This window comes from Salvia splendens, chromosome 14 (genome assembly GCF_004379255.2).
Source record: "Salvia splendens isolate huo1 chromosome 14, SspV2, whole genome shotgun sequence".
NCBI lineage: Eukaryota > Viridiplantae > Streptophyta > Magnoliopsida > Lamiales > Lamiaceae > Salvia > Salvia splendens.
Window position 1 is genome coordinate 8,782,134 of NC_056045.1, and position 72,089 is coordinate 8,854,222.

The following is a 72,089-nucleotide window of genomic DNA, read 5'->3' on the forward strand; positions in this document are numbered from 1 at the left end:
TCGCCAAAATCTCCCAACCCCTTACCAGACTCCTTCAAAACGACGTGGAGTTCGTCTTTGATGAACAGTGCAAAGCCGCTTTCAACCTTCTCAAATAAAAGCTGATATCCGCACCAATCATCCGGGCTCCTTACTGGGATCATCATTTTGAGGTGATGTGTGATGCCAGCGACTATGCAGTGAGAGCTGTTCTGGGTCAGAAAATCGAAGAAAAAAGGTACGTGATTTTCTATCATCCAAGACCTTGAATCAGGCTAAACGGAATTATGACACCACTGAGAAGGAGATGCTGGTCATGGTGTATTCATTCGAGAAGTTCCGGCAGTATTTGTTAGGATCCAAGGTTATCGTCTATACTGACCATGCAGCCATTAAGTACCCGATTGTCAAGAAGGAATCAAAGCCCCGACTGATCCGATGGGTGTACCAGCTACACGAATTCGATTGGGAGGTGGAAGACAAAAAATGAGTCTAGAATAACGTAGCGGATCATTTGAGCAGAATAGTGCAAGATGGGAGCAGCGAGGAGGTGCACGACAGGTTCCCGGAGGAACACTTGTGTGAAGTGATTTTTGCCGTTAGAAAAATTGATTGGGAAGAGGTAATGAAGCTCACTGGCCAGGATATAACAGCAAAAAGGAAAGAAAAAGTAGGGCAGGAGCCATGGTTTACGGACCTAGCCAACTACCTAGCGACAGGAGAACTTCGAGAAATGCTAAACGTCACCAAGGCTCAAAGAATAAAGATCAGAAGTGAGGTGAAATATTACTTTTGGGATGACCCATACCTGTGGAAAGTAGGAGCATATCAAGTGATAAGAAGATGCGTTCCTGACTGGGAACAGAGGGACGTACTGACACATTGCCACTCCTTGGCATGTGGAGGACACTTCGTTCCCAAGAAAACGGCAAGGAAGATTCTGGACAGCGGATTCTATTGGCCAACTCTCAACAAAGATGCTTATGAATTTTGTAGAAGCTGTGAACGTTGCCAACTGACCGGTGGGATCTCTGCAAGAGATGAAATGCCACAAGTACCGGTTATTATTTGTGAGTTGTTCGACATATGGGGGATGGACTTTATGGGTCCTTTTCCCTCGTCCTATGAAAACCTGTATATTTTAGTCGCGGTTGACTACGTCTCTAAGTGGGTAGAAGCCAAGGCCACGAGCACGTGTGAGGCGAAAGAGGTGGCCAAGTTCCTCAAGAGTAATATTTTTAGCCGGTTCGGAGTACCAAGGGCCATCATATCCGATCAGGGAACCCACTTCTGTAACCGCACTATCGAAGCCTTGATGAAGAAGTACGATGTTCACTACAGATCATCTAGCCCCTACCACCCACAAGCGAATGGTCAAGCGGAGATCTCTAACTGAGAGATAAAGAACATTCTGGAAAAAACTGTCAACCATTCCAGGAAGGACTGGAGTGTGAGGTTAGAAGATGCTCTGTGGGCGTACCGGACAGCCTACAAAACGCCCATAGGAATGTCCCCATACCGAATCGTTTTTGGGAAGATGTGTCATTTACCAGTGGGGATCGAACATCGAGCATACTGGGCAGTACAACAAGTTAATATGGATGCTAAGGCCTGTGAGGAGGAAAGGAAGCTGCAGCTACAGGAGTTAGAGGAACTTAGATTGGAGTCGTTCGATTCTGCCATGTGGTATAAAGAGAGAACTAAATTGTGGCACGATAGAAATCTAAGGACCAAAGACCTCTATGTTGGCCAGAAAGTACTACTCTTCCAGTCAAGATTGAAGCTAATGCCTGGGAAGCTCAAGTTGAAGTGGACAGGACCATATGTCATAACCGCACTCCATTCTAATGGAGCGGTGGAGATTTCAGGGAGTACTCCTAACTCTGAACCTTTTATCGTAAATGGACATAAGCTGAAGGTGTTTACGGATAATACTGATATGTGTGTAGTGGAAGAGATTCCACTACAATCACATACTAAGGTCGCGTAATGACCAGTAGGATGAGAATTTGGAGTTCCACTGGGATAGTTTTATTTTTGGCAAAGTTTGCAATTGCTGGCCAAGTGGAATTCCAAATTACCTAGAGTAAAATGTAAATATTTGTCACGCCCACATTTTCTAAGGATAGAAAACACGGTTGATCGCGACTAGGGGAGGATTAAAGAAGCGGGGAAGAAAGGGGAAAACAACACAACTCGACCAAAGCTCGAAATAAATGGGAATAGCTCGAATAAAATCAGAGTATCTCAACAATCAACAACTCAAAAATGAATACTATCTCAACGATACAAGAACTCAAAAGAAGGACAACTACTTAGCGGAAGCATTTGAGAGAAGGAATATGCCACGTGTGAAGACATGACACATTCTACACACTTAAATTTCTTGAACGGTTTTGCTCAACACCCACTGCGCCCGTCACGCTCAACCTGCACATTTTTAAAAGAAATGCAGGGCTGAGTACTTGATGCACTCTGTGGACTCATGCCGAAAATATTTTATAAAAAGTATTTATCATGCCACCATTGAGTGACCTTGGGGTTTTAACTTTAGAAATCGCCCAAGACACTAAAAACATTTCCATTGTAAAATTCGGTTGATCAACCATTTTCCCATAGCTATCTCCCATATCCGATCCATTGATGACAAGGAACGTGGCCACATTCCAAGTCACTAGACCGGCCGACCCAAAAGACGGCTCACGATCTCCATAGGTGTACAATAGCCTGAATAGGGACTCACTCCCTAGACAGACCCGAATTCGATATCCATTGATGGCAAAAGCCACATCAGATAGGTTCCATAGAATAAAACAAAACACGGCATGACAAATATTCATATCATTTTCACATAAAAATATACTTAGGGCATTGCCCTTATTTAAAAAGAAAGCCCACCTCGTTCGTTTAAAGCTTTAACTTGTGTGTCATTTTGTCCTCGAAAAGCGTGTGTGAAGTCACCCATAGATTTAAAGTACTCCGACCCAATCTTCCATTACTCTAACTCCTTATCAAAAAAGTAGGCCCAAATATTTTAAGTAATGCATTAGGCCCAGAGAATTAAATCAATAAGGCCCAATATTCCATTTTATTAATATGGCCCAAAAAATTAGATAAAACAAGGACTAAAGCTTTTTCACTTTTTCTCAACTTACGTGGACAGTGAACTCAATTTGAAGTCCCCTTCTTCTTCTCGATCTCTCCCTCCGTCTCTCATCTCTCTCAAAAATCTTCTCTCCGGCAAAACTCGGCACCGCCGCTGCCACCATTCTTCGCCGACGCGAGCTGCTGCATCAAGCACCGCCGTTCGGATCTGAATTGCGGCGAGTCTCCGTCAATGCCTTCTTCGCGCTACTGCTGTCCCTCCTTCGTGACATTGTTGCTGTCTGCTGCTCGTGTAGTGGCATCCGCCGTTGTTCCTCCGTCGCTCCGGAGTGGAGGAACACTGCCGTTGTGGTCCAGATCGGTCATCATCGCTGTCGGAGTGGAGGAGCTCAGCCGTCGCGGTCCAGATCGGTTGTCGTCGGCTGCTGCCCGTCGGTCAGCCTGTTCGCCGCCGACGTCGCTCGATTCTCCCACCGCCGCTGCTGTTCGGTTCGTGGGTTGCGCAGTCCGCTCGCCGCTGCTGCTCTCAGTCCGCCGCAAAAATAGAGAATCTGAATTGAACCCCATCAACCTCCTCTTTCTCAGCTTGGTCACGGTGACTCAGCACCGGGCCTGCTCGTCAATCGCCACTCACCGCCGCCTCTGTATCTGCTGTCCGCTGCTACGCCGTCGTGAAACTCCAGCACCGCCGTCACCGTCGCTCAGCTCGGCTTTCGTCATCGTCTTCGCCCTACTACCTCAACGGCAATCGGCGCCGCCCACTTCTCTCCTTTCTAACTCTCTAGGTTTCTTCTCTCTCTTTTTTTTTACTAGGTGACGTGTGGGGTGAATATATATACATGGTTGAAATTGTTTTTTTGATTGCTTCCTATTTCTAAGGAAACAGATTTGAACAAAAGATTTGGGAAGAAGCATATCGGGTATGTCTTATGTTGGGCTTTTCTAAAATTGGGCTCAAAAGGAAGAAATAAAAATGTATTTTGGACTCATAACAATTGGGTTCTAAAAGTGAAATACTTCTTTCGACAAATAAATAAAGGCGAAAAATTTTCAGATGCGTAACGAAGTCCTTTCGAGAATAAACAAAAAAGTCGGGTGTTACAATATTGTAAATACTTGGTAGTTAATAGTTAAATTTCTGCATGCAATTAAAAAAAATTAAAATCCAAAAAATTATTTTCGGACCTTAAATATTAATTTGGAGTACGTACTGACCACGAGAATACCAATTCGGTGAAACTCCTAATTGTATTTAAGTGTCCTTTCACTTTATTTCCATACTTAGAAAATATAGGGGGAAAATGTTAAGGGAGAGATTTGAAAAAGATAGAGTGAAATTTGAATTTGGCGTTGGGTGTAGCTTTGCAGGAGGGAACAGCGACTAGGAGGGCGCGTGGTGCAGAGACATGACAGGCGACGTCCAACCAGAAGTGAGTTCTCTCAACCGTCTTCCACCTGAAGCGTCACACCTTGGAAACCGCCTACTGCCGGTCAAAACCCTCAACTGCCCAATTCCACTCTAAAAGCCCAACCGCCTATTCCCGTTCACCTCACAAACCCTTACCTGCATTCTGTCACCCAAAGTAACAATCCATTATTCCCGAAACCAACACCCCAACACCACCAAAAACCGCCACCGACTTAAACCATGGGGAAGAAGAAAGCGGCCAACAAACAAGCCTCGGTGAGACCCCCTTCAACTCTCCGAGATGAAACCCCAGAAATCCAACCGCCAACTTAAGAGCGGCCGCCAAGCCCACAACCACAACCGCAAGGGCCAATACCTCAGGCTCCGACGATGGTTCCCTTAAATGAACTGGCGGTGTTTCTCAGGCAGCAGGACCCGAATAAAGATTGGGCAGCTGCATTGGCGGATTTTAGCCGAACCGGAGGCGGATCAAGCATGGCCGGAGGAACACCAGTGATACCAACCCCAGAAACAGATGTTCTGGCTACGGTGAACCCACCAACCTCTGTCCCGACTTCCTCAACACCCCCACCAGAAAAGCAATCTCTCTCGATAACCGCACCATCGGCATCCTTGAAACCCTCCTCGATTCACCAACAAATCGAACCACTAGATGTCAGCCCCCTTTTCGCCTACCATGACCCTGACCTAGGGGAAACCGAGGGGAAAGAAAGCGAAGAGAAGAAGAGCGAGGGGGAGGGGATAAATTAGAGAACACACCGGTCGTGGAGCACGTTTCCCAAGAGAAGGAAAAAGAAGAGATAGATTTGAACGAGACGGCCAGGAAGCAAGGCCTTATGACTGATAACGAATTCCAGTCACTTTTAGACGGGGTGAACAGGATGGAAGTAGACACTGCCGAGGTGACTGAGGGTCTGGACCTCGAATCGAAGGCAGTAGGAGGAAGTGAAGAATCTGGCACTGTGAACGAGTCAGACGGCCTAGTCCACCAACCAGTAGCCGATGTGGAGGAGAAGTAGACCGAAGAAGAAAGAACGAAGTTAGTGACCCCCTAGTCAGAAGAAGGGGAGGGTGATAAACACATCGAAGAAAAGGAGACCGAAGTACAACCCAAGGAACCAGAGCCAGTGGTGCCACCAATGTCGAAACCAAAGGCAATAAAAAGGAGATTGGTGATGAAGAATGATCCCAAGGCAGAAAGGCCGAAGCCAAAGAGAGTGTCGCAAAGGTGCCTGGGGAGATAGACATCCAGTAAGGCAGGAGCAAACACGGCAGCAGAGGCAGTGGAGATCTCTAGTGAGGAAGGAAGGACTACTCCTACAAAACCTGGGGATGAATCCTTGTCAGCTACCAACCTGGAAGACACCTCAACAGTAACAGAGATGATCTCACCCACGCCGAGTGACCGGAAAGAAGAAACTGCCGAGATGGCTGAGGGTCTGGACCTCGCATCGAAGTTAGTAGGTCATGAAGAGCCAGTAGATGACAACACCATTATCTGCGTGGTGACCAAGCCTACTGCCCAGAAGGAGCCTTCGACACCAACAAAGGAGAGACTGGAGGAAGACGAAGATGAAGATAGAAACCTCCAGGAGAGGAAAAGGAAGGGGAAGGCCCCTGTCACGAAGAAGCAGAGCAGCAAGAAACAACGTACGGGCAACGCCGGCGTCGTAATCAAAGAGCCAGAACAGAGAGTCCCACCACGCCAACGGGAGCCAAGTGACAGTGAGTACACCGCCAGTGAGGAATCAGAGTCAGACAACGACGTCTCCTTAGAAGGCGAGGAATATGGCGAACAGAAGCTCCCACACGACCACCGTGAGTTGATACATCCTCCGGTGGAAAGGCTGAAGTACAGGCGTTGGAGAGTGAAGCTCACGGACGAGCTGATAGAAGACATGAAGCATTTTAGTAACAAATTAAGAGCGGAAAGGTACTCCATTTCCCCTCTCTTGATGACCTGAATGCCCGCGAGCCCTTCCTGTCACATATGCGTGCGTTGGGGTTCGACTGGTTGTTAGAAAATAGGGACCCGAATATACCCATTAGGCTAGCAAAAGAATTTTTCACCACCTTTAGATTCAGGGTTACTACTGACCTGGATGAGGAGTCGATAACCTTTCGGGTATTCGGGAGAGAAGTAAGGATAAGCCTGATAGAGTGGACGGTTAGGTTGGGCATGTGCAGCCTAGAAGAGGCAATAGGGCCAGAATGGAGGAGTAGGGAGAGGGGGATTCCCCGGAGACATGTTGAATTTGACCCCCAGGAAGCGTGGGAGGGACTAACTCACCCAGCTGCTGGGCAGTTTGCGTCTACCATATCCCGCTCTATTCATTTAAACAACCCCATCTTGCGCCTCGTCCAACTCTACCTGGATTTCAATCTACTAGGGCAATCAAACTCTTCCATCCGGACATCCATGACCGAACTCTACCTACTCTGGTGCGCTAAACGCAGGATGAGAGTGCATCTTGGGTTCTGGACCGCCTATCAATGCCACTTTATTGCCACACACCCTACAAGGAATCTATCCCTCTGCCACATATTGGGAGCCTTCGTGAGGAAAAGCATAACCATTGTGGAAGCCGAAGATTTGTCTCCCTTGTCCATGGTGGACCCTCCTGGCCCATTCGATACGCCTTTCTTCGTCCGCACAAACACCGTTTACATTAGGAAAGGAGCCCCGTGTTTTTACGCCATGGGTGAAGAGGCTTTCCCTGCTGGGCGAGTAGCAGCAGGCCAAGGCGCACAGGTTCAAGCTCAGAGGCAAGCGAACCTGGAGAGGGTGGTGGCTGAATTAGCAGAGGAGAGCAGGCAAGCAAGAGCAGAGTTGACCCGTCTGACGAAGGTGATAGAGAGCATACTGAAGGAGTTAGCAAGAGGAAGGACAGCTGATGGAACTGGAACTAGTGGCCATGGAGGCCAAAATGGTGAACCACCGGTAGCAGAGAAGGAAGAAGGAGAACCGGAGGAAGAAGGTACCGATGTACCGGAAGAGTATGAGGAGAACCACTCTGAGTCCGAGGAGGAGGAACCCGAGGAATCACCTGCACCCAGCCCTACCCCGCGGAGGAGTAAGAGGAATATGTGACCACCCACCCTAATGACCAGTTAGGTTTTTTTATCTTTTTCAGTTTTAGTTTTTTTTTATTTGTTGTTCTGTTTGTTTTAGGTAGAGTAATTATGTGTAGTATGTGCGTGCAAACCCCATTCACAGCACTTAGCATATCCAATAGTCTAAGTGTGAGAAGTACAGAGTTTGCTACTTTGGTGCATGTGTATATATCTGTGTTCTTATCGTATGCATGTTAACTCACACTTAGCCTATTGCATAGTCTAAGTGTGAGAAATTTATGTATATATATGTTTGTGTTTGTTGAGTTCTGTTTAAGTCTTCAACCCTCCCACTTAGCTTATTGCATAGTCTAAGTGTGAGAAGTTCTTAGACTAAGTATGTTTTGTTCATGTTTTGTTAATGCGTTTGTATGTCAGCCATACTAGCCATTCCCATTTTCCACTTCACAGCCATGTCTGAGGGCAGACACTTGTGAAGTGGGAGGGGGGAGACAATGGCCAGTATGACATGTATATATGTGTTTATGAATGAGCTTAAAACTCAACTGCCTCGAACTGACGGTAAGGGGAATTGAGGGAGATAAGACATGCTGGACAATGGAAACCCCCCTAGTATCTCCTAGTCAGTATAGATAATGCAAGTATGAGAGAAAAACCCATCCTTAGAGCTAGATACAAAAGCCCTCTTAAATGGTGAGTTATAAGCCTAAGTGGAACCACTTTCCACCAATCTAGAAAAGAAAAGAGTGGCTGCCACATGATGCCTAGGGTAAGGTGACCACGTGTAGCAAGTCCTGAAGGCAGTAGGAAACCCCCATCCGAAAAAAAACATCCCTTAGAACCCCTCTTTCTAGCCAAATCAATACCCAGATATAACCCACTAGCCACTGGGACTGTGTGTGCGAGGGATAAGGCAAGAAGGCGACTGGCCAGGAGGACATACAAGAAAACCAACTGGAGAAAGAAGTCGAGAGGCAAGGAGAAAATCGACCAGGAAAACTTCCAGGTCCAAAAAAAAGAGAAAGTTGAAGAAAATGGTCGAAAACACTTGACCACAAAAAGAAGGAATAAGGGTGGCGAAGCCACAAGGAAGCTACTGACCAGATGGAGGTCAATATTAGGAAACGCCCAGCCAAAGAGAAGTAACAGCCAAGAGCCCAAATGCACACAGTTCCCCCACATCAAAATAAAGTAGTAGTTTTTGAACTTTAGAGCCTTAGGAACATCCACCCCAAACACTACAAACCAATAGCTCCATTACAAACCTTAAAGCCCTTCAGAAGCCACACGTGAGATCTGAGTCCGAAGCATCTGTGGTTCAGCATTTTGAGAGAAAACAGTCCTAACATCCCCGGTGAGGAATAAGTGACTAAGCGAATCTGGTGTCTGGCCGAGAGTTTGGGTGATCTTGACGAGCAGATATATTGATTGGGAAGGAAAATGGAGGCGGCAGAAGTTCAAGGCTGTCTAAGGCCGGATTGCACCCGATCCCAAGGGGAGGGATGATTGAAAATATAGCCCGATCAATGTGTTTAAGTACTTGTGTGTCTGTTTATATGTGTTTGTCCGTCGTTTATGTGTTTTTCTTTGTGTCAAAGTTTAGAGTCTAGTTTAAGATATGGTCGGTCAGGGGTATAACCAGGCTAGAATTCAACTTATTTCTTTTTATTTGTTTTTTACGCTTGAGGACAAGCATGTGGTAAGTGTGAGCAGTTTGATAAATCGCATTCTAGGCCTCGGTTACTGGTCAGTATAACGTGCTTAATTGGATTATATCTACAAAATAGTTACTAAAGTGTACAGGGAAAGGGTACCAGTACGAAAGGGTTCGGATAACTCGGGTGAAAAAAGCGCCAGAAAGGTGCAATACTAACCAGGATGCATGCCAAAAAGGCTCGAGATAGAGAAGAAGGATTGCTGTGAAGGATCAACCACAAACAAGGGCAAAAGAGTCATTTCACGAAGAGAGTCTACCCTAAAAAGCAAGGGCATGCCTCCCTATAAAAGGAAGCCACTTGGAGAGAGAATGGGCATCAACATTCACACTTAGTTAGAGTCCTCTCTCTAGATAGATAAATTCTTTCAGCATCGTCCAAAATCTTCTCTTCCCTCACCACAGCCATGGTCACCTGAAGTTCCATAAGTCCACCGGAGAGTCACCTTCCATCGTTCCAGCCAGTTCATTTCGTAGCAGTTTCATCGCCCGGAGTGGCAAAACAATCTTTATTCGCATTCCTAGTTAATCTTTACTTGTTTTCCTTTCGTTGGATCTGTTGCATATTCAGTACTTGTTATCTTTTGAAGTGTTTTGTTAGGATCCAAACGTTTTATGCAATGAAGTTGTTTTTATGCATCTCTTTCGGTTTGAATTTGTTTCATTCTGCCTAGGTAGCTTAGATCTAGTTGTCGCGGTAATTTCTAAGTGTTGAAAGCATGATTTCATTTGAAGTTGCTCGATCTGAGATTGTTAGTTAAGTTTGTTGTTTAGATTTAGTTTCCGAAGTGATTAAGTGCGAAATCCGAGTATACGTGAATTCTGTCACCTTGCATGTCGCCCAATAAGTGTAATTCTTGATTTCACTCGGTTAATCTTTGAATTTTAGAGTGTTCATTTGTGGATCTGAATTGTGAAGTTGTTAATGTGTAAGTGTCATCAATGAAATCTGAGTTTGTTTGATTTTGTGCATACTTGTTGAAAAATATAACATCCACATCCAAGTTTGGGACCACTTTTGCTTTTTAGTTACTTTTTGCTTTTGTCCTTTACTTTTCCTATTGGTATCCTACAGACCTGACAGTGCAGCCACCAACCCACCACCTATTCTCTGATACTCCGTTTAGCCTTTTATAGTAACTATCTACTTTCCATATATCCCTGAAACACCGTGTCCCCCACTCTCGCGTACACAGCTACATGTCAATCACTTTCACACCACCCAGTCAGTAGAGTACCACCTTTAATTCCTGTCTAGGTAGAATCTCAACCCAAGCGTGGTAGCTAACCAAACCCCTCCAGATTATCACCACAATTACACAAGCGCGTCCATCTCTGTGGGATTCGACCCTTACCTCCACTATACTAACCAGTAGAAATGGGTTGAGGAATATTATTGATACCAGGTTCAGGTTGGCTGGGATTTCTATCCTGATCAAGTGGATACACCCTTGCCTAACACGACACCGAGAGCTTGCACCTTCACACCCATTCAAAACTACTTAGTCTTATCCTATTCAAATTTGAAGTGCATTTTGCATATACTATTTTTGTCAATTTATCTTTATTCAATATATAAATACTAGCAAAATTTTAAAATATTCCTTTTGTCCCATATAAATATGCGCACTTTTCGAGTGATTGGATACTGTAAAACTCTAATGGTTATTTTCCAATAAATGCAACAGATTATTTTTGTCATAATGTTGTTATGTCTTACATTTAATGGTTGTTTATTGCATATTTAAATGTATGAGCAAACGTAACAAAGTCTAAGTCTTTGTTTTAGTAGACCGGTTGTGGGCGTCGTCCAATTTAAGGTAACACGGTCAGTTCTAAACAAAGAAAAATAAGAATTTCACAACCTAGATAGGCCTAGACTACCTATCGCGAAAGGTTGCAATGTCAGTCCGATTATTTCTAAACCTTATTGAAATAAGATGACATTGGTGTGGTATAGCACTGAATGGATCTAACAGCAAGACGAGTCTTTCTGCTATCTACTGAAAGACGAGGTCTTGATAATTAATTTCTTAATCAATGTACGTTAGCATTGAGCATACGATATTGAGTATCCACTACTTTGACTTACCAAAGGTGCGAGTTTTTCGTAACCCAACGATCCAGGTATATTGGGTAGTGGTGATCATTATCTAGAGGTGCTAGGATTGCTATTATGTTGAAACGTGCGCGAGGAGAGTCTCGTTTGATAACATCCACAAGAGGAGCTCGAAACGAGGTTTTATTATTCGGAACCGAGCTAGTTGGAGTTTGATTACTCTATGAATAATAAATAAGAGTTTCTTACTAAGTCCACTCTTGGAATTCGAAATATATTAATTAATTAAGTCTATAGCAGACATTAATCAATTAATGGATATTTCTATCTTAAGCGCGGGAAATAAATCAAATGCAATTAAAGGAAACCCGGAATACTTGTAATTTCGGATTTGGAAGGCAGTGCAATATTACTTCTGTAGTGGCTGCTCGTAATATTCCAATATAAGCTTATATTAAATTGTGGGTTCAATTTAATTAGTAAAAAGCTAATTGGGTGAGGCTTGTTCCAAATTCTTCCTTAGATCCCTGACTGGGCCCAATATGTGACTTATATAAATAGGAGAATAAAGGAGACATAAATGACAACAATTATTTTAAAATTTTCGTCCCCCCCTCTAAAGAGAGATTTCGAAAATTGTGCTCCCTCCGTGAGCAGTTTCTGTCTTCCATTATTCGAGTCCTAGTACGTTGGTGAGATTTGCCCACACAAATATTAGCGTATAGTCCGGGACACCAGTCAGAAGATCCGAGGTCTTGTATTGAAGATCTTTACGTGGAGACGGAGCAAGCCATCAACGATTCTTGATTGAATCAACGAGGTAAATTGGCTAATTCCACAGTAAGCATGTTTTAGGGATTTTATGTGCTAAAGCATGTTTTAATTCAAGTTATGAGCACGATACATGTGATAATTACGCGAATAGATTTTGTCTAAATAATCTGCTAAATAGATCTAATTCATGTGATCCGTTATGAACGCACGCTTCCGCTGCCAGCCCCTTCAGTTGGTATCAGAGCCAGTCTTTGGCTCAGATTATTTGGATTTAAATTTCGCGAAATTCATGTATACATGTGTTATTTGATTGCGAAGCATGTTCTTGGTGTTTTTGTTAAATTTTATGCATGATGAACTCAAGAACTATCGAATCAAAGAACTTGAATTGCTCGAACGCACCACGTGCGATCGAGGTAGGGATGTCGAGACAGTGGGAGCCGGGAGCCGTGATCACGGGGCGACGCGCAGACGAGTGGGGACTCGTGGCGCCACCGGCCGAGACCACACGCACCAGACGGCATCCGGGTCGAGGCCGACACGGCGGTGACTGGCGCGGAGTGGTGGTTCGTCCGAGAACCACCGAGACACCACGAGACACCAGGCCAACCCTAGGCGGAAGGCTTCCCGAGACGAAGCTCCAGTCGTGGCCGAGACGTGTGCCCCATATGGCGCGACGTGCCGAGACGAGGGAAGAATCCAGGCTCGGGAGGGTCGAGCCGGGCGACGAGACACTGGCCGAGAGGAGCTGCGCCACCGCGCAAGCTCCTGGCCGAGGACCGCGTCACCCGACGTGCCGAGACGGGCGCTCGAGCTGGCCGAGAGCAGCCGCGCCACCGCGCGCGCCGCTGGCCAAGAGCTCATGCCACCCGTCGAGACGGCGGGCCGAGACGGGCGTTGAGCAACTGGACAAGAGGCGCATGCCGCCGTGTGCGCGCCTGGCCGAGAAACAGCGACACCCGACGAGCCAGGCGGCCGAGACGCTGGCGCGCCATCTGCGCGCTGGTGGCCGAGACGCTACGTGCGTCGTGGTCCGACGAAGAGCTCGTCGGATTTTCGTCGTTCATCGTTCGTGCGAACCTCGTACGATGAGATAACGATGAAAGATTATTTTAATGATTATTTAATTATTTTATTAAAAGATATCATTAAAATATTACTATTTAATGGAAATAAAATCTTTTTGGAAGATTTACCTAGATTTTAGGAATATTTTTATTATTATCTATATCTATGGAAATAAATAATGTTATTTTATTCCTAGATGATATAGATGAGAATAATTTAATAGTTTCCTAATATTTATCTAGATTTAAGGAATATTTTTATTATTTTCTATATCTATGGAAATAAATAATAATATTTTGATTCCTAGATGATATGGATAAGAATAATTTAATAATTTCCTAATATTTATATATCTAAGATCCTAAAAACGATAGATATGTATGAATACGTTAAATAATGAAATATCTCTTCCTAATCTTGAACATGGAATTAATTTGAATTTAATTTTTCATATCTTATTAAGAATTAAATAATTCATTTATTTTAGTCAAATCTTATAGTAGACATGAATAAGAATTATATTCTAGAATAATTATTCCCTAAAGGAAGATACCAATTAATAAAAGATTTAATTATCCAGTAGATTAAATAACAACAGAATTTAATTAAGCCTTAAACTGCCTCAAGGCTAAGGATAATTAAAGTAAAACCATAACCCAAAATATCTAAGCTGTAATTACGAACTCAACGTTTGTATATGGTCTCCATCAATTGGTCTGCAATTTATGCAGCCTTTTTCCAATATTATCGCCACCTGCTCTGTGGGGACAATAATCCTAAGAAAATAGCAAGTTCATGAGGGCGGACTTCTCAAATATAAATAGTATGAACTAGAATGTAGTTTTCAATATTATCGCCACCTAAGAAACTGCGAGATTCAGAAATTCACACAGGATTTATGAGATAGCTTGATCTTGTTAGCAGCACATGAGCATTGTTATGGGAGTGTGTTGTAGAAATGAGACTCTGTAATGCTAAAGAGATGGTCTTGCTTAGGCAACATTAGGCTGCCATGCCACTCTGTGGTCTCTGGACTATTCGTCGGTGTTGTGACCAGTAAAATTGTAAGATTTTAATGCGTATTGACTTCCTCTGGAGGGTACAAAATTTTAATTTTACAGTTGTAAGATTTTGAAAAGTTTCATGGTTAATCTAATCAAACTTCTTACATAAGTTTATGACAATAGTAAAATACTCTGTTTTGCAGTGCAAATCAAATCGTCATTATGTCGTTTAATCCTCTTTCCGCAATTCTCAAAGAAAATAAACTCGAGGGCCAAAATTACATAGAATGGAAACAAAATTTGGACATCGTTCTCACAGCAGATGAGTACATCTTTGTGCTCACCACCCCGGCGGCTACCGCTGCGGCAGGAGTCAGAGATGCACACAGACGGTGGCATAAGGCGAATGAGATGGCTAAGTGCTACATGTTGGCTTCTATGTCTTCAGTACTCAAGCATCAGCATTCAGCCATGGAAACAGCCGCCGAGATTATGCAGAATCTCAAAAATCTTTTTGGTACTCAGAATCGAACGGCGAAGTCTCAAGCCTTTCGGAGTATCATGTCGAAGACAATGAAGGAAGGCTCGTCTGTGAGGGACCACGTCCTCGAGATGATGGGCCACCTCAACCAAATTGAGGTGTTGTGAGGGACAATCGATCCCGAGTCCCAGGTAACTATCATCCTTCAAAGTCTTCCCCCTAGCTTCCAACAGTTCAAGCTCAACTTCGAGATGAACAAAATGAATTACACCTTGGCAGAGTTGTTGACTGAACTTCAGTCGGCAGAGGACCTTATGGTCCAGGCTAAGGAGGCCATGATGACTTCGGCGCCTCGTTCCTTTGGCTTAAAGCCTAGCAAAGGAAAAAGGCAGGCACCGAACTCAGGACCGGCCAAGATAGCTAAGGGAAAGAAGAAGAAGAAGAGGGCTAACAAGAAGCCCACGGGGAAGTGTTTCAAGTGTGGAGAAAAGGGGCATTGGAAGCCAGACTGTCCTAAACGGGGCAAGGCTACAGGTATGCACCAGGCTCTAGCTGTCGAGTCTTGTTTGACTTCGACATCAATTTGCACTTGGGTTATTGACACAGGAGCCACTGATCATATTTGTTTTGATCCTGACTTAATGCAGGTGACAAGACGGCTACATGATCGTGAGATCGAAGTCCAGCTGGGCGACGCTACCAAAGTGGCGGCCGTTGCAGTGGGAGACATTTATTTGCGTTTTAGTAGTGATAGATTTTTTATTTTGAAGAATGTTTTGTTGATACCTTCTTTTAGAAGAAATTTAACTTCAGTTTCTAAATTGGTTTATGATGGATATTCGATTTCTTTTAATGACAACTGCGTTATTAAGAAAGATGGTTCTTATATCTGTCGTGGTATCATGGAAAATAATCTGTACACAATCACTTCTACACAGTTTAATAATCGCAAATCAGAACTCAATACAACATCGAAAATTTCAAAGAAACGAAAGGAACCTTCAAGTTCAATGAACGAAACGTACTTATGGCACCTTAGACTTGGTCATGCCAATGAAAGGAGGATCCATTCTCTTGTTCAACAAGATCTTATCAAAGGTCTAGAGGAGGAACCTTTTCATAAGTGTGAGTCATGCTTAGAAGGCAAGATGACCAAGAGGCCTTTTAAGGATAAGGGCAATAGGTCCAAGGAAGTACTTGAGCTCGTTCATTCCGATGTATGTGGACCAATGTCAACTGAGGCAAGAGGTGGTTTTCGATACTTCATCACATTTATTGATGACTTCTCGAAAATTGGATATGTCTACTTGATGCGTCACAAGTCAGAGTCTTTTGACAAGTTTAAAGACTTTAAGACTCTTGTGGAGAAGTATCATGGGAAGAACATCAAATGCCTACGATCTGATCGTGGAGGCGAATACCTTAGTGCCGAATTTTTGGACTACTTATCGGAAGTGGGAATTCAATCCCAACTGACTGCGCCGGGCACGCCCCAGCAGAACGGCGTGGCTGAAAGAAGGAACAGGACCTTATTAAACATGGTTCGATCGATGATGAGTTATGCACATCTGCCTATTTCGTTTTGGGGACATGCCTTGCTTTCCGCAAGTCACATTTTAGACAATTTACCATCAAAATCCGTACCTAAAACTCCATATGAGTTGTGGACTGGGCGTAAGCCCAATCTAGCACATCTCAAGGTTTGGGGTTGCCCGGCTCATGTATTGGAAAAGGATCCAACTAAGCTAGGATCTAGGACGGAGGTATGTTTGTTTATAGGATACCCCAAAGGAACGAAAGGTTATGAATTCTTTAGTCTCCGAGATAAGAAAGTCATTGTGAGCACTCACGCGATATTCTTAGAGGAAGACTATGTAATGAATCATAAACCCAGCAGTGAAATGGCTCTTGATGAGCTAACTTCTGTCACAAGTTCCATTAACCAAGAACAAGTACCAAGTGTACAAACAATTCCCGAAACTTCAACTTCTACTCAAAATATTGTAGTGCTGCGCCGCAGTGGGAGGGTCTCACATGAGCCCGACAGATACATTGGTTTGGGAGAATCTATGGATCACTCCTCGGACAGCAATGTATTAGATCCCTGGAACTTTGCGGAGGCGCAGACAGATATCGATCATTGCGAATGGGTAAAAGCAATGGATTCGGAACTACAATCTATGATAGACAAAGACGTCTACAATTTGTCCGTCCTACCCGAAGGTTGTACTGCCATTGGAAGCAAGTGGATATATAAACGTAAACGTGGACCCGATGGACGAGTTAAAGTCTACTCCTAGTGGATATATAAACGTAAACGTGGACCCAATGGACGAGTTAAAGTCTACAAAGCAAGACTAGTGGCCAAGGGGTATACCCAAAAGGAAGGCATCGATTATGATGAGACCTTCTCCCCAGTGGCCATGCTCAAATCGATCCGGATACTGTTGTCTATTGCAGCTTATATGGATTGGGATGTATGGCAGATGGACGTTAAGACTGCATTTCTAAATGGCAGTCTTGAGGAGACCATCTACATGGAACAACCCGAAGGATATGCCATAAAGGGCAAAGAACACATGGTTTGGAAGCTTAAGAAGGCCATTTATGGCCTCAAGCAAACATCCAGATCGTGGAACCAATGTTTCGATCAAACTGTTTGCAAGTTTGGATTCGAAAAGTGCCCAAGTGAAAGCTGCGTGTATAAGAAAGTTGATAAGGGGAATGTGGTGTTCTTAGTTTTATATGTAGATGACATTCTTCTAATTGGAAACAATAAAAAGATGTTGTCATCAGTTCGAACATGGTTATCAAACCAGTTCGAGATGAAGGATATGGGAGACGCGGGACACATCCTCGAGATCAAGATTCTTCAGAATCGATAGAAGAAGATGTTGTGCTTATCTCAAGAATCTTACATCGAAAAAGTACTTAGTCGTTTTAGCATGCAAGATGCCAAGAAAGGTTTCTTACCTTTTAGACATGGCATCCATTTATCTCAAGAGATGTGCCCTAAAACGTCGTCTGAGATACAAGCAATGAGAAGGATTCCATATGCTTCGGCAGTTGGAAGTCTCATGTATGCTATGCTTTGTACTAGACCAGATATTTGCTTTGCTGTTGGCATGGTGGCAAGATATCAGTCGAATCCAGGCCAAGGACATTGGACTGCCGTAAAGAACATACTTAAGTACCTTAAACGGACTAAGAACTATGCTCTAGTTTACAATGCAGCCGAGTTCTGTCCTTTGAGATATACTGACTCAGACTTTCAATCTGATCAGGACTCGAGAAAATCTACTTCAGGATATGTGTTCACCTTAGGAGGTGGAGGCGTAATTTGGAAGAGTGTGAAGTAGAAATGCATCGCGGACTCGACCATGGAAGCCGAGTATGTGGCCGCTTCGGAGGCTGCAAAAGAGGCTGTATGGTTCAAGAACTTCCTTATGGATTTAGGTGTGGTTTCGAATCTGCCCAAGAGCATCACCATTTATTGTGACAATTCTGGTGTTGTGGCAAACTCGAAAGAACCAAGAGCTCACAAAGAGAGCAAACACATAGAGCAGAAGTATCATATCATTAGAGATATAGTGCAGAGAGAAGACATAAAAGTGGTCAAGATTGCGTCAGAGAACAACCTGGCAGATCCTTTTACAAAGGCTTTGGCGGTAAAACCGTTCGAGTGCCACGTTGAAGGGATGGGAGTTCGACTCATTCAAGACCTCAACTCGCTTTCAGTATAAGTGGGAGAAATTTAGACGTGTGCACTACTATTTAGTATACTCGAAAGCTGTTTTGAGTATAAGTGGGAGATTGTTAGGGTTTTGTATACTATAAATCACCTTTCGAGTGATTGGATACTGTAAAACTCTAATGGTTATTTTCCAATAAATGCAACAGATTATTTTTGTCATAATGTTGTTATGTCTTACATTTAATGGTTGTTTATTGCATATTTAAATGTATGAGCAAACGTAACAAAGTCTAAGTCTTTGTTTTAGTAGACCGGTTGTGGGCGTCGTCCAATTTAAGGTAACACGGTCAGTTCTAAACAAAGAAAAATAAGAATTTCACAACCTAGATAGGCCTAGACTACCTATCGCGAAAGGTTGCAATGTCAGTCCGATTATTTCTAAACCTTATTGAAATAAGAAGACGTTGGTGTGGTATAGCACTGAATGGATCTAACAGCAAGACGAGTCTTTATGCTATCTACTGAAAGACGAGGTCTTGATAATTAATTTCTTAATCAATGTACGTTAGCATTGAGCATACGATATTGAGTATCCACTACTTTGACTTACCAAAGGTGCGGGTTTTTCGTAACCCAACGATCCAGGTATATTGGGTAGTGGTGATCATTATCTAGAGGTGCTAGGATTGCTATTATGTTGAAAAGTGCGCGAGGAGAGTCTCGTTTGATAACATCCACAAGAGGAGCTCGAAATGAGGTTTTATTATTCGGAACCTAGCTAGTTGGAGTTTGATTACTCTATGAATAATAAATAAAAGTTTCTAGCTAAGTCCACTCTTGGAATTCGAAATATGTTAATTAAGTCTATAGCAGACATTAATTAATTAATGGATGTTTCTATCTTAAGCGCGGGAAATAAATCAAATGCAATTAAAGGAAACCCGGAATACTTGTAATTTCGGATTTGGAAGGCAGTGCAATATTACTTCTGTAGTGGCTGCTCGTAATATTCCAATATAAGCTTATATTAAATTGTGGGTTCAATTTAATTAGTAAAAAGCTAATTGGGTGAGGCATGTTCCAAATTCTTCCTTAGATCCCTGACTGGGCCCAATATGTGACTTATATAAATAGGAGAATAAAGGAGACAGAAATGACAACAATTATTTTAAAATTTTCGTCCCCCCCTCTAAAGAGAGATTTCGAAAATTGTGCTCCCTCCGTGAGCAGTTTCTGTCTTCCATTATTCGAGTCCTAGTACGTTGGTGAGATTTGCTATCAGCGTATAGTCCGGGACACCAGTCAGAAGATCCGAGGTCTTGTATTGAAGATTTTCACGTGGAGACGGAGCAAGCCATCAACGATTCTTGATTGAATCAACGAGGTAAATTGGCTAATTCCGCAGTAAGCATGTTTTAGGGATTTTATGTGCTAAAGCATGTTTTAATTCAAGTTATGAGCACGATACATGTGATAATTATCGAATAGATTTTGTCTAAATAATCTGCTAAATAGATCAAATTCATGTGATCCGTTATGAACGCACGCTTCCGCTGCCAGCCCCTTCAGTAAGAGCGCAGCGGCGAGCAGACTGTGTCGCGCTACTGGTACGGATGGGTGTCCATTCACCTCTGCGGATGGTCTTATGAGAATAGGAAAAATTCTATTTTTTGTAATGCATGTTAATGGAATTCCGTTTTAATGAAGGGTTTTAGTCGTATTCCGACCGAGGGAGTGACACATAACCCTTATGCGTCGTTAATAGAGAGACGCATAACCATCATGCGTCTTTACTTTGACGCATAACACTTATGCCTCTTTACTTAGTGACACATAACAATTATGCGTCTTTCCCTAGCGACGCATAACACTTATGCGTCTTTCAGTACCGACGCATAACCCTTGTGCGTCTTTGCCTAGCGACGCATAACACTTATGCATCTTTGATCGGGTTTTAAAACAAGCAGAAGGCTTCGCACAGAGCCGAAGCAGCGAAGCAGGAGCAGCGAACGAACAGGCGTCTAGGGTCGACAATTTCCGACGAATCCCAGTAATTTTCGGCGAATTTCCCTCATTTTTGAACATATTCCGGTAATTATTCTTCAATTTGGCTACGTACATCCTTTATTGCTTAATTTGTGTAGGTTTTCCGTAATTTAGTAAAATTAGGGTTTATGATGAAATTGATGGATTTTTGCTCGATTTTTGTTGTTTTGTTGCCTATTTGTGTATTTCATATGCATATAATTCAATGGGTAGAAGTAAGTGATTAAGTTTTTGTAATTGCGCCCCTTTTCTTGCCTATTTGAATCTTGATTATGTCTCCAGATTCTGTGACTGGAGTTCAAACATGTAGCTTGACAACTGCCTAAATGATTCCTCCCATCCACCGTATACAAACTCTATAGCCTTTCTCTTTGCATACCATGAAGCCTTCTTTTAACTGATTAACACATCAAATTTGTCTTGAACATCAGCTATTACTGAGAAGACCTTGAAATCGGCACATTGTCGCACATGATGTCGAATCAACAGAGCAATCATCGTCGATGAAAAGTTAACATGATATTTGTTAGTACGATGGCCTACACAAGTATGTCGATCCTTCCACTTCCTAACTTCCCACATATCGTCATGCGACCTTTGTTTAACTGAAACCTCCCACTTACATTCCCTCGCCTTTTCAGCGTCGGTGGTGCTGATATGCCTGCCACTGTTACTGTCGTTCCTGCTGGAAATTTTCATACGGCATGCCACCTTCTTAATTTGCTCTCGACGACCTTAAACTGTTTTTCATTCCACAAACTTCACATAGTTATAGCAGTCTTCACATGTAGCTTGGAATCAAATTTTGTTCCCAACACAATCCGATGCGGTTCATTCTCATCCCAATACAAAAGGCTGTGTTCATTACCACCAACATTATCAGATACTCCAGACGGACGACTTGGTAATTCACGAAAGAATCTAAACCCCCTAGGATTGTACTCCGGAAGTGGTTGTTCACCTTGCATAACAGGTTTACATGCTACTATCTCATCATCAGAACTACCATCAACATCATCAGCACCATCACCATCACTGAGATCGGGGTCTGGCTCTGTCTCAAATAATGGTCTTGGCTCATCAAGATCATCTGCAACATCTACCTCATCATTCAATCCAACACCAACATCAGCAACATCTACAACATCTCTCTGCTCATTCATACTACGATCAAAGCTCATATGCTCCACCCTCGCAGATGATCCAATACCACAATCAAAGCTCATATGCTCCACCCTCGCAGATGATCCAATACCATAATCAACAACTGGTGGGATTTCTGATCTCCTCACAAGTGAATACTCAACAAATAATTCAATACACCCACTTGAATTTTGAGCATTGTTGAACATAAACATCACACTTTCATCATTGCAAATCACAGAACATGTATAACTCATACCGGAAGCATAGACTATACATTGTCTCCATAATAATTCAATTGTGTGTTGGTTCATATCTATTCTCATCGCATCACAGATCATTGCTACCAATTCAGAATAGGAAACACATGAATTTAATATGATGGAGCTCCTCGCACGAGGTGGTTCATAACCAATACCCATATGTGGTAGTTGAAATACTCTACCACCCCAATACAAACTCACAAATACTTGCATGATTTCTGCATAAAAAACAACAACAATTATGGACATTTTTCCTACAAGTCCTAATTTAATAAATTGGGTAAAACTAACAAATGAAAGCAAAATAAACATGAATAATGATGAATGTAGCTTAATTGATGAACAAATTACCGGATCTTATGGAGATAACATTGGAAATCGCCGGAAACCCGAGAGAGGAATTGAAAGTGTATTCTGTGCGCTGCTTCTGCCTTCTGCGTTAAAAGCTGACTGAAAGATGCACAACCCTTATGCGTCTTTCGTTAATTACGCATAAGGGTTATGCGTCTTTAACCCTTATGCGTAATTAACGAAAGACGCATAAGGGTTGTGCGTTTCATTAATAACGACGTATAATTCTTATGCGTCAATAAATCTAATCTCCTTCATTAAAATGGAATTCCATTAGTGGGCTATAACAAAAATAGAAAGAACTCTATGAGAATAACTTCGGACGTCCGATTTCAATTTTCAAAAGTATGGAAATAGTGTTACTTAAATTTTGAAAGATGGTTAAATTTTACGGTAACGGAAATAAAGAACCAGCTTCTCTCTTGCAAAAATTATCATTACGACTAATTCAACCATTATTCTATTCTGCATCTTTCTCATTCAACCCTAATCGCAAATTTTTCAGCATTAATTGTAAAATTCGCCTGAAAATTCAATTAAACTTCTATGAGCATCGACGTCGTCGAGATTTATTACGCAATCCGGTCTTCCAATTTTTATCCTATTAATAACAAGGTACCAATAATAATTCGGCATTTATGCGCTTGTTTAATTTATGAATGAGTTTTTCCCTGTTTATATGGTTCATATTTGTAAATGTATTGAAACTCTATCTGCAAATTAAATAAATAGGGGCTGCATTGATTATTGCATTCATCATGTCGGTGATGAATCTTAATTCATAGTTTCTAGTTAGTACATTTGGAAGATATATGGATGTTTATGTTAAAAAGTTTCTGTTTAAGCAACGTTTTTTATTCTCATTTAGGAACACAATGTTTTTCAAGTCGTCGTCTGAGGAGTTGGGTTCATATTATCCTGTGAGAGCTGAATGTGCAGGTGATGTTCCCAAGACCCGGTTTAAAGCGAGGGTATGTACACATTTCGTGATCAAATTCTAATTTTTAATGTGTTGTTAGATGGTTGACCTGTGTATTTATTGGTTGAAGATGTTTAAGCTATCTAAATGAACTTAGTATTTGCATATTTGATGAGTTGGAGAACTTAGGACATAACATCGATGTGCTAATGCAATCCTGGGTTATCGATGTGGACGTGTTGTACTCGTATCGTTACTATTGTCCCAATAAGTTTGTTTATGGGGAGTGATGGACATTGGATTGTCGAACTAATACTTCATGGCTGTCTTTGTTGGACATGGAAGTCCATTGAAATAATACTTGCTTTCCCGTGCTTCTATTGCATATGATATTTTACTTTCTTTCACTAGATGTCTACTGTATATTTTTAAAACAGTCACTTACACGGGCGTATTGACAGGTTGGTAAAACTTTAAGCCCAAGAAGATGGAATGCGGCATTTACCGCGGATGGCCATTTGGATATAGCTGCCATTCTTAGAAGAATCCAAAGAGGGGTTAGTATGCATTTCTTAATTGAAATTTTCATGAGATTCCGTGTTCATGGGTCCAAACAGCTATCGTCCTCAAATTATTTGTTGTCATCAAGAACTGTGGAAATCTTCAAAATGCACCATTATAATCGTTTTCTAATGTGTTTCATGTTGTGGTGGAGAGGAGAATTTGATAGTTTGCATAGGAAAGATGGAGCCAGGGTACTGCTTCTATATTGGGAAAACATCGTTAGTTTGAATCTTAAGTTATATCACTAGAAAATCCTGTTTGTTTTACTGGGATAGAATGATGGGGTCTACTATGGCACAATAGTGTAATTATAAAATTATAATCATCACTTTCTATAGGTTTTCAGTAAATTCAGTCTTCCTCAGTCAAGAAATTGAGCTTCAACACCAAGAATTTATTGATCCTATCACTCTAAAATGGTAAAATAAATGTAATCCATTCCATTGAGTGCCTGAACATTATGCACAACATAGCTTTCCAATGAAGCTACTTAAATAATTGGAAAACTGGAGTGTTATAATTATGGTGGATGAAGAAGATATATATCCCTGTATAGTACTTGTTGCACTTACAGTTGTATCTTAGCCTGGAGACATTTGCTTAATGGCAATTGGGGCAAGCTTACAGTTAAAAGCTCTACGAAAACCACCTTATATCCAGCCTCCTGCACTAATATTTTTGACTGTTGATGTATATTCTCCATGCAATCGGAATTACTGCTTGCACTATTAAGGAAGGACATTCCGGGAAATATATCAAATTAGACAGAAAATGATTGTCTGCTTACATTTAGTTTTTATTAGAATTGGTACAGTGTACAATGAAATGTTTTAACTAGCTTATGAGTTCTATCAGTAAAATTAAATGACTGAAGTATTGATAAAATGCTATATTTCTTATTTTGACTATTTTATTAGGGGATTCATCCTACCATTAAAGGGGTAGTCTGGGAGTTCTTGTTAGGTTGCTTTGATCCCAACAGTACATTTGATGAAAGAAATGATATCAGGCGACAAAGAAGGTATGGATGTAGTCTCATTTATAGCTTTGGTGAAATATTATTAGAAAAGCATTATAGCAGTACCTTCTTTTTGGCCTGGACAAAATAAAATGATACTACTAGGAAATCCTGCTCTCCTACTCTTACAGAGTGTGGAGAAATAAAGACATAGTTTGCTTTAGTTTTGTTTGTTACTCTATATTATTCTACTGTGATATGTCAATCAGGATAAATTATCCTTTTTTTTATTCAAGAAGGACATCAGACCATTTCAAAATTTTCTTCCCTTGCATACACAGCAACAAGGGTCAAGTTCTGCCTGAATCCTCTCCATTCAATTCGGTTCTAAATTTTCTATGGCTGCCTTTTGATGGTTTTTTCTTGTTTGGGAAAAAATTAGAAATCGAGGTTCCCAATAGGGGAACCTTTTATTTATTTATTTATTTACAACTTTATCAATGGTTCATTCCTCAAATTCATTTTGAATGGACCACGCTCATTATAAATGTGTAACTTAAACACGCATTCTGTAAATGCATTGCATACAACACACATTTCAGAAATGTGTTCTGTCCGAAAAAGGAGAAGCTTGCTTATTATGCTAAGTAGGTTACGCATTTTCCGAAATGCATGTACCACGTTACGCATTTATGGAATCTGTGTTACGCATTTGAGGAATGCTACATTACCAAAGTTGTACTAAGAAAAGGTTCCAGATAAATTCTAATTTTGTCCCAAACAAGAAAAATGCCCCTTTTGATATGGTAAATCATGCCCCTAAATTTAAATGATCTCAGAGTTGTCGATAAGAGGTGTGCACTATAGATGTGAATTTGTTCAGCAGCAGAAATCAACTGCCTTTTGTTTTAAGCGGGGAAAAAAATCTTGTTAGCATTATCTCAGCATGTAATATCCATTGACATTTAATAAATTTATTCTTGGATTGAATTTTTATCTTCTTTGAGAAAAAACAAAAAAATATTGACCATTCAGCTAATAAATAGTACTACCATTTATTAAAATATATAGAACCTAGACTTGTGTTCAGACTTGGCTGACGTCCTATGCAGAGACATTTATATGAGTCCAACTTATTACTTCTGTAGACTTTGAATTATGTTGACACAGCTACACAAGGATATGAAATTATGATATGGGGACTTGCCTGTGCATATAGTACAATACTTGTGAAAATCATATTGCTCAACAGATATATCAACTTATGGCTAAATGGAAGAAAATGGCACTACTTGATTTTCTTTTTGTTCAAGATGAAATATTTCAAAGGACTTTGAGAAATCCAGAACACTAAGACAAGCAAAATCACCAAAATGAAAAAACAAAGACAAACCCAAAAATATACGGAGCATTATAACTGAACGAAAATTACAATACACTCTCCGTGCCATTAAAGATGACCCGCTTTCCTTTTTGGTTTGTCCCAACCAAGATGATCCATTATTAAAATTGGAAACACCTTTATCTCTACTTTATTCCCTTTCTCTTACTTTACTCTCTCCACTTAATATACAAAATAAAGTTGTATAAAATCCTGTGCCGCCCAAGGATGGGGTCATCTTCCTTGGGACGGAGGGAGTACAAGATAATGCCTTCGAAAAGGCCACACATCAAAAGAGGGAATACACAGAAATGCTGGCAGGACACTTCAACTAAAAAACACAAATCTATTTTATAGATTCTACTAAAGACTCCAACGTGAAATAAAACTCTAACCAACGAAAGGCTTCTAAACATAAAACTTGAAAAGATAATCTAAACATACTTAGACATAAACTTGAAAAATATGCTGGAAAAGGACAGAAGATGTGTATCAGGGTGTAACCTAAGGAGATGCTTTCGTAAATGAATAGTCAGAGCACATAAACACTGACCAACAATTTTGTGTTTTTTTACCAGCAATATATCAACTCCTGTATAGTGATTCTTTAGAGTGGAATTGGTGTCCCTCTACTTTTCAAAAAAATTATGCTCTATTTGTCTAGATTCTATTACATGACTAAATGATAACGTCTCTTCATACTTTCTTCTGTTGATGATGATACCTCCGTAAATTGGTTGATGAATTTCACGTGCTACTGAAGTTACAGCTTAGGTATTTGCCTCAACTTCAAAAATTCCTTTCAAGACATGATCTCAATTTCTACTGTGATAGGCTAAAGGTGCAGTATGCAATCTACTAAGATAATATCTTTACTTGATTGCTAACTTGGTGGGCTGCATGTGTTGAATATTATTTATATATGGTATGGATACTTAAAGCTATAATATCAGTGCACTGTGTATTTGATTATATTGATCTATACATATTCAGGGAACAGTATGATGCACTGAAAGCTGTATGTCAAAAGATGGTACCTACTGTTGGCAGTGGAAAGTTCATCACAACACCTGTAGTTACTGATGATGGCCAACCAGTACCAGATCCTCAAAACAATACTTATGCCATAACAAATTCTGGTCAATTAGACCAAAGGGAGATTCAATGGATGCTAAGCCTATCCCAAATTGGTTTGTGCTCAGCCATGACTTGATTTTCACCTTGATTTCTAAAAGTAAATGTTTGTTAACAATTATTCTTTCTACCTATCTCCTAATATCTGTTCTGTCTGATATTCTGTGTTCCTCTTGGTGTGGTTCTGATGCTTGTGTTCACTCATGCAAGAGTCATTTGTAAAATTAATGTTGTTAGCTAACATTTGACCTGCATTTCGAAGTTGTACAGTATATGCTGATTCACAGTGCTAACATAACCAATCTAGGTTTGGATGTCGTACGGACTGATCGCACGCTTGTATTCTATGAGAATGAAGCTAATCAGGCAAAGCTTTGGGATATTCTCGCTGTCTATGCTTGGATGGACAAAGATATTGGGTATGTTCAAGGTAATTACTTGGGCTGTACCAAGGTCAAGGTGTGATATCTATAAGTGAAAGATCTTACCTGTTCTTATGTATTATACTCCGCAGGAATGAATGATATATGCTCTCCCATGGTTATTCTTATCGAACATGAAGCAGATGCCTTCTGGTGCTTTGAGCGAGCAATGCGAAGGCTAGTAAGATTCCTTTATCCACTGAAAAATTTGCATCACATAATGCATAAGGCAAATTTTTTTTACTCGAGATTCATTTACCTTTTTCCTCCAAAACTTTGTTTGTTTTGACACGGGATGATTTTGGTTAGTTTGGAAACAAGTAAAAGGAGGAAATTATTAAAAGAGTGCTTAAGATCCCTTTAGTCAACAATCTCGTAGTGCCTCTTTCTTCCTCTTGTCGAGCAAGTGAAAGATATATAGCCATTTCATGTTTCCAAATTTCCAAATTTCCAATTTAAACTTCCTTATATGGGTGAATTAAATAGTTCAATGAAATTTCCATTTATCGGCGATATGGCATAACCAGCAATCTATTTTCTAATTCTTCTCATTCTCTTTCAAAGGAAAATGATCCCACAAAGAAAAGAATTGTATAGTACAAAATAACATAAAAACAGATTGATTTACAAAAAGCAAAGTTACAGGCTTTCTATTCCATTACAATTGTTCCTTTTTTTAGAGAAATCAATGTCCTTTTTTTCAGAAAGGATTATTATTTCTACCTGCAATTATTCTAGAACTTTTCATTAGGCAACTCTTACATATATTGCATGTTTAATAGTTTGACCTCCCAGTAGTTTCTTGCAGGCTTTGATTGCAACTGTCCTAGATGTGTCTCAGACTCTCAGTAGACTTTTCTATTTTGTTTAAAACATACAATCCATTGCACCTTGGTCCCCTGTATCCAACTGTGAGAGTGACGTGCTAATAATTATCAAGTTGGCATGTTTCTATTTTGTCTGAGATGGAGATATATAATGTTTTTAATCTTCTTGTCTTGCATTGGTAACTCATTCTCCATTTCTTTTTGAAGAGGGAAAACTTCAGGTGTACGTCGAGTGCTATGGGTGTTCAATCTCAACTTGGCACCCTTTCACAAATCGTTAATACTATTGATCCTAAACTCCATCAGCACCTTGGTATGGCTGTTTTTCTCTGCAGAATTTCCATTCCCCCTTAAGTAATTTAAGATAATACATATTGAATCTTCACATGGAGAGTTATTGAAATCTGCCATAAGCCCCCGTTTAGTTTGCATGGGAACTTTGTGTATCATGAGGCGATGCTTTTCAGCTACAAATAATGAACACTAGTGTACTGACTACTGGGAACTATGCACCCCAGTTCAAGATGTATCAATGCAAATGATCCAAATCAATTAAGGCTTCTGCAGCAATTCCAATATATTGCCTTTCTTCTGTATGAAACTGGCACATTTGATAGAATCTACTATCGTACCCAACAAAAGAACACTGAAAGGTGTTAAAAGAATAAGCTATCATCTGGTTCCTGCATGTGAAAGAAACATGAGAAAAGCTAATCTTACATATTGATGTGATAACCCATGCTACGCCCCCCCACCCCCCCCCCCCCTTTCCTGTATGATATATGTGTATGTATGCATGTTTGCATCTATGTGTGACTGAAGGCCATATCTCCATTTTGATAGAGGAGCTGGATGGCGGGGAATATTTATTTGCTATTCGTATGCTGATGGTTCTGTTTCGAAGAGAGTTTTCGTTTGTGGATGCAATGTATCTTTGGGAGGTATAAACTCCTATCATCCATTCAAATGATTCACTAAACTTTACCTTTTTCACTGGACACATTTAACAGGATTTTGTGCCAAAGTTATTTTGTTAATATGTGTTAACTGGAAATTTGGTGGATGTAGGTCATGTGGGCGATGGAGTACAATCCAAATATCTTTACATTATATGAGGAATCAAGGGATGCATCTTCTTCCCATGGTCAAGGTGAATTTAAAGTGAAGCATAAGAAGATGCTCAAACAGTACGGGAAATTTGAGAGAAAAAATTTAGAAACTGGATGGACAGACCAGAGAGGTGCTCTCGCTGTGTTCCTTGTTGCTAGTGTACTTCAGAAGAAGAATAAGAGACTCTTACGAGAGGCTCAAGGCATGGATGATGTCGTTCAGGTACTTCTTCTTCTTCTGCGTACACAGATGCATGTTATTACTCACTATATTTGAAACATATCTCTAGATCTTGGGCGAAATCACTGGAAATATGGACGCGAAAAAAGCATTAAAAGAGGCATTGATCATTCATAAGAAGTATTTAAGCAAGGCAAGCTTTATCCTAATATTCATCCTCACTTATGCACTGATCCATCCATTTTTTTTACGTTCTGACTGCTTCCTATTCGATGCAGACGAAGAAGTTGTGAGTGGCCTCGTCTATTGTGAGTACATTTTGCTCATGGCTCCCCTACATTTCCTTGAGCTTCTTTTGGTACATAAAATTTTGATCCCAAGTCATCGTATAACTCCAATTCTGTTTTATTGTTTTTTTTATATTTGAAGAACTGCCTGATCGTAATTGTCTGAAATATAAATCTCGTTGTATCGAACTTGTAATGATGATAGTAAATCTCATTATTAAAATTTTGTCATTCAAGAAAATGATAATTTTGAATGAGAGAAATGGAGTGTGTATTTATTATAAAGTCTATTTATAGCCCTCAACGTAAGAACGTTCTTTTATTTAATCCCCAATCTATATTATATGTTCACATTGTTTGGGTCATCATCGTCGCTGCCTATCCAGCGAGAGGTTGCGAGCTAATGGGTAGGATATGAAACGAATCGTGAATTCTTGATCGATCTTGATGTTTATTTGTTGGACGACACATCTTGGGTGAGCGACATCAACTCATGTCAATCGTTGTTGGCGATGAGCTTGGCACCCATCTCATATCGCTTCACAACTGGCCGATGGAGAGGACAAACACGAAGCCCACAATGAGATCGTCAACAAATGTCCTATTTTCTCACAACTACCAATTGATTAATTATAGTTGGACTATGAATTAATTAAATCATGGACTACCATAGCCTTAAGTGACACATTTATCTTTTTGAAATGTTTCACTCTAAATTACACACTATTTCTTAAAATAGAAACATCGATTTCTCTACTTTATTCTCTCATCACTTAACTTACAAAATAACACTGCATAAAATTCTGTATCGATAAGAAATGCTCCACTTAGAGCATGCGCAGCGGTGGCGTACGTCGCCACCGCCGTCCGCGCCGCTGGCACGGACGCCATCCGCCGCCGCTGCGCTCGCGCCGCTGGCACGACGCTGCTCGATGTATCGAGCACGTCCGTGCCAGCGGACGCACACGTGGCGCGCTCCCATTCGTCAACGGCATAGCCGTTGTGTTTAAACATTTTTTATTTTTTTTTAAAAAAATCGGTATTTAATTATAAATAATGCTAAAAAATAAAAAAAAATATATTTTCCAAATCCCAAAAATATGGCCGTTTTTCCCGTTTTTTCTGAATTTTTTTTATTTTTTTTAATTTTTTTTCCCCAAAATCATCTATAAATACACACATTCATCACTCATTTATCATATCAATTCATCTCTCATTCACACAATGCGCGATACTCATCTATAAATACACACAATGCGCAATACTCGAATCCACAATCAACTACAAGAAGACCTAATCAACAACATGTGGGCGAAATTCAGCAACGAGTAGTGGTTTTTTTAATTTTTAGGATTTTAATTATGTAATTTTTAATTTTTAGGATTTTAATTATGTAATTTTTCATTTTTAGGATTTTAATTATGTAATGTTTAATTTTATTTGTCATTTGTAATATTTATTGTGGTTTTTAAATGAATTTTAATATTATGGAAATGTTATTGTTTAATTGAATTTTAAATTAATTGTGCTCGTCCTTGCGGAAGAGCACAATTGTGGGTGTTGTGCTCTTGCCAGAGAGCAGGCATGAATAGTACCGCCCGGGCCCACAACCGTGCCGCTGGCAAGAGCACGGTTGTGGATGCTCTTAGAGTGTAATATTCTCTATTGTGGAGAATAGAAAACCTAATTTTATTAGAGAAAAATATATAAATGAGAATACGTAATGTTCTAGAGAGATTTCCTAGCTTTCTATATAGATCGTTGTATTGGGGAATAGTTCATGCATGGGATCAGAATACATGTAGATGCCAACAGTGCCAATAATGGTGAATTCAATTATCTGATCAATTGTGTCTCATTGCTCAACCCTCAATGTGCAATACTCGTGGGTGGAAAAAAGTTAGTGGAATAGAGGTCCTACTTGTATAAATTAGTTATCAATGAAATGTGAGTATAATGAGGTAGTGGAAGGTGGGTTATTACCATTTATGGTAAAAGTGAAGCAGAACTCTTATTCACGAACGAACTAAAATGGAAAAACGAGACTCCTATTCGCGGACGGAGGGAATAGTAATTATACATTCGAATATGGGGATGTGATCAATTCCTAACTAATTAGTAATCCAAAATTAAGACTAATTTTTAACCATTAGATTAGGAGATCTAGTGGTTGATATAATGCAGATTATATTTTAAATTTAAATAATTATTAAATAAAATTAAACAGTATTGATGTCAATTCTCTCTTATTAAAATTATTTAAAAACTTTAAATTTACGTAACTCTCTCGATTTAAATTATTTTTTCACAAAAAATATAATCAAATTAAAGGTAATTTTATAAGGATTCTAACGAGATCTCAATTGCATATGTTCCGACGACGTTCGAATGATGAAATTTGATGATTTTTATTTCAGTTTTCGTATACGTTGATAAGCAAATTTTTTTTTATCAAGAAATACATCAAAAAATCTCAATATAATGCAGGTAAAATCTCAATATAACTGTGTTGATATTTTCGTGTACTTGTGTTGAAATAATCATGTCATTGTGTTGATATTTGTAATACACTATGTTGATATAAAAGAAACACGAAATTTATTATATGATAACAGAATGACGATCTTACCATTTTGTTGATATTTTATCTACTATTTATTGAAATTCGTAAGATTTAATTTTATCCACTCATTTTAAAATCTAAGGGTGAAAATTTGGTCTTGATTTTGGATTATGATGCTATAACTATAAGCAATATAAGAGGACCCTTCGAATATATACTCATGTCTATATTTTCAATATGCAATCATTAGATTATGACATGAATTTATAATAAGAGGAAACTCCTCAACCATTAGATTAGGTAGGATCATATATACAGCACAAGCATAGTAGATAGATAAGAGCATTAGCAATGGAGGGTCGATGGGAGGGCCTTCCCCATCTGCCCTCAACGCCCCACCATAGCAGCGGAGGGGCCGTCAATCGCCCACCCCCTCTCTCCCCCAAATGGCCGATCCTATAGGGTCGTCGATCGGCCCTCCATTGTGGTGAGAGGGCCGACGATCAGCCCTTGATCTTTTTTTTTTATTTTTTGCTAAAACAGAATGAGAGAGACGAAGAAACGTGGATGAAGAAGAAGAAGAAAGCGGCTGTTGTGAATTGTTATGAGGAAGATTAACCCTGATTTATATTTAAACTATAAATTAGCGGGCTAATAATTTTATTAAATAGATGGACTATAAAGTAATGGGCCAATAATTTTATTAAATTAATAGACTATATTTGAGATGGGATAATTTAGGTTTTCATTTAGTTAATTAATAAGTTGTCACATATTTGAGATAAATTAAAATTTATTTCTTGTACTATAATATTTTACATTTTAATTTAATTAAACTAATAACATATTAAATATAGAATTGCTACAAATTTAAAGCAAAATAAATGATGATGTGGAAATGAATTGGAAATGGGAGGGCCCTGTGTGAGGGCCATTCTATTGTGGGAGATAGGCCCTCTAAAAAATTGATGATATGGAAATAATAAAAAAAGAAGAGTCCTGTAGGAGGCCCTCCCATTGCTAATGCTCTAATAAGATGCATTTCTTCCATTAGTGGTCACGGACAAAGCGTCCACTTTAAGCCCAATTATTTTTAGAGGAGTACTGGTTATACCTAGGGCTGGGTAAAAATACCGAAATACCGCCCTTACCATATCGAAAAAATATCGAAAATACCGGATTTTTGGTATACCGTAATTTTCGGTAAGGTATCATACCTTACCGATTTATTTCGGTACGGTAACGGTATGAATTTTCATATACCGAGGTATACCGGGGTATACCAAAAATATGGTATATACCGTAATTTTAGGTATTTACCGAAAATATGGTATATACCATAATTTTCGGTATATACCGATATCAATATATGCCAAATTATATCAAGTAAATTCATACTTTTACCAAACAAATAAATATTTACATGTAGAAATCAAATCTTGCCTCATTATAGTTGTGGGTAATCATGTAAATATAAAATCAAATAAACTCAATTAGGAAAACTTGATATCGTTGAATCAATTAGTTTCAAACAAATATAAGATTTTAGTTAAATTAGTTCCAAACAAATATCGTTGAACATTATGTGATTGCGTGGAGTTTAATTGTTGCAGTTTTTTATTGAATATGTTTGAGTTTGATTAAATTTCATGTTTTCTAAGTATTTTTAAAATTTTATTTTCATATGTGTTTGTATTTAGAATTATTTACAAAATAATGATATTTTTGTATGTCTTATTGTAGTCCGATATATCGTAAAACTCTGGTATACCGCAAAAGTACGGTATACCGAATTTAGATATGACATACTGAAAATAAGGTATGGTATCGATATTGAAATTTGTCATACCGAAAATAAGGTATACCGAAGTTCGGTATACCGAAAAATTTGGTAAGGTAAATGTATGATTTTTTCTCATATCGAATTTTCGGTAAGGTATACAGTATGATGGTTTCGGTAAGGTATACCGTACCTACCCACCCCTAATTATACCGCCGTCCTTAGCTGATACCTCTTGTGAAGCGACTCCTATAACTCTTTTGAAGTCTTAATCTCGACAAAGGAGAAATATATGATATCCTCTAATTACCCTAAACCCTTAATTAAGTCATTTTTTTTCAATTTTAAAAAATTTAAAATAATATAAAAAGTTACTCTCCGTGTCGCCATTAAATATTCAATTATTTCCTTTTTCATCCATCTATCAATAAATGTCATATTTTATTTTTACAATTTTTGATAATATACCCTCACATTCCACTAACACTTACATTTTATTATTAAACTAATATATAAAAGTACAACCCACAGTACATTAACTTTTACCGTCCACTTTTCTTCATAAAATCAAATAAATTCTTAAAACCCGAGCCGGTCAACTATGTGTCATTTAATCATGGACGAAGGGAATAATATTTTATTTTTTTCATATTGTAAATACCTTGCACTTTACATACTAAACATTTTTTTTGTAAATACTCCCTTCGTCCCATAATACGAGTTCACTTTCATTTTTACTATGGATTCCTTTTTACTATAGATGGTAAATACGCCTTATATTATTCCACTAACTCAATCAACTCTCATTTTATTATAAAATTATCATATAAAAGTAGATCATACTCCACTAACTTTGTTAATCTATTTTTCTTTACATTTTTTAAAATTCGTACTAAGTTAAATATATAAATTCTTAATTTTTTTAAAATTCATACTAAGTTAAATATATAAACTCTTATTGTGTAATTTACTTTTCTTTATATTTTTTAAAATTCGTACTAAGTTAAATATATAAACTCTTAATTTTTTAAAGTTGTACTAAATTAAATATATAAACTCTTATTGTGAAATATAGCCAGAAAAATGATTCAAATGAATGAATGTTCTCATTTGATGACTACTTTATTTCTGTAGTTTTATTTATATTGCGGAGGATATTTTTTGGTTATTAAAAAAAGGCACGCGGTAGTATAAAAGGGAAAGAAGCAGCGCAGCGTTTCTTCAAAGCTACTCACTCCATTTGCAAACGACACTGCTAATAATTTGCAGAATCTACTCTCTCCCCAATCTCTCCGCCACGCTCGTATCTGTAGTCCCTTGCATTTCTTCACCAATTTTTCTTAATTTGATCTTGTTTGCTTGTTTCTCTTCTTTTTAATTTTATTAGATGCTAAATTGCTTGTTGTCAACGATCACAATCTCTTGTCTACTTTTGAGCTAACGGACGCTAACCATACTATATTTTGGTTAAAATTGAGAAGATTTTGAGAACAATCTGGTCGGTCAATTCTTCTGAACCATAAGCATCAGTGACATTTCAATTACCTCAGTTGAATTGGGATCCGTGTGTGTATTTTTGATCTAGTTATTTGGAGTTTGGAGATCTAGTTAATATAAGCAGCTGTAAGTCTAGATGAATGTGAAATTAGGTACACTAGTTTAATTCAAGATGAATGTGAAATTAGGCGCATTAGTTTCTTATTAGTCTCTGAGATCCAGGGTTGCAGTGAGCTGCCCGTTTTTCTGTTTTCCCTGTATTTTGTAAGGAAATGTTGCTTACTCTATGCAGTAAAGGACGAAAATGGAAGGCACGGTGTTCAGCCCTGCATTGGAAGGAATGCAGCATGTTAAGTCGGAAGATGGAATAATGCTAACTAAGCCATTCTTGGATGTGTGCAAGCTTATTTTACCTGTGATCGGTAATTCTTCTTGAGTTTATGCAGAAATAATGTACATTTTGAGTTTTGCATCTTTTTTAATATACTAGGAGACATTCATTTGTTTATTTGTGTTTTACTTGCAGACTATAGTTAACTATGATAATATTTGTGGTTTAGCTGTTTGACACCAGCAATGATTATTATAAATCGGCTGTTAGATGTTTGGGTCCTTATTACTTCTGGTCTGACAAAATGTCATATTTAATGTTGAGTATTAGTGTTGGTGTTGTGGTGTAGTGCTAGGAACTTGAGCTGAGGTCACAAGTTTGAACCCCACAACTGCATCACAGACCCTTCTCTGTTCAGTTGTCTCTTTCTTATGGTTTCTGGTTTGTTGATGGGATTCAGGATTCTTTGGTGCATACCTTTGGATAGTGGCTGCTTATTCCTTTGCTACCATATAAATGTGTATATGTATGCAATCATTTAAATTAGTTGATCTGTAGATCCGTATTGATCTAGTTTCCATCTTCGAGGATGGATCTTAATCAATATTCATTGTGTCACAAAAATAGATGAGTTGAAGGGGACTCTACTCAACATCAAACTGGGGCTCTTAACTTGAACAGACTTGTAGGTTAATCTTTAAAGTCAATTCACCATGAAGCAAGTTGTAAAATGTTTGGGTGATGTAATAAGCACTTGGTGTGTGTATAAGGCACATTTTTTTTATTTTCTCAGTTAGTCACAATAATCCCATAGCTCCAAAATGTTTTAAAATATAAATGTTCCTGTGATGGGAAGGAATTGACGAGTAAGATTTAACAAGCCGTGAATGTCCGCAGAAAAATTTGGAGCTGCTATGGCAATTGTCAAATCTGACATCGGAGGCAATATAACTGTAAGATGATTTACGTCTACAGTTCACATACTTATCTGCCATTATCAATGTTCTTTGGATATATTCTTACACCAAATCACATCTTCATCTCTTGAACTCTAGAGACTAGAGAACAAATATTTGTCAAATCCAACAAAGTATATCCATCTATTCACTATGGTGCAAGAAGAAGTTGATGCTAAGACTGCTAAAGGCTCGTATAGTTGCACCAATGGCCTCCTGTGGTTGACAAGGTAGAAATTATACAAAATCAATAACTCTCTTCTCTTGAATTCCAAATTGACTTGGTAGTGTTCCTTTATAGCTTCATTTGCTTAAATGTACTCCCTTGGTCCCATTCTAGATGGCCACCTTTCCTTTTTAGTTTGTCCCACTTAAGATGTCCACTTTCTATATTATTTAGAAATAAATCCCTCTCTTCTCTCCTCATTAAAATATTCAACTATCTTTTTCTCTCTACTTACTGCACCTAACAACTCCTCCTAAAATCATGTGCCACTAAAAAATGTGGACATCTTGAGTGGGACGTAGGGAGTACATGTTAGAGACTTACAGTAGCATGCATGTAATCTCTTGTTACTTATTTGGCTTGAAAACAGACTTACATAAGAATGTTGTAACTTGTAGGGCAATGGATTTCTTGGTAGAGTTATTTCGGAATTTGATTCATCATCAAGACTGGTCTATGTCTCAGGCATGTAGTGAGGCCTATGGGAAGACCCTGAAAAAGTGGCATGGTTGGCTGGCTAGTTCAAGTTTTTCTGTAAGAACTCACAATGCTTATTATTTTCAGTTAGAATGCTTCAAGCTTTAGTTGAGTTTGTGAATTGGGTATTGATGGTCCATGTGGAATGTGTTTGTTCTCTACACTTTCTTGTAAATTAAGATCGTACACAACCTGAGAATGTCAATGCAGGGAATTGAAAGCTGTTACTTTATATACTGATAAAAACCTGACAATTCAGTCCCTGATATTTTTTTTTCATAATCTTCGCATCCGAAACTTGTGATTTTTGTGCATGTTCTAAGTTTTCTAAGTTCAATTGTACCTTAACAAATGCTTTCTATGGACCAAAATTTCAGCTTGCTATGAAGCTCGCTCCTGATAGGAAAAAGTTCTTGGACGTCGTTGCTGGGGATGGCGATGCTAATAGTGATATTGAGAAATTTTGCACCACTTTCTCACCATTTCTTGAGGAGAACCACAAATTCTTGGTATGACTATGATCTTTGGTTGTGAAACATATAAGCATTTCAAATCAAACTCCCTGAGTATCTGTCTTTCGTGTTTATAGGATTCGATTAGGTTTTTTTTCCTAACTATATTGTTGAAATATTGTTCTCCCTTCGACAGGCTAGCGTTGGCTTGGATGATCTAAAGGCATCTTAGACTTGGATGATGTGTGACGAAAATTATCACCTGCGGCAATTATTTACTATATTGCTATACGAATGCTGATAAATGAAACATAAAATATTACTACGTCTTAATGCATATGTAATGTAACATTAAGTTATGTATTCCTACATGGTTTCGTTTATCTGAAAAGTTAGTTTAATGTGAAAATATTGTCTTTCAGTTATAGTCTTGAATCTTGGTTTTATTTTGCACGAATGTATCATCTCTATTAACATTTGTGTAGTTTTTTTTTGCCAGTTGTGAATAAAACATTATCATAATATATTAAAATCTTATGTTATGCGTAATAAGTACAGTAGTCGGAGGGAAAAAAAAATTTATGCTTAAAAATCATAACTTAGCAATATACAAAAATATAATTTCATTTCAAGATCAAGCATGGCCATTAATCAATTAGGATTCTAAGGATTATTTTTTCTTTTTGAGTCTGCTCGCAAGCAAGGTCAGCTTCAAAGTGACTCGGATCAAGTTTATTTAGGGAAACTGGTTTGCTAATGAACCAAGTTTGAGCATGTTTGGCTCGTTAGCTCTTAAATAAATTTTTATAAATAAAATAATTTGTTTTCATTATTTTATATCGCCGATAAAAATATGGGCAATTGATATGACACGAGAATTAAGGCAAAATTAGTAAAGTAAAGAAAAAAGGTAGTTGAAGTAGAGTTAGTGGATGTATTCTTGTTATTAGTAGTGTTTAATGGTGGTGGTATAAGTTGTAAATAAATTTAAGGGTAATAAATTAGAATAATTTTCTAAAAATGGAATGCACATATTTTTGTGGGATTCAGGCGCTCACGTTACGCTCAAATAAGGTAAGCAGCAGACCTTTACTCAAACAGAGAGAAGATCTGTTGCGTATCTAATTTAAGCGTTACGTGAGCGCCTAAATCCTAGTAAGCCACATTCCTTATTTTTAGTGTTTAACATTACTAATTTAGTTAGTCTTAATTTCTATTCTCTTTTTCGTATTTTTTTATTCCATGTCAGCATTCTACATTTCTACTATCTTTCATTTACTTTTCTTTATTCCCACCGCTCAATTTTGCTTCATTGCAATTAATTCCCAATATATTGTTCAATTGTTTTTCTCTGCTGATCCCCAACATCACGCTTTTTGTATTCTTCCTAAATCATTTCTCTTTGCAGTTCTTTTTCAACATTAATTATTTTGTGTCACGTTTCTCAATTCTGACAATCCCCAGTTTACTAATTTTGTTACAATTCTTCTCCATTGGATATATAACAGTTATCTTCGTCTCGAATCTTTTTCTACAAAAGTCTTGGTTGATAATTTTCTATGAAAAAGTATGCTTCCAATGTGATAAGCAAAATAAATACTCCCTCCGTATGCGATGGATTTATTTTCGACACGAGAATTAAGAAAATGATATGTATGGAGTTAAAGTGGAGAGAGTAAAGTATGAGAGAGGAAAAAGTAAGAGAGATAAAGAGAAAATAAAATAAGAAATAGAGAATAAAGTAAGAGAGAGGGAATAAAGTAAGACATGGTTGAAGTTTTGTTTTTAGCTAAAAAAAGAAATCAATCACTTGAGGTGGGACGGAGGGAATATATTACTCTCTCCGTTCCCATAATAAAAGTCACATTTATGTGTGAGCACTAATATTAAGAAATATAAAAATAATTGTTGGAAAAATTAGTGGAATATTGATACGAGACCTATCTTCCATATCTCTCATATATTAGTAATTAATATATTTACAATATATTTTGCTTAGTTGGTTAAGAATTAGATTAGATTTATTTATTTGAGGATTTCACATTATAAATATGTGGGAATATTTCATAATTGACAATCAATCAAGAAATAAAACATTTTCACACTCTCTTCTCTTTTTCATCGTGCACAACGCACAAACCCTACTTTTCGACGCCGGAGTGATCGACGGGCAAAAGCTCCCGCGACGTTCGACACGGAATCTATCGTTGAGGAACTTCTTCCTTAACAAGTGGTGCTTTCATTGTCGAACTCAATCTTCGTTCATGGCCGGAGATATCGCAAGCATCCGAAGGCTTGCAAATGAATTTAACAGCAGCAACGTTGGAGTATATCCACGCTAGGTTCGCCCGACTCGAGACCCGATTATTAAGGATGTACTCCTTAACCTCGATTAGATTTCTCCGTGAGATCGTGGGAATCGTTTGTCCGTCGAGCGCACACGACAAGAACTAGGGTTTGTATGTTGAAGAGAGAAGAGAGTGTGAAAATATTTTATTTCTTGATTGATAGTCAATTATGAAATATTCCCACATATTTATAATGTGGAATCCTCAAATAAATAAATCTAATCTAATTTTTAACCAACTAAGCAAAATATATTGTAAAGATATTAATTACTAATATATGAGAGATATGGATTGAGTTTATAATAGAATGTGAGTGAATTGAGTTAGTGAAATGTGAGAATTACTTAACATTTATGATAAAATTGAAATGTGACTCTTATTGTCGGACTGACTGACAAAATATAACTCTTATTGTGGGACGAAAAGAGTATCAACTAGGACTTTTTAAATAGAAATAGAGAGATCGAAAAACAAAATACAACATAGAAATAGAGAGATCGGAAGAGACGAGCAAATAACCTTAAATTTAAAATAGAGAAAAGCTGTTGATGAAAAGTGAAACAGAGGGCGGCAATAGTATTTAGGTTTTTGAAGAAAAGTGATTGAATATAAAATACAAAAAGATAAATTAAAAGATTGGTCATTAAAAAATAATAGAAAGAATTGAAACAAATGATGCAATTATGTGAAACACTAAAAATAAGGAATAAAATAAGGAATGTGGCTGACTTGGATTTAGGCGCTCACGTTATGCTCAAATAAGGTAGGCAGCAGATCTTTACCCAAACAATAAATATTCAATAAACTTAAAAATTGAACATTTGATAGTAATTTTAAATAAACCATATTTTGGATACAGCCCCTATTTTATTGCTACTGTAATGCAATCAAGAATGCTTACGAAATCTCAGATCATAAAAAAAGGAAAACAAAAGAATGCTTATATTTGGAACCTATAAATATATGAATTCATTTCATTTGAGCAAAGAATCAATATTTACAAGAAATGAATATACACTGTCAAAGAATAAGACTATTCATGCACATTCATCAGCTTTGGAACTGAAGGCCTACTTCCCCTACCTAGCTAAATTCTATGGTATAATGGAGTATTATCCTAGTCCTGTGAAGCTGTAGAATATTCAAACAGAAGACGTTTGGATGGAGCCGACTGTAGCAGTACCCGTAGACGGCTTGTCAGCTGGTAGATCAACGTCCACTGCATAGCCATCTCCGAATCTTTCATCTGCCTTACAACAGAGGCCTGCATTCAAATAGATCAGTAAATTCTTGAAACGCAATAACAAGACCGTGTTGAATAGCATATGTTATTTTTAGTTTGAGAAAGTGAAACCAACCTGAAGACGCTTTCCAAGCTGAATTTCAACTTCCGTTCCAAACGAGATGTTGCTAGCTAGAGACCTAAGAGGATCGACTGTGGGGTCAACTGAGAGCAGGCTGGGAATCTGAGGAGAATACACCAGTCTCCATCGTGCATGTCCAAATTCTCCCTTGCCCTCTATCCTTGGCATTAATGTCTCGAGCGTTGCAGTAGCAAGCTTCTTGAAAGCAAGCTGGCCGTCACCTTCCAATATTGATTCAGCTAATTGACTCTCAAAGACTCTAGCAGCCTGTTCAATTAGACAAAACAGCTCAGTTTCTCAGATGCTGACAGATATGCATAATTCAGCATAAAGTTATCCAAGGAAGCAAAGGGTGTGTTGACAGAAAGTGCATAGCAACAAATTCCGGCATCAAGAAACACTGGCTGATGACACGGAGACACCAGGTATAAAAATGCATTAGTGTATGACAGCAGAAAGAAATTAGTCATCCACTCACATCTACATGCACTATGTTAATAGACCATTTATTCCTTCCCATGAAAGTGCAATACAAGTTTGGATAATGTGCTCGTTACAATCTTTCATAAGAACTTGAGATTTCGGCATCGGATTTACCTCAGTTGTTGAAAGGAGATCTTGCTCCACTGAACGTGTTGAAGTCACCACCAGTTTTTCCTGCCACTTGCTAGCTCGACTTTGAATTCTAAACTGCCACTCTGATCCTACCAGGGCTAGATCCAACGCAGGATCAAGTCCATTGTCAGGCTCAAATTTTGCTACGTTAAGATGCTCTCTCTTAAGCCTCACCTAGATTTAGGACACAAAAAATTAAATAAATAACACACATCAAAACATTTTAATAATATCATTCATAGATCATAAAATACCACCGAATTGCACCAGCAACTTCAGCAACTTCCAAAAGTATATGAAGATTACCTGAGTTGCGACAAGATTCACATCACCATTCTCAAATGTTAAAGCCCCTTTTGGTTTAATCCATTTTGGATGAGCTGGACCATTTAATTCAAGCTCTCCACTAATAGCAAAATTAAGTATCAAAGGATAAACTATCCTCAACTCAGGCCCAAGAGCAATCCTCAAGTCCGAAAGGCGAATATCTAGCTTCGGCTTACCATTTACCTGCACCATCTCCTTTTCAGCTTCATCATGTTCGGCTGCAAATACTCATAGTTAATCAAAGCATTAGATATAACAGCTTTAAGGTACCTTATTTGCATGAATAACTTTGATATAGCATGATATAGGTACCAAAGTCTCTTTGGAATTTATTTAGTCAAACCATAAGACGTAACAGCTTTAAACTAGTACTTTAAATCTAAGAGGTGCAATAAAATGTCCTTCCAATAAAAATACATTCATTTCCTTGTAATAATAGATAGCAGCAACTTTCTCTAAAAAGTTATGTTAATGGAAATCTTTAGGCTAAGATAAAAGCAGAAATTACACTGATTCAAAGTTTTAAGACCCCAGCAACAAAATCTCAGAACTCAAACTCACCAGGTGAAAGCTGGAAAGGGTTATTTAATGATGCTGGTATTAGGTTGAGAAAACGTGAAACATATTTTGTAGCAACCATGCGACCATATGCACCAGCTGGAGGCCTTGGTTCATTTACTGTATCATTAATGAACGGTGCAGTTCCACTACCCTTGTCATGTGGCAGATAAACTTCTCCTTGGCTTATCTTTATCTTTCCAGATATGTTTGGTTGCATAATTGACCCAGATATTTGCAACTGAGAGTCCACCTGACTACTTTAATACACAAGATTTATCTAGATCAGATTAAGGGAAAGAAACGCACAATAAACACACATAGATTCCCGACTGAAAACCATGACAGGAAGAAGCCCTGTCATTTAGAACAAAAAGTACCTCAAGACATTCCTAGCACGCACTTCCAGAACCTCACATTTTAGGTCAAGTCCATCACCGATAGATGCTTCACTTGTACGTAACGGAAGATTCCCTTTTAGTGACAATTTCCCCTTTCTGCTAACTTTACCTTCCAATGAGTGAATTCGCAATCTATTTGAATTTACAAGCACTGTTCCTCCAAAATTGGTGACTGGTTTCCGGAGCACAGGTGAAGACACAGTTGCCCTGTGAAAATAGGCAGAGCCATCCAGTAACGGTTGTTCTACAGTGCCTCTTACCTGAAAAAAAGTGAAAAGTCAATCAATATAAAGATGTCAAGTACTGTATTCTGTTAAATAAACATAAGTTATGAACAGCTGTATCAACCTGAAGCATAACTTCAGCATTGCCATGGAGCCAATTAGCATAAGGTGATAAAGCTGTAAGCAACATCATGCCACCATCTTTGATATCAGCATCTATCCTAACTTCTCCTGCATCCAGCAAGTTCCAGTTTAAACCTCTGAGGCTTTCTGCCAATTGCGTATCCCAAACTTCCTGACTTTTATCTCTGGATCCCTTTCGATCATTCTGCTCATCACCAGATGCTTTATTTCTCTCCTTGTCCCAATCTCGCATCCATGAGGCTTCATTTCTATCCCTTTCCGCACTTTCTTCCTCCAGCATATTGCTATGTACAAGAGATAGAGGAATGCTTCCTTGAATATGTACATGGCCATTTTGAACAATGGGTTCAAATTTAGCATTAAATAGGAAGCGGGTGGTTGGGGTTAGAGATGCCACAACTTCAGCCCTCCCAAGTTCGATTCCCCCAACTGCCCCATCCAGGAGCCTTACTTGGACATCACATTCCGGTTTTGCAAGATTGCCTTTAAGATCACCTTCCATGTGAAGGATACCCCTGATCGGTGCTAATAACTGCCTAAGAGATTGAACAGCTTCGGTAGCTGAATTCTCGATAACCTGAAGAAAAGTTGGAAGCAAGCTGACAGGAAAATTTAGAACAGCAAAATGCAAATTTGTCTTAGGGCCCAATAGCGTTCCATCTGCATGAACCGTGGCATTGTCCCTCTGGATGAACATTTTCTCAAGACGCAAACCATCAGTGTTGCTGTACATACCAGCTGCTAGAATACGCTGGGTATTATATGTTCCCCACTCCCATTCCTCTCCATGAAAGTCAAAATCAGCCTGATGTAGACAGGAAGAAAAATCAGTTATGTGGTTAAAAATTGGCATGGATCAGCCGCTCAAACTGGGAGAAAGGAATCTTATTGCAGTTAGTTCCTTGTGAACATCCTTCAACTATGCTAAATAGTCACTAGAAAGTTTTATATGTAAAGTAAAGCAGGAGACCCATGACTGATGAGAATGCATAGAAACAGAATTACAAGATTTTGATAATGGAACTTGAGGCTAATTTAATTATTAAAAGGAATCAGCAGAGTGAAGATCGATGAATAATATATGCTTCTGAGCTAAAAAGTGGCAAGAAGAATGATATAGAGCAAAAGGTTCTGGAACTGACTAGCTGCTTGTAGAGCCACAAGAAATAACACAGGTTGCCGGAGTAATAGAGGTGGGTGCAGGGAAGGCACTTAATAAAATGGATGCATACGAAACATATCTCACTAGAGGCATGGCATGATAAAATGGGCTGAATGAATTAAGATAAATTGCCCAACGTAAAATAATGTGATCTGGAGATAACAGAATGAAAGATAGCAACTAGAATAGATAAAACGAAAGGGGCGAATTCTTATCCAAGAAAGGCAAAAGTCCAACCTCACAGCACTTGCTAGACACATCTATTTGATCCCTTGGATAGCTCTCTTCAAATGTGTGAGAAGAATTTATAGACTTTCACAAGACTCCTACTCAAACTAAATCTACAAAAACAAACCCAATCCAATTCTACTTGCAATTGAAAATAAATCCTAACTAGAGATAAACTTGAATTAATAACTAGACTCCAAAATCCAAACATAAAGATAAATTCTAGATTAAAGAGAAATCCTAAACTAATCTACTTCTTGTCCATATCTTTTGATCAATATCAAAGAAGCTCTTAGTTACAAACTTGGATGGGAAGCCTGAATGAAGAAAAGAACTTTACACAGTTATCACACACATGAAAGTTAAGATTCACCAATACATCGATGAAGATAATCAAGGTAAATGAGCATTCAACAAATAAAAAGGTTTTCAGAATAATCATCTCCAGGCTCCAGCACAAGGTGGAAATTGTCAGAGTTATTACCATTGTATCCCCATTGCCTCCCCCGCTTGCATCCAGAGAGCCACGCCAGCGACCTTTAAGTTCAGCTAAACCGGGAAGGTCGAAATCGTCCAGTACAACTTCATACGATGTGGCACAATGACCATGAAATTCCTTTAAGGTTTCACAAAATTAGATAAAATTTGAGAACAATACGAACAGGAGCAAGGAAACACTATTTAAGTAAGTTAAAACTACCTCGAGCAGTTTTTTAAGATTTTCGGCACATATTCCAACTGATTGCAAACTTTGTATGAAAAGATCCTGTATAAGAAAAGGACATGGACATTAAAAACTGTCCAACTCATCAAGTGTATTGTTAGACTAGAAAAAGGAATGGAAACAAAATAGGAAATAGAATCAATAGGGTAAAGGGATAATTTGCTATTACTGATAAAAGCTAGACCAGTTATTTCACAATCGAGGCTTGCAAAAGTATCATGAGGCCAAGAAACTCCTCCAAACAATTCAAATAACAGAAAGGAGTCAACATCAAGAGAACATGGTATCAGTCTACAGTTATGAACTCAGTAAACCAGCTTCAAAATTTCATGTTTAATACTGTCCATTGACACTAGTTTTTCATTTGATATCCATCAAATTGGTTAAAGAGAACAAATGTAAACGGTATACCTCGTTAACAACTTAAGAGCATCTAGATGAGGTGATCATTCCAAGCCAAGCAAAAACCCATGTCTTAAAGTTTAACTCCTACCAATTAATAAATGATTTTCATGTGCAAAGACTAATACAAAGTAACATGTCTGCACAGAGAGTTTTGAAAGTAGCAAAAAACTAAATAACAGTGTTAAGCTTTTAGATGTGGTGGTAATTTAATACTCCCTCCGTCCCATAAGAATATGCACTCTTTCCTTTTTAGTCCGTCCCACAAGAATATGCACTTTCCAATTATAGAAAGTCTTTTCTCTCTAAGAGGTGGGACCCATTCTCCACTAGCAATACTTTAATTACTTTTTCTCTCTACCTCTATCTTACTTTACCAATTTTACATTAAAACCCGTGCCGAACCCAAAGTGCATATTCTTTGGGGACCGAGGGAGTACAAAGCAAAAGCAAAAAACTAAGATTGATAAATCCTCTGAAGTCCCTAAATCGGGAGCCAATTCCAAACCAATGCAAGCAAATACATAAGTTCATCTATTCAAATACAGTTACCATGACTAAATCACTGCTTAACGAGTTTAGGGCATGCATGTCACCAAATAAGTAAATTAAGTTTCTGGCAGAGATGGCAGGGCTGCTCTCACAGTTAGCAGTGAGACAGTTTAACACAAATTAATCTTTTGAGATATCACAAAAGTAGCCCCAACCTTCGATCTAGATTGAACAGCAGGATCTGAACTTCGAGAAAGAAGCCTAGCAAGCGGAAGCATCTCAGCAATCTCAGCATTAGGGACCTCTAATCTCATTCTCCATCTACCCATAGAAGAGATCATACTCCCAAGATGACCGGTCATTACTTTCTGAAACAGGCTGCCTTTTTCCTTTCCAGCCGGGTTTCGGTCGCGGGAACCAGGCAATACATACTCCCCTTGCAGTTCATATTTGCTATTGCTCTGCTCCAAGATTGCTTGTTCAACTGTGATCTATCAAATACGAATAGACCAGCAACAAATATGATCAACCATCTTATTTTATTTATGTGGACTAAAAGACAGCATAATGCTTCCTTCAGCAATGCAATATGAGATTTTTTAATCAACCAATCCATAAAATCAGTACGGTGTACAGTTCAAAGCAAAACAATTCAACTACATCAGTAAGCCCAAGGATTAACACAGACAAAGCGAACCTGTGTCTTATATTCAATCATATTATGTTATTACAAATAACGAATTCATGAGATATTACTATGCTCCTCTTATGAGAACACAGTCTGCCTCAAGGAAAAATTCAAAATGCAACTTGTTGCCGGGGGCCAGCAAAACTTGACCTGATAAAGCATACATGAGGTTTGCAATATTCTCAGGTTTTCTAAAAGAGAATCTTATACCCTCTCGAAGACAAAAGAAAAGTATTAAGACTATCAGCACAACTCCATTTTTTTAAATTTCTCAAAATTTCTCAATGCATATCAAAAGTCTATACCTTGTCTTATCATGGGGGGAGGTGATTATGTTCTCCATTAAGTAGATAATAGCAAACTCACAGTTCCAACTCATCTAAGATGGAGTTCTGATATGTTAAAAATAAGCTTATAATTAAACATTACAAATTTACAACAACCTAATGTCTTCAGTGGAGCTATTGCCAACAGTAATATCCTTAACCAAAAGTTGCAGTAAAATCAAAGAACTGTTGCTAGTCCTTGACGTGAAGATCTAAAACAAAAACCAGAGAATTTGAAATAGATATGACAAAGGTACTAACCACATCCCCACTCCATCTGGCAGCCACATCTAGAGCTTCACCCAACACACCACTGAATTTTGGGCGAAGAACAGATAATACGCCATGTCCCCTTCGTTTTTGAAAATTTAACTGCAGCTCGGCCTAAAAATGGGAAAATTTTAATAAAAATAAAAGATAAGAGGTTCTGCTTAACATACACAATAAGTACTTATTGACAAACTTCGTGTGGGACTAACACTTTGCATTTTTCCACTTTGAGACTGCTATTTATCCAGTCAAATCTAACAAACATTTTTCAGTAACACAGGTAAGCAAATAAAAGAAAAAACCAATAACCTAGGCAAGTTCTGGAAAAGTTAATATGCAAACTTAAAAAGATAACTAAACGAAGTTTACTCTTGAAATTGCTCCACGGAGTGATGCTAGCTCCAGCTCATCCAGTGGCAAATGGCGAACCTGATTGCACAAGGAAAAACACATTGTATAAGTATCAAGGAAATCTGTGCATGGTAAAAAGTCACGAGGAAATATAAGTTAAAGAAAAGGAAGTTACTAGGAAACAGTAGAATGGACCTCTAAGGTAGTTGAGTGCAGTGGTCGATAACAGGCATTAGCTTTCAGGTGACCTTTCTGCAAAGAAAAAGAGAGCAATTTTCCCGCAAGATTGTCTTCAGAAGTGGATTGCAAAGGTCCTACAATTTCAACTGCAAGGCTTTCATCTGGCCGACCAGTAGCATCCAACTGCATGACCGGTAAAAAGGGAGATACTGGAAGATTTATCGGTATTTTTGTCTTCAAATATGGAGAAGAAACTCATTATCTAAACACATCCTCCATCTACTTGAGCTAGCAGCCACATGTCAGAGCTAATCCCATTTTAAGCATGAGTATCTAGAGCCAACATACTGAGTCTTGAAGGCTTACTAAAAAGAAATGCCGAATGCGGGTAATGATGTTTTGTGTCATCAACTTTTAGCATTTTTTTAGCATTTTCCAAAAAAATGTTCGCAGCTTAATTTTTTCTCTCAAAGAATATAATTTGATTCACGTCTCGCTTGTCATCATTCAGTCATGGAACATTGGGTTGGCTCTCTGGGTTTTTAGGTGGATTTTTGAACCCCTCACCAGTTACATGGCATCGCTATACAATAGAAAGAAGTTCCACCAAACATTTGCGGCATCACAGAAGTCCTCTAATACAAAACATTTAGCATTTTTCTTTGAGACCCTTCAACTTTGCGAAAAATTTAATTTATGTTCCTCTTAACATAATCTGGCAACGGAACAATGAATCAGTCCTCTAATACAACAGATTTAGCATTTCTCTTTGAGACCCACCTGACTCACTAAAAGACGTTTTATGGGAAAAAATAATAATTAAGATATCAACCTAACATTTGCGACATCACAAAGCCCCTAACATCAACAACATCACTCAAGTCCCTAACATCAGCAACATCACATAAGTCCTCTAATAAAAATTGAAATTTAATTCAACAAAATTATAAATAGAATTGACGGAGCATCATTCGCTATAGAAAATGCTAAAAGTTGGGGACGAAAAACATAATTAAGCCTAAAACAATAACTATTCATCAAGCAAATGGATGTGAGACAAACCTTCATACCCTTAGATGTTATATTGAGCACTCCAGCTAGTTGAGGAGCCAACATCAATTGATTGAGTTTTAGACCTGAGATTGAAATATCACCAGAAATACTTTTTTCATTATCATCACCTTCCTTTGGTATCATTTCTGAGTTTGTATCAGACTGCGAAACTTGGCTGTGGGAATTCTTGTTGACCTTCCCTTGAAACTTAATTTTTCCAGTTGCTTTCAAATGAATGGGCCTCAAAGAATCAAATGTATAGGAAGAAACCAAGTTGCAAAATTCAAAATTCTGCATCCGTAGATCTAATTCAACTCCTTCCACAGAGAAAGGCATGTTAACCACTTTCTTTCTCCAGCATAACTGGTTTTCATCAGGATATGATGTTAGCACTCTTGTGTACAACTCAAAAGCAGCAGATGAAGAACTAACACAGATGTGATCGTGTGAGATAATCACATCTCCACGGGCGTCGGAAAGTGACCCCTCCGCTTTCGGAGCAATCCATTTGATATCAAATCTCCTACATCCATAAAGAAATTTCACATTTACAAAACCTGTGAACAAACATCTCCAGGAAATATCAGCCTATCTAGACAAGATAGCTGATTCCATCAACTTACACAAGGAGACAGCATGAAATCTTACGGTCTTAACAATGAGCCAGAAACTTTTGTTTCTCCATTCAGATCCCCTAACTTAAATGGCATAGTTTGGAGGTAACCAGGTATATAGCGATGCACAATTTTGTCAAAGCACAAGTTTCCTGAAAAGTTAATATCCATTGCTGTCTCATCAACCTCACCCTACAATAATACACTTATTAATGTTAGATCAAACCCGAAATACCTAAGTGTAATGTAAGGAAGAAAATAAACTAACTATACTTCTACCTCAGGACAAATCCATGCATTCCCAGCTCCACGAATCTCACCACCATCAACAAGTGTAGCTCTGATTCCATACAGATCAGCGACCTACCATATGCAAGAGGGAAAATGAGCATGTGTTGTTAGAAAAAAGATAGAGAACTTTGTCAAACTATGAGCCACGGATTACTATTTAATAATTACTCACACAATTATCAGTGTTAAAGGTAAAATTGGCAGAAACATAGGAGAGTGGAACATGATCAATAGCTGCAACTGCTCCAGCCTCTTTATTAATCACCATTGCCTCATATGCAGCTGATTGGGGAGAATCGGCAGATAAATGAATAATTTTCCTCGAGACCAATGCACTCCCAACAAAAACAGGAGCATCCAATGGGCCTTGACAGTTGAACACAGATGTTACTGATCCTGCCAGCTGGCGAATGGTGAAAACTCATTAGGTTTGTTTTGAAAAACGAGAGGGCCAACCTCAATAAAGTGGCACCAGGAAATGGAAATAGACCAAGAACAATGCTCAGAGAAAAATCAATCCAGGAGTATCTAAAAGGCGAGTTCTCACAATTAGCGCGAAAGATAGTCAATAATGCATGAAAACAAACAGAAGATAGATACATGAGTCCGTAAACCAAGTTTATGCATAAACTATTATGCATGTACTTCAGCACTATGCATACGTACTTGCAAATGCAAACAGGTGATGGTTATTAGGTTGACTTCATGAGGAAATAGGGGTATGGACTATGGAGTAACGATTGCTTACTTTTGATAAAGGTAACAACACAGAATATTTAGGTGTAGTAGTGGTAGAGACGGGAGTCTTTGTGCTACAGTTCAGTGTTTACTTTCAGGGACCTAGAATCTGATAGAGGTAAGGTGATTGAGAATATGAAACCAACGAAATTACAGATAAAAGAACTGAATTCTCCTCTAGGCCACAAAGTATTTGTGGAACTATAGATTATATTTCTTGATGATGAAGCTTAGGAAACCATAGTCCTATGAAAAGGGAAACTGACGAAATTCTAGAGAAACCCTAGGTCCATATACTTATGGGCTTGACTCAAGAATAATATAATCCAAAAACTTAATATCAGAAAAAATATACATAATAATAAAAGACTCGACAATAAAATACGTTCAAGGACTAAAGAAATATCTAATTAATAGTACTAACTAATCCATTGTATATCTATCAATTTCCTCGCTGTTGAAACAGCCTTGAGGAAAGGCTATGTAAAAAATATACCAAATCTGCCATGTCCAAACTGCAGTGGGCATCCAATATTTTATATCAAGTGGGCACAGCACAAGTCAATAGCAGCAATGTGTAGAACAATTACGACTAGAGGTCTAGAACCCACAAAAAAATAGAAACTCGGCATCAAAACCTTGTGCGGCAGGGGCATGGCCGAACACACATAGGAGCTGTCCAGGTGAGATTGAGTGTGTCCCTAGAAGGTTTACACTCGCAGGAATCACACAGTAGCAAAAAATTAATTAAGAGTATTTCCTTTATTATTTGGAGTCAGTTTATGTAGTGTTCAGTTTATGTAGTGTTCAAGTAAAGGAATGAAGCCTGTTTTGCATGGGCCTGGGATTAGGGTTTTGTTAGTCTATACTTTTGTTCTCCTTTCTGTTATTATGGATCATCATCATTAATGAATTTAGTTGAGATTGGCGCGTCTTCCTGGCCCCTTTAGAGGAGCAGACAGTATTCTGCTTTCTTCTTTGTTCTACATGCTCACTCTATCAGAGTCACATACACAAGCTACATCTCTATGATAAGAGTCATATGACACCATAAGTGGAGTTAAGCACAACCTAACATCGCCATGTAGTCGTGTAGATAATCCTGAAGATTCTAAAGTAGTCCGTGTTGATTTTTTCACACACTACATAACAATTATTGATGATCAAGGTATAATTGGTTTAGATTTTGAAAGATCTAAACCAAAAACAACCAATAAAGCAAACGCTGTGCATTCCACAGCCATATATACACAACAGCAACATGATTACACTCCATCAGTAAAAATATCTGGTATTTTGGTGAAGCTTAACAGATTGGGAAATTCCTATATCATACTACTTGCTCTATTCTGGAAATTCAGAACTCAGAACAAGCTTTTCGTAGCAATTAGTGGTTGTGCAAACAAACATATATTTATAAAGACAAACAGAAAGAAGAAAGGCATCAATATTCAAAAGACTAATGAATTTAATCATTTAGAGAAAAATTGAGACACATACCGGAAACAACAGCGGCTTCATCTTGAATGTTTTCATTAAACCATTTACTTCTACTGATGGAACCTGCAATGCAAACATGAAGCATCACATTGTCAATAATTTCTGCTTTCTAGAGGAAAGCACATAAACACCGCTCCAGAGAATGCAAATCCCAACACTCAGTTCCAAAGCGCATCAATCAGATTATTAAAACTGTATCCAGTATTCTGATCAATAAAAGAGATTGATATACCTGACACATTACATGATATTCCCCTTGCTCTGGATCAATGCCGAAATCCCCAGATGCTTCTAATGGAATATCACCAAACCATCCCCTGGCATTATGCAAAAATATCCGCTGGGCTCGGAAAAACAAGCTTGCATAAACATCCTGTACACAATAGTGGCCTATAACCTTTAAAATATTCATACAGCAGGTAGGAAAAGATACTTCAACAACGACAATAATAGAAACATAAGCAATGAAACAACTCAAATTTCTCTTCTGAATCTTCATATCATGGAATTGGCAATCATAAGAAATACCAGGTCATATCATGTACTTAAAGAAATTGACATGAGGTACTATTGATCATTCACTCTCAATAGAGGAATCATTCATCTGACACGACAGAATGTAGAATGATAGTCGAGAAAGTAACTAATATTTTAAGCTACACCTGAGATTAATATGAGAGATCTACAACAACTGGAGTATGAGTAGAACTTAAGAAGTTTAAGCAGTAGCATGTCGATCTTGTGGTGCTATTTTCCATTCATAAGATGATACTCAAACACAGCAGGTTAAATTTAATTTACCGAATTCAAAGTTCTTTATATGTATTTTCTATTTACAATTTTACACAGACAATCTGGTCTGACCACTAATCACATAGATGTGCAACGGAAGGTTCCACAGGAGGTTGGTTATATTATTGTTTAGGAATAGGAGTAAATGGTAGACATGTCTCAATCATAGCAAAACAAATAAGGCTCGACGGAAGGACATTTAGAATAATTAACCCTATGAATACGACGAGCTTCAACTTATCTAAACCATAAAATCCTCTTGGAAGATGTGACATAATTAATTTCGTAGTAACTTCTTATCAAAGATAACAAATATTAAGATCGAGAATGTAAGAAGGCTGATCATGCATCTGCTGCAAATGCAATAATTTTTCATGACCACCACTGAGCACCGTAACACAGCTGTAATGATGTTTTCTAATCTGATGAACAAATACAATCCTAAAACAGTCCAAGAAAGAAGAGACGTAATAAAAAAAAGACAGGGATAAATAGTAGCAACGTACAGAAAATGCTGATGGAGCATCATATATGTGAAAGGCCAACCCTGTCACATCAAGTTGACCATGAAGATTAGGCAAGCTTTCTCCTCTTGACATGCATATGTGAATCTGTTAACAACCGATGTACAAGCTCAGATAACATTCATCAGATTTTATGACATCTTGTGGCAGAACTTTCTTTCCAAGAAAATTTTATAATCATGAACCAGTTGGGAGAAATGTCATAGGACATGGCAATCTAAATAAACAAAAATGACCCTAAATATCTTTTGACGTGACATTTTGGAATTATAACTTTAAGACAATCTAGTTTTGTATTTGGTGTCTTCTGAAGAGTCTGCTAAGTAATAATGAAACAACAGAAGAGTACTGGATGTCTGGTCAGTGCATAAGTAGGTATGCATAAGCTTTGTCAATTGATAGGAAAGGGATTAAACTATTGAGCACTTCAATAAGATGAACTCAACCCACTTTAGCATACAGCTTACTAGAAAATGGACAAACGAACCAGTGATTTTCATGACGTACACAATATAACTATGACAAACTTAAATCAAGAAACTAACCCCATGAAAAGGAAAATTACCATCAAACAGTTTCTGGACCCAATAAGAAGTACAAGGGGGGGAAGAGTTTCAGACTGATGATCATACATATATACATAAACAACCCTATAAAAAATATAATCCTTCCGTCCCACCTCAAGTGATTCGTATTCCTTTTTGGGCTGTCACAACTAAAGTGATGCATGTCCCTTTTGGAAAAAACTTTTTTATTTATTTATGTTACTTTATTATTTCTCCTCATCTTTTCTCTCTACTCTTTTATCTCCTACTTTATTTTCTCTTTCTTTAACCACTAAACAACACTCCTAAAATCGTGTGCCCAAAAGTAAACAAATCACTCTTAATTTATAAAATAGTTCAAGAACTATTTTGCTGGACACAGAACACAGTTCTTGCAAGCATGACACTCCACTATTGTTTCTTAGAGAAATTTATTTTATGGACTTATTTTCCTTCATACTGAACATTCTGTGGACTATAAACTTTCCTGGTACAATAGAAATGTTGAATGCTCAATGACCAGGAAAAATACAAACTTCTGTTTTGATCAAAATCTGGGTTGGACAGGGGATAACAAAGACAAAAGTCACATATAAAATTTTACTCCACAATAGCTCCAGAGCAGTTATCTTCAGTTAACAAACAACAAACCTTATTTTAAATCAACCGCCCACACCCAGTAGTGCAACTTCATGGGTTCAAACAACTCCAACAACAAACGTTATGTATGAAACAGAAAGAGAAAGTGGAAAGTTTCATTTGTCCCAAGAAACTGAATCAAGAGAAATTATGAGCAACTGTGACATCATTAGCTTTTCTGGCTTTTTATATGCAAAACTACAATGCTACATCAAACATAAAGATGTATGTAGTATGGCTCTACAGATTTCTATATATGAACATAACAAAATAATAATGCTACTTATTAGCATAAATCCAGCATCACAATGAAGGGCTTATGCTTATCACATGTAACTAGATTTGATTTAGAAGAGAAATTATGAAGTCAGAGAAGCACCTCGCCACTAGCTCTTCCTTTAGACCATGAAATCGGAAGGTCTAATATCCGCTCAAAAAGCTAAAAACACAAAGATATAAATATTAGAATGGTCTGATCCAGATGGGGACAGCATATACTCCTCAAAAGTAAATGAAACTAGATTCTAGAAGATCACATTTTCAATGGACTTACTGGAACAAAGAGATTTGCAATTTTCAAATTGGCATGCCATTTCTGTTCAGTGATATCAACGTAAACATCAGTGGACAACCATCCACCGTCTTCTGACATAAAATCTGATCTCCACATCTTACAATTTCCACTAAGCTGCACATGTACACGCCCGTAGTGATTCTGAAACTTCACATGCCCACTGGAAACTTCCATTTCTCTATAAAAGGAACAACAATCACAACCAAATATTTGGAGTAAGGAATCCCGCATCTGTAAGAAAATCAGCATAAGACATGGCTATAAACGTATGATCCGGCTCAAATAGAGGATGAACGACCATATAATTAACGTTTCAATTTTCTTTCCTTAAAAATGTATTTTCAATTGAAAAAGCTAAGCAGGATACTATCTCAAAAGATGCTTAGGATTTTGAAATCTTTATCGAAAAAAGTATAGTTTCAGACAAGTAAAGCCAAGCATCATAGGCTCCAAAGAACATGATGATGATACATTGATGAATTCCTTATGAAATAGCCTAGGAAGCAAAGGGGAATTTAAATTGATACTTCACACAACATATTATTACCTTGGTTCTGCATCACCATATGCAAGCAGCATAAGAGTGCCGCCTTTAAAATGTACCGAGTCAAGGACTACAGGAATCATTTTCTCTATGCCTGAAGTATTTACTTCACCCATCTCGTCGACTATTTCTGTGGGTATTTGTTCAAATCCCTCTTTGATCTCCGACTTCAGCCTTTGCCAAGGATTGTCAAGTATAAGAGACCACACGTAAGCAATGTTTTTAAGGGCAGGGGACAGGCCCGATTGTAAACCCATTGGTGCAACTTTTCCCAAAATGCTAGATGAACTTGAAGAATCAACTTCAGTAATAGTAGAACTATCAGAGGCACCAAAGCCTTGAGTATCTGAAATGTCACCTTCAACATTCTTCACCTTCTTGCCAAATCTGACATCAGCATGGATTGTATCATCTCTTTCAAAATATTCATTAACTGTTTCACAATTGTTGGTGGTTCTTATTCCTCTAACATTTTTTACTGTTGAAAGTTTATCACCGGAGTTTGTAAATTTACTAAGTCTCTTCGAAGTAAAGAGAAATGGATCTCGAGCTCTATCCATCTGATTCCTAGATGGAATTTCTAAAATTACTCTAGAAACAAAATCAGTCTTCAGTTTGTAGTCCGCCTCGAACACATCCTTGTTTATCAGTAAATCTTCAATAACTTCAACGTTTCTACCACCAACACTATAGTCATCACTGCTTCTCGTGGAAGAATCCATACTAGGAGAATCAAAGCATACAGATCCATTAGCACAGCTTCCTGAGTTTTCCAGTGATTTTCCTTTGAAAAATGAACGAGCTGCAAATGCACTGCACTCAAGGAGTCGTCTTTTAGAAGTAATATTACTCATAGATAAATCCCTACAATTGGCCTTCCTCTTGAATTTATGCCTCATAGATCCAGGCATTATCCTGGACCACATGCTGTTTTCAAGGCTTGAAACTTTTGCACCAAATGATCTCTCTAAATCAGCATGCTTCATATCATACTCCACACCAGCATCCATACAGTGATGGTCTCTCCACTGCAATTTCTCATCTGTATAAGGGAAAGTATCGAGAGTCCCTAGCCTTGTCCTTGTTGGTCGAGCCATATGCTCCTTGAAAGAGTCATCCTCGGGCAGGACAGATTCACACTCCGAAATGATATAACCATTCTCAGCAGATAATTTAGCTGCATCATCTCTTTCCCTTTCCCAACGAACCATGGCTTCCTCCCTCGCAAGTCTCCTAGTTCTTGTACGATGATCAATTCCCTCTTCAGCAGACAAGTGCCTCTGTGGTACTCCTTCCAAATAGGGTATTCCCAACCAAGTATAGTTCTTTTTCTGTGCTACCAACAAACTTGGACTGGACAATACAGCATCAATAACTATTTTCCCCCTCCTGAGGCTTGCAAATGGACGAATACGCAACTTGACAGTGGGAACCTCGCCACAAGAGAACTCTTCACTGTGAGGCCCAATCGAGCACGACTCCAAAGTAATGCTTAAAGGCGAGATTCTGCTAACCTTACCAAAATCAAGCTCCCTCTGAAGATGATCGCTCAGCAGGGCACAAACCGATGGCAGCAAATTGGCCTCGACATACACCTTCGCTTTCGACTGCCCATACCAAACCAATAAGCACACCCCAGATATCACCGAAAAGAAGACGGAGCACCTGAACAGAAATAAACCCTCTTCCCATAGCGGAGTCACAAATTTGACAAGTCTCTCATTCCTCACAATTGGCTCCCTAACGGAACTGATCACTCGACCACTCTGCAATTCCAACTTGTTCCAAAGTAGCTCAGCATTTCTCCCACAAAAGTGCTTCAATTTGTTACCATAGAATACAAAATCAACTTTTTTGGCACATTTACACGATAGACCATTTCTGGATGGCTTTCCCGCAGCTCCCCTAAGATAAGCATAATCTCGAGTGTTCCGTGCTTGAAACGTAGTGCAATTAAGCGGAACCCCAATAAACGGGCTGCGAAGTTCGAGACTCATTACCTCAGTATATTCCGAAACTCATCAGCTCAAGCAGGCGGCTTCTGCTAAGAAGAAGAAATAGAACGCGGCGGCCGCCAAACAGAAGGAGAAGGAACATCACAAATTGAGATGCGTATGTGTGGTTAATAATACAAGTTTTGTGGTTGCATTGCTTGTTGACTTGCTGTTGTGTTGCTGTGTACTCTTCCTCTGCTGTTGATGATTGATTTCTGGATAATTTGACGTCGATTTCATTCACACGAAATCGATAATTCCTCATCTAGGTTTTGGCCTCGGGGATTCTGATCTACACTCATTTTGAAATTTTAGCTAATTATCTGAGCTAAATATCTGATTATGTTTTAACAAAACACTGAGCTAAATTGGACTTCCTCATCTAGATGTTGGGCCTTTGTTTCTGGGTTTCAATTTAGCAATGAAGGAATGAAAAGTTGCGAAGCCCAGATTCACAGCCCAAAAGAGGAAACCAAAATAAAGAGCTTTCTCATTTCATATGAATAAATAAACATAAATTTTAAAAATCATGTTAAAGTAAATTCGAATTCGAAACTTTTGACTTCGAACATTAATCACTTACCATTATGCAGGCACATACATAATGGACCTTCTCTTGTATTTAATTGCAATTAGATGTCGTTCAGTTGTTATGACTCGTTATCAAATGATTATCCGTTTAAGATTATTTTAGTTGGAGTGTATGACTCATTATCATATAATTATCCATTTTAGATTAAATTATGAGATTCGATCTCACAAACCAAATATAATACTCCTACATATATTCAATCATAAGATTTAATTTTTCAAATCGAATCGACCATAAAATGATTCTTTCAATTGAAAACATTTTCATTTACTAATTGTAAATCAATAGTAGTAGGGAAATATTTAACGGCTAAGTTTAATTACTATCAAAAGATTTAAATGGAACACATCAATTATTTAGTTATGTTATCATTCAAAATCCAAAAATAAGTAATTTGTAAGAGCAGTGGCGAGGGAGATGACAAACACGGATTTTGCATGTTCTTAAGACCTTGATTTTGCTCGTTTTAAATGTCAATCATGCAAATTATGTTCTTAAATTGCATATATTATATATTTTGATATTTTGACGTGTTTATTGAGAAATTACAGAAAAAAGGTTGAAAAGGTGCAAAAAGTCCAGGGTGCAACAGCCTCAGTTCAAGCCAAGTTTCCGGGAAGTTTTGGAGTCCAATCAGTGATTAATGCATACTATTCTCTTCTTCTTCGAAAGAGCTTCACGTTGATACCTTGAACGTCCCAATCGGAGTTGTGTGGAGAAAGTTATGACCATTTTACGAACATTGCGCAGTAAAGTCAAAGGTGACGGGAATTTAGGCGGAAATTAAAAGAATAAAATAAATTGTTGTCCAAATCTCTCCCATTTCTTGTAGGGCACGGAAATCATTAAAGATAAACCTTTCTCCAGCCTATAAATACACAAACCTAATTCATAATCTCTATCTCAGAGCCATTGGAGTGGAGCTCTGCAGATCCAGGCAAGAGAAGACTGAAGATTGAAGATTCAACCTTCGGTTTTATCAATGGAAGATGGTGTAGAGAGGGGGAAGGATTGGAGGCTTTGAGATAGAGGGATGGAAGGTGTAGGATGGAGAAGGATTGGAGGTGGAGAAGGATTGGAGGCTCTGCAGATCCAGGCAAGAGAAGACTGAAGATTGAAGATTCAACCTTCGGTTTTATCAATTTCTTTCATGTCTCGTACTTTTATTATTTTTACTACTTGTGTCACGCTCGCATTTTCTAAGGATAGAAAACACGATTGATCGCGACTAGGGGAGGATTAAAGAAGCGGGGAAGAAAGGGGAAAACAACACAACTCGACCATAGCTCGAAACAAATGTGAACAGCTCGAATAAAATCAGAGTATCTCAACAATCAACAACTCAAAAATGAATATTATCTCAGCGATACAAGAACTCAAAAGAATGACAACTACTCAGCGGAAGCATTTGAGAGAAGGAATATGCCATGTGTGAAGACATGACACATTCTAGACACTTAAATTTCTTCAATGGTCTTGCTCAACACCCACCGCACCCGTCACGCTCAACCTGCACATTTTTAAAAAGAAATGCATGGCTGAGTACTTGATGCACCCAGTGAACACATGCCAAAATAATTTTCCTAAAATATTGTGTCACCATTTAAAAGTGAACTCGGGGTTTTATAAAAGACCAAGTCACCAAAATATTTTCTCGCTCAAAAGTATGGCCGCGTAGCCCATTTTTCTCTCTCCTCGTACCGTATCTGAACCTCATATGTGAAACGAGAACGTGGCCACATTCTCGATCACCGGACCGGCCAACTCGAAAGATAGCGCACGATCCCCTCTGTGTACACTAGTCTGGGGTGTTACAACTTGTCTATGAGTAGTTAAACATCCTTTGTAGATTTTTTGGTGAAGAATATTGTGAACATGTTTTGATTTATGGAATTGAACCTTTTCCTAGCTCTTGTGATTATTTTGCTTGTTCTTGTGCTTTTATTGTTCTTTTGTCTGGCCAACTTTAGAACTATGTCCGTTTAACTTGATTAAGCGAGAGATAGCTAGTTTTACGTGGTAAAAGGAACGAGTACAACACATAGGTTTATCTGCACTCGAGAGGGGACCCTTTGTGAGGGCTTGAGTCTTAGGAACTTAAGGAGTTAGAATCTAATCTATTGGAAGGAGACTTTGATAGTTAGAGTCTAATCTACTGAATAGGTGCACTCGAGAGAGAGCTTATTCTAGAATCACGACTTTCCTAATAATCCTAGAGACACATAAAGGTAAAGGTTCTGTGAGACTAATCATCACTAGGTCGTAGTAGTTGTACCTAAAACTCTACATTCTTTAGTCTGCTTTGTATTCTTTTGTTTTATGTTTTTTTGTTATTTGTTTATTTATTTCTGTCTAGTATATAAAATCCAAAATCAAAAACTCCGTATCTGTAAATAGTATATGATGCTTAGTATATGATAGCCAGTTGTAATTTTATTCCCTGTGTTCGATATCCCGGTACTGACCTTTAGCTATACTAGATCTATCATGTAAACTTGCAGGTATTTTTAGTGCTAATAAATAGTGCATTAGGAGAACCGGAGACGACGAAGTCCGGGCAGAAGTAGGGCGTGGCGGTGACCCCTGCTGGAGACAACAATTTCCTCGAGTCCGAGGGATCCCAACCAGCGCCTCCAATTCGCGGACAATCCTGTTTGGGCGATGAGCCGGGAAGGACAACAACTGACTAGGTGGAAGATTTACGTATTAGGCCAATTAAACAAATTTATATTTTTGGGCCGGAAGTGAATACCAGAACGTTAAGGTTGCGAATGGCCGACCGGTGCCCGTGAATAATCGAATGCACGAGGAGCGAAAGCTAGTTAAATCTAATAATTTAATCAAAGTACAAGTTCCAAAAAATTCTAAGAATACACGAGGAAAATAATTGAACCTGTAGGACGTATGCATTTTTAATATAACTGCTTACTTGAGTTGCTGAATGTGTTATTTTATTGTTAAAAGTTTTCTTTTGAGTAAAGGATTCTAAACTTTTGAGTTGGATTTTCTTTTAAATAGGGACTATGTCCCAAATGTGTTTTAAATGTGAAAAGGAGGTGGATGTGTTTTTTATGCCAAGTTTGTTTTGAATCATATCTCGCTGGCATTGCCACGTATACGTTTAATCGAATTCGGGTCCTAGTAGGGCTACAAATCCTACTTGGGGCAGTGTACACCCAATTGGATCGTGAGCCTTCTCGTTGAGTGAGCTGGTGGAATGTGACCACATTCCATGCATGGTTGAAATGTTTATGATAAAGTGTTTAGTGTCTCGGACCTTTTTTAAGTATAAAATCCTAAGATCACAAAATGGTGGCATAATAAATATTTTTCAGCATGAGCCCACCTAGTATTTATTTTCGAATACTCAACCCTGCATGTGTTTTCCCTATGTGCAGGTTGATCAATGTGTTTTTCCTATGTACAGGTTGTACAACGACGTGCGTTGTGGTGTTGAGCGGTGGGGTTTTATTTGTGGCTTTCCTTGAACTTCGAATGTTGTCATGGCTTCATGCATAACTTCATTCTATCTCTTTAACGCTTCCCTTGAGAACCATTTTCTTTCTCAATTAAGTTTTGGAACCTTAATTATTGTTGGATATATAAATCGTGACTTTGACTTTTAATTAAATGACAAGACTTTGCCCTAATGTTTTTCTCATTTGTTTAGTATTAATTGTTTGCTCAAGTTATTTATTGAAATCATAGTCTTCTTTATTTAAGTCATAGTCTTATTTATTGAAACCCTAGTCGTGTTAGCCATTTTTAAAGTCCCATTAGTTACTACCATCCGCATTTATTAACCCTAGAATAGACAATATTTTATTTTTTAATTCACATGGTTATCACTATTCATTGTGAAAATGATAATTATAGATTTACAGTTAGTATTTTTTTCATAGTATTATGCATTTAATGAGCAAGCAAATCATGGCTTAAGAAATGAGTATATATATTGTTCGTTTAAGGAATATATATATATATATATATATATATATAGGGTTTTGATCTATGCAAAACTAGATTTAAATACAGAAACACAGAACAATATCATACGTATGACACTTTTAGGTCATAGTTAGTTAATTTTTAGGTCATGCTAACAAAGCATGACCTAAAATGATCTTAGCATGACTTTAAACCCAAATATTATAATATGACCTAGAATTGCTTAATTATGACCTTCCGTGTTTTTGGTTAATTATTGACCATTAGATCATCTAATCCTAGGGCCAAGATTTGGGCTGCATTTCTGGATTTAAATGCATTTTTATTTTGATCATCTCCCTATATATATATATAGGGATGTATTGATTTCCTTTTTGTATCTTTTGTTCTATTGTCCTTTTTAATCTCAGCCCCACGATTTTGTCATCCGACGGTTAGATTGATGCCACGTGTCATTTAATAATGCAGATTTTCAGTTGAATAATGCACACCGACTAATAATGCACCATTATAGTGTAATAATGCAGATTTTCAGTTGAATAATGCACACCGACTAATAATGAACCATTATAGTGTAATAATGCAGATCATCTGGACCGTTGATGAATGAGATCTAACGGCCCATATTAAGAAGAATAAATGATCTAAGGGATGATTAGGAGAATAACGCTCCCCTATATATATATATATATGGTCATGATAATCTACAAACCCTCTATAATACAAACTATACAAACTTTAATCCTACCAACTTAATACAATTAATCAACGGCTAATATATGAAATTTTTCTAATGTCAACATTTTCTACAAATCTGTCACCAAAGGGTAATTTAGAGAATAAAATAATCAGCCAAAACTATTAATTACTTTGAGATTATGCAATCCCGATAATTGAGTCGTTTCATCGCTCCCCTTATTAACGTTTCATCTCTCTTCTTCCCCCCCATTCCAAATTCTCGTCTTCTCAGTTCCTCTGTAATTAGTCGACGGTGCTCTTTTGCCGCTGCGGCGGAATAATCGAATCCTCGTTGGTGTTGAAGCGAATCGTCTGCAGCGGCCTCATGAGTTCTGTCCGACGACGTGGACAAGCTTCGGCGGAGTCGTCTGAAGCTGAGATAATTAGTTTTCAAACGTATTGACATTTGTACTCCTGGTATTTGTGTTGATCTTTCTGCCAAAATCTTTTTTTTTTCACTCTTTATCGACATTTAATTTCGTTCTTTTGTTCGCTTTATTGGCCAAAAACCTAGCACACGTTTTATAAGTTTGATAATGGGTGTTGATAAGTTTTGGATTTACAGAATTCATAAGTTTTGGATAATTTGGTGGAGCTGCGTTAAGTTTGTTTTTATGCTCAATTTGTAAGGAGTAGAACTATGGTGACGTTAACATCAAATTTCAGTGTATTGAGATGTGATCGTGAATAGGACAGGGATTTTTGGAGGTGAAAATTTTTCAGATTTGTGAAAATCCATTCTTCATATTCGTGTTTTACCCTGTAAGCTGCTAGGGCTTAGCTTTAATTTGACATTTCTTGGGTTGTTTGTATTGACATTGTTGGGGTTGTTGACATTGTTCTAAGTCTCTGTTTGCGATTTTCGTGTTCATTTCTGTTGGATTTTTCGTGGTGATATTGACATGGCGGTATGGTGTTGTGTTTTGCAGCTATGTTGACATGTGTATGGATTTTTTTTTGTGTTCTTATTGACATTTCATATTGACATTGCTAAGGTGGCTGTGTATGGTGACATTGCTTGGGTTGTTGACTGATAAGTCGCATTCTAGACCTTTGTTACTGGTCAGTATACGTGCATAATTGGATTATATCTGCAAAACAGTTGCTAAAGTGTGCAGGGAAAGGGTTCCAGTCAGTAGGAAGGGTTTCGGATAACTCAGCTGAAAAAAGCGCCAGAAGGGTGCAATACTGATCAAGATGTATTCCAGAAAAGTCTCGAGATGGAGAAGAAGGATTGCTGGGAAGGATCAACCACAAACAAGGGCAAAAGAGTAATTTCACGAAGAGAGTCTACCCTAAAAATCAAGGGCAGACCTCCCTATAAAAGGAAGCCACTTGGAGAAAAAAAGTGAGTATCGACACACTCCACTCTTAGTTAAAATATTTTCTCTCGGTAGATCAGTTTCCTTCAGCATTGTCCTACATCTTCTCATTCCTCGCCACAGCCATGATCACCTGAAGTTCCAGAAGTCCGTCGGAGATTCGCCTTCCACCGTTCCAGCCAGTTTATTCCGTAGTCGTAGCAGTTTCATCGCCCGGAGTGGCAAAACAATCTTTATTCACTTTCTTAGTTAACCTTTACTTGTTTTCTTTCATTGGGTTTGTTGCATTTTCAGTACTTGTGATCTTTTGGAGTGTTTCGTTCAGATCCAAACATTTTATGCAATGAAGTTGTTTTTATGCATCTCTTTCGGGTTGAATCTGTTTCATTCTGCCTAGGTAGCTTAGATCTAGTTGTTGCAGTTGTTTCTAAGTGTTGAAAGCATGATTTCATTTGGAGTTGCTCGATCTGTGATTGTTAGTTAAGTAGCTGTTTAGATTTATTTTCTGAAGTGATTAAGTGAGAAATTCGAGTTTACGTTATTCTGCCACCTTGCATGTCGTCTAGTATGAGTAGTTCTTGATTTCGCTCGTTCAATCTTTGAATTTTAGTGAGTTAATTTGTGGATCTGAATTGTGGAGTTGTTAATCTGTAATTTCATCTATGGAATCTGAGTTTGTTTGATTTTGTTCGTGCTTGTTGAAGAAGACAACATCCACATCCAAGTTTGGGACCACTTTTGCTTTTTAGTTGCTTTTGCCTTTTGTCCTTTGCTTTTTATGTGGGTACCCTACAGATCTGACAGAGTAGCCACCTAACTGCCGCTTATTCTCTGATATTCCGTTTAGCCTTTTATAGTAACCATCTACTTTCCACATGTCCCTGAAACACCTTGTCCCCCACTCTCACGTACACAGCCACATGTCGTTCACTTTCACACCACCTAGTCAGTAGAGTACACCCTTTAATTCCTGTCTAGGTAGAATCTCAACCCAAGCGTGGTAGCTAACCAAACTCTTCCAGAATATCACCACAATTACCCAAACGCATCATCTCTGTGGGATTCGACCCTTACCTCCACTATACTAATCAGTAGAAGTGGGTTGAGAAATTTCTTTGATGTCAGGTTCAGGCTGAGCCGGGGTTTCTATCCTGATCAGTAGGATACATCCTTGCTTAACACGACACCTGCAAACCTGTGATGCTTCATCAAAATGGCGCTGTTGCCGGGGATGAATGGCGTTGTTAGCTGTTATTGTGTGTGATACTTTGGCGTATATATTGTGTCTAACTTTTTTCTTTTCTTTTTATTTCAGTTTATGAGAAGCAGCTCGGCTCCTGACCATTGGAAGCCGAAGATACTCAAACGAGGGACTATACTTGTAACCACTCGTTCTGGCCTGTCGACAACCCTGTCTGACCTAGGCAAGAGTAGTGACGAAGAGCAAGACACCATAGAAGGAGGAATACCAGAAGTGGTACTACAATTGGAAGGTAACCCAAGAAGGATGGCTGCCCCAGTAGATGATGATCCAGAGATCGGATCGCTGAACGGGCACACCGAAGGAGAACCGCCACAAGCTATAGTTGCCACCCCGGGACAGACAGCCTGCGATATGAAGCCCCATGTTATCGCAATTCTACCCACGTACTGCGGAAAGAGCTATGAAGGGCCCTACGAGTTCCTTCATGAGTTCTGTAAATTTGTAAGGCACAGAGAAGGCCAGCGGGGGCGACCAAGGATGACTACAGATTGAAGGCCTTTCCGTTTGTCCTAAAGGGGGAGGCCAACACATGGTTCATGCGCCTGCAACCCGACTCCATCGAAAGTTGGGCCGATTTCAAGTCCGCCTTCTTAGGCGAATTTTTCCCGTCATCTAAGACGAGTGCGTTGAAGAGAGAGATAACCAGTGTGAAGCAAGGTTACGATGAACCCCTGAGTGATTATTGGGCAAAGTATATGAGTATTTTGGACGCATGTCCGAACCATCGTATGGCAGATATAGAGATACATCATACCTTTTATGAGGGGATGAATAAGGCAACAAAAGATCTGGCAAACTCGTCGTCAGGAGGAAGCTTCACGCAACTGAGAGTTAGCGAGGCGAAGAAGGTTCTAGGGAAGCTTCTAAGCGCGAAGAAGGAGTACAAAAATTTGAGGGATGGATATAGCAGAGAAAGGATTGCGAGTGCGTCATCTACTGATCAGGAGCAGAAGATAGAGCAGAAGATGGACTTGAAGATGGAAGAGCTGAAAAAGATGCTCCTGAGCGCGATCGAGAAGAACACTCCACCACCTTCCCCAACTGGGAGCTATAAGGGTGCAGAGCAGGGAAGTCAAGGGACAACCTATGCTCAGCCGAATGATTTCGTCAATATGGAGCAAGTCAATGCTGCAGGGTACTATAATTCTAGTGGTAATTGGATCCCGGGGAGACAGCGGGACACACCATGGAGGGACCATCCAAATTTTCGATGGGGAGTTGGGAACCAAAACCAAAACCAAAACCAAAACCAAAACCAAAACCAAGGTCAAGGTTAGAACCAATACAACCCCCACTCGAACCAAAATCCCAACCGCGGCCCAGCAAATCCCGACCACCAATCCAACTGGTCAGGAAGGAACCAACAACCCCATAACCAAAACCCACAGAACCAAAACTCAAACCCTTTCTATGTGCCACCACACAAAAGAAACTTCCAAAATTACCAGAATCAGTATATCCCCAACACCACCAGAACCAGAACCAGTTCCAAAGCCAGAACCAGAATCAATATCACCAAGACCAGTACAACCCTCCTGCCCAGTATAACCAATACCCACCTAACCAGAACCAGCAAACTTCCATAATTACCAGCACAACCAAAATTCCCAGTACAACCAACATCAAGGACCAAACCAGTCCCAATATCCTAACAGGTCAAGAAGATCTATGGAGGACATTATGGGAGAACTGCTCGATGGGAGAACTGCTCGCTTCGCAGCAGAGTATCAAGGGTTAGTTGCGACTCCAATAATGAAGTAGTGCAGGGGATGCAGAATGCCCAGAAGGAGCATAAGGCGAACATAGATATGATGAATAGACAATTAGCCCAGCTGGCGAGTTCAATAGGTGAAATGAAGGGGAATTCAGGAAAACTCCCGTCTACAGTCCATGTGCCTGAAAAGGCAAACGTGAGCAAGGTCACCCTGCGGTCCGGTACTGCCTATGAGGGACCCCAACCGAGGAAACCTAGTGGAGAACCTAGTGGGACAAAGTTACTGAGAGACGTTGTCTCAGAAGGAGAGCTCAACAAACCTTTGCCTCAGATGTAGGATCTGTTTTTCTTGGATGAAGCGCCATCGGGAAAAGACAAAATCAAAGGCGAACTGCCCAGGGGAGACCCTCCTAAAGAAACGGAACCCACGAAAGAGACTCAAGCCCAGAATGTGGCCAAGAAAGACTCCGAAAAGGCTGTTGAAGAATCGGTAGACGAGGTGAAAGGAAAAAAACCATTCCCTTACTGTTTCGTGACTAAGAGAAAGAAAGAGAACCTAGTAGATTACCTGTCGATTTTTGGGAAGCTGGATGTCACCATACCATTCCTCCAAGCCGTGAAGCTACCCCCGCTTGGGAAATTTATCAAAGAGTTCATAGCCAGGAAGGCCCAGAAGGATGGAAAGATCATGGTGGAAGGAAAAGCGTCAGCAATTGTTCAGGAAAAGCTACCACCCAAGAGAGCCGATCCAGGTATGTTCACTTTACCTATAACTATAAGAGATATAAAAATCGAGCATGCAATGTGTGATCTAGGAGCATCTATAAATGTTATGCCATTATCAGTTTATAACCGGTTGAAGGGAGTAAAGTTGTCGAACACTAGGGTGTTAATCCAACTGGCTGATAGGTCATGCATAAATCCTGAGGGTGTGCTATAAAATGTGTTGGTAAGAGTACATGATTTTACTTATCCTGCTTACTTCTATGTGATCAAGATGAGTGAGTCTGAGGCTAGGGAGTCTAGTGGTATATTGTTAGGGAGACCGTTTTTTAGGACAGCTAAGACAATCGTGGACATGACTGAGGGGATAATTTGCATTGATTTTCATGGAGAGAAATTCACATTTGATATCAATGAGGCCATGAAAAAGCCTATCGATTTTGAAAATCTATTTTATGTTGATGTAATTAACCCCCTAGTCCAAGATTTTCTTGAGACCGAATTATTGCAGGAAAAACTCCAAGCTTTGGATGTGTATGGACAGGCTGATGTAGAAGCGGCTGCATGGTGCGATCTGATCAGTAGCCAAGGGTTGACTGATGAAGAGATCGAATGAGCGATAAAGGAATTTTGTCAGAAATCAGAATTTATTGGAGCCGTAGGGGCTCAGCTACCAGCCAGTACAGAGGAACTTTCAGATGGTGAGTTAGAAAGGGAGGGGGACGTTGCAAGGAGCCTTCTACCAGCGGACACACTACCCCCACAAGTTGAGTTGAAGAAACTGCCAGCAAACCTGAAGTATGCTTTCCTCGGGGCTGAAGATTCGTACCCGGTGATCATTAGCAGCAGTCTTACGAAAGAGCAAGAGGTGAAACTACTGACCAGGAACAAGAGAGCAACTGGATGGAGCCTTACAGATTTGGTGGGAATAAGCCCCGATGTCTGTATGCACCACATCAGGCTAGAAGAGGGAGCAAAAGCACGTCGAGACTCGCAAAGGAAAGTGAATCCTAACATGCAGGAGGAGATATTGAGGGAAATCTTGAAGTTGCTGTCGTTGGGAATTATCTATTCGGTGCCTGATAGCGAGTGGGTCAGCCACATTCACATGGTCCCCAAGAAGTCAGGGATCCAGGTTGTTCAAAATGAGAGGAATGAGCTGATACCAACAAGGCTAGTCACTGGTTGGCGGATGTGCATTGATTACCGCAAACTGAATGCCGCAACCAGGAAAGATCATTTCCCCCTACCGTTCATCGACCAGATGTTGGAGCGACTGGCTGGGAAGAAGTACTTCTATTTTTTAGATGGGTACAGTAGGTATTTTCAAATCTACGTGAACCCTGAAGACCAGGACAAAACCACCTTCACCTGCCCATTTGGAACCTACGCGTATAGACGCATGCCATTCAGTCTGTGCAACGCTCCCGGTACATTTCAACGATGTATGATGAACATATTTTCAGATCTGATCGAGGAGTGCATAGAGATATTCATGGATGACTTTATAGTCTACGGAGACTCTTTCGACTCGTTCCTTCATTACTTGGACGTAGTTCTGGAGAGGTGTCAAGCAAAGAGCCTAGTCTTGAACTTTGAGAATTACCATTTCATGGTCACTGAAGGGATCGTCCTAGGGCACGTGGTGTCAGAGAGAGGTATCCAGGTGGATCAAGCTAAAGTGGACGTCATTTCCAAACTGCCTTTCCCTACTGACCAGAAGGAAATACGGGGTTTTCTGGGGCATGCAGGATTTTATCAACAATTTATTAAGGACTTCGCCAAAATCGCCCAACCCCTTACCAGACTCCTTCAAAACGAGGTAGAGTTCGTTTTTTATGAACAATGCAAGACCACTTTCAACCTTCTCAAAGAAAAGCTGATATCCGCGCCAATCATCCGGGCTCCTGATTGGGATCATCCTTTTGAAGTAATGTGTGATGCCAACGACTATGTCGTGGGAGCTGTTCTGGGTCAGAAGATTAAGGGAAAAAGGTATGTGATCTTCTATGCATCTAAAACATTGAATCAAGCTCAAAGGAATTATGACACCACTGAGAAGGAGATGCTGGCCGTGGTGTATTCATTCGAGAAGTTTCGACAGTACTTGTTAGGATCCAAGGTCATCGTCTATACTGACCATACGGCCATTAAGTACCTGATTGCCAAGAAAGAATCAAAGCCCCACTTGATCCGGTGGGTACTTCTGCTACAAGAATTCGATTGGGAAGTGGAAGACAAAAAAGGGGTCAAGAATATAGTAGCGGATCATTTGAGTAGAATAGTGCAAGATGGGAGCAGCGAGGAGATGCAAGACCGGTTCTCGGAGGAACATTTGTGTGAAGTGACTTTTGCCGTTAGAAAAATTGATTGGGAAGAAGTAATGAAGCTCACTGGCCAGGATATAACAGAAAAAGGGAAAGAAAAAGTTGGGCAGGAGCCATGGTTTGCGGACCTAGCCAACTACCTAGTTTCAGGAGAGCTTCCAGAAGTGCCAAATGTCACCAAGGCTCAAAGAATGAAGATCAGAAGTGAGTCGAAATACTACTTTTGGGACGACCCATACCTATGGAAAGTAGAAGTAGATCAAGTGATAAGAAGATGCGTTCCTGACTAGGAGCAGAGGGACGTACTAACACATTGTCATTCCTTAGCATGTGGAGGACACTTCGGTCCCAAGAAAACAACAAGAAAGATTCTGGACTGTGGATTTTATTGGCCAACTCTCAACAAGGATGCTTATGAATTCTGTAGAAGTTGTGAACGTTGCCAACTGACCGGTGGGATCTCTGCACAAGATGAAATGCCACAAGTCCCAATTATTGTTTGTGAGCTGTTCGACATTTGGGGGATGGACTTCATGGGTCCTTTTCCCTCGTCCTATGGGAACTTGTATATTTTGGTCGCAGTTGATTACGTCTCTAAGT

General features: G+C 38.9%; 3 protein-coding genes across 5 annotated transcripts; 2 read left to right on the forward strand and 1 right to left on the reverse strand.

The window, feature by feature from the left end:
• Positions 1–22,595: 22,595 nt before the first annotated feature.
• On the forward strand, positions 22,596–30,252 carry LOC121763528 (rab GTPase-activating protein 22-like). Its single transcript, XM_042159562.1, has 12 exons — positions 22,596–22,800; positions 23,054–23,156; positions 23,566–23,661; positions 24,586–24,689; positions 27,001–27,197; positions 27,449–27,571; positions 27,656–27,744; positions 28,598–28,703; positions 29,234–29,331; positions 29,459–29,722; positions 29,790–29,873; positions 29,959–30,252. Exons 2-12 carry the CDS (start codon positions 23,061–23,063, stop codon positions 29,971–29,973), a joined length of 1,272 nt encoding a protein of 423 aa, XP_042015496.1. The 5' UTR covers positions 22,596–22,800; positions 23,054–23,060; the 3' UTR covers positions 29,974–30,252.
• A 5,239-nt stretch (positions 30,253–35,491) lies between these two features.
• Positions 35,492–38,670, forward strand: LOC121763968 (glycolipid transfer protein 1-like). 2 transcript variants are annotated; one of them, XM_042160055.1, is made up of 7 exons: positions 35,492–35,619; positions 36,100–36,229; positions 37,036–37,091; positions 37,194–37,324; positions 37,719–37,854; positions 38,175–38,306; positions 38,446–38,670. In XM_042160055.1, exons 2-7 carry the CDS (start codon positions 36,112–36,114, stop codon positions 38,479–38,481), a joined length of 609 nt encoding a protein of 202 aa, XP_042015989.1. In that variant the 5' UTR covers positions 35,492–35,619; positions 36,100–36,111; the 3' UTR covers positions 38,482–38,670. The 2 variants fall into 2 exon arrangements, with proteins under 2 accessions (XP_042015989.1, XP_042015991.1); XM_042160057.1 differs by having other exon boundaries at positions 35,539–35,808.
• A 2,872-nt stretch (positions 38,671–41,542) lies between these two features.
• LOC121765321 (protein TIC236, chloroplastic-like) lies at positions 41,543–59,168 on the reverse strand. Of its 2 annotated transcripts, none has more exons than XM_042161416.1 (23): positions 56,871–59,168; positions 56,303–56,501; positions 56,129–56,188; positions 54,548–54,652; positions 53,482–53,622; positions 53,250–53,312; positions 51,184–51,414; positions 51,000–51,083; positions 50,755–50,912; positions 50,116–50,629; positions 49,069–49,236; positions 48,892–48,951; positions 48,514–48,636; positions 47,454–47,729; positions 46,321–46,386; positions 46,105–46,236; positions 44,211–45,035; positions 43,842–44,122; positions 43,465–43,718; positions 42,883–43,121; positions 42,559–42,750; positions 41,956–42,228; positions 41,543–41,861 (listed from the first exon to the last, which is right to left on the reverse strand). In XM_042161416.1, exons 1-23 carry the CDS (start codon positions 58,862–58,864, stop codon positions 41,715–41,717), a joined length of 6,585 nt encoding a protein of 2,194 aa, XP_042017350.1. In that variant the 5' UTR covers positions 58,865–59,168; the 3' UTR covers positions 41,543–41,714. The 2 variants fall into 2 exon arrangements, with proteins under 2 accessions (XP_042017350.1, XP_042017349.1); XM_042161415.1 differs by having other exon boundaries at positions 43,465–43,721.
• Positions 59,169–72,089: the final 12,921 nt, after the last annotated feature.

Excerpts from the sequence above, each read along its gene's own strand:
- LOC121763528 (XM_042159562.1), top strand. The coding sequence starts at position 23,061 with ATGTTTTTCAAGTCGTCGTCTGAGGAGTTGGGTTCATATTATCCTGTG. Across the intron at positions 24,690-27,000 it reads GATATCAGGCGACAAAGAAG|GGAACAGTATGATGCACTGA; the intron begins GTATGGATGTAG and ends ATACATATTCAG. Across the intron at positions 29,723-29,789 it reads GCATGGATGATGTCGTTCAG|ATCTTGGGCGAAATCACTGG; the intron begins GTACTTCTTCTT and ends ACATATCTCTAG.
- LOC121763968 (XM_042160055.1), top strand. The coding sequence starts at position 36,112 with ATGGAAGGCACGGTGTTCAGCCCTGCATTGGAAGGAATGCAGCATGTT. Across the intron at positions 36,230-37,035 it reads GCTTATTTTACCTGTGATCG|AAAAATTTGGAGCTGCTATG; the intron begins GTAATTCTTCTT and ends GAATGTCCGCAG. Across the intron at positions 37,092-37,193 it reads ACATCGGAGGCAATATAACT|AGACTAGAGAACAAATATTT; the intron begins GTAAGATGATTT and ends CTTGAACTCTAG.
- LOC121765321 (XM_042161415.1), bottom strand. The coding sequence starts at position 58,864 with ATGAGTCTCGAACTTCGCAGCCCGTTTATTGGGGTTCCGCTTAATTGC. Across the intron at positions 46,237-46,320 it reads ATCTTAAAAAACTGCTCGAG|GAATTTCATGGTCATTGTGC; the intron begins GTAGTTTTAACT and ends GAAACCTTAAAG. Across the intron at positions 43,122-43,464 it reads CCCTTTCCAGCTTTCACCTG|CCGAACATGATGAAGCTGAA; the intron begins GTGAGTTTGAGT and ends GAGTATTTGCAG.